This window comes from Triticum urartu, chromosome 2 (genome assembly GCF_003073215.2).
Source record: "Triticum urartu cultivar G1812 chromosome 2, Tu2.1, whole genome shotgun sequence".
NCBI lineage: Eukaryota > Viridiplantae > Streptophyta > Magnoliopsida > Poales > Poaceae > Triticum > Triticum urartu.
Genome location: NC_053023.1, coordinates 312,806,550 through 312,878,638, shown reverse-complemented (window position 1 = coordinate 312,878,638; position 72,089 = coordinate 312,806,550).

Genomic DNA, 72,089 nt, shown 5'->3' with positions numbered 1-72,089 from the left:
TCCTGCAGGGCAGCGGAACGCCTGGCCTCTCGTGCCTCCGTGATGCCCCTCATGAGGCGGGTACGCGTCAGTCGCGGCTCGGCAGGCCGGTAAGGCATGCGAACGTAGCTGTGGGGGTGGGCCTCCCGCAGCGCCCACTCGCGAGGGCCAGGAGGCGCTCCAGAGAGGCGACTCGGTTAAGCCTGGTATGTCGATGCAGACGCGCAGCCCACCATCCTCGCCTGATGGGAGCCACTTGCTGGTAGGCGGCGGCCGCCCCTTTTCATGACTCTTGACTCCTGTAGCTCCTAAAACCTTGCTGATGAACTCCTGAGGGTCTGGATCTCCTTGCCTTGCTCCTTCTTGAGGAAACGTGCTTCGAAAACACGCCTCATGTGGTGCCCAGCGCCCTCCCTCGTGACCCTAGCTAGGTCGGTGCCCTCCAGGGGAGAGCCCCCGAAGCCCTGCCTGAGGAGGGTCGCTGGGCGCGCTTTCCCTATGCGATGGAAGGAAGGCTCCCTGGGCAGCGCGGGCCAGAGGGCCTGCCTCCTGAGTGGTCGGGCCGGACCGATGTCTTCTCTTCTTAGGGCCGGTCTCGGAGGCCTCCTGCTTCCACGATCCGGTCTTCTAGTGACGCGGCCTGAAAGGCTCGTTCCAGGAACACACCGCGTCCTTCTCTCACAGGGTACCGTGATGACTCGCCACTTTCCTGGCATCTTGAGGACGTTGTAGCCGTGGTGAGTTACGGCCATGAACTTGGCCAGTCGCTGTACCAAGGATGGCATTGTACGGTAGGCGAATGTGAGCGACGTCGAAGTCGATGAGCTCGGTGCAGTAGTTGTCGCGTGCCCCGAAGGTGACAGGGAGGCGGACCTGCCCAATCGGGACCGTGGAGCCGTCGGTGATACCGGAGAAAGGCTTGGTTGGCTGAAGCTAGCTGTAGGGCACTTGGAGGTTGTTGAATGTTTCCACGGACAGTACATTGAGCCCTCCCCCGCCATCGATGAGGGTCTTGGTGACCACCACGTTGCTGATGATTGGGGAACAAAGCATCGGGAGGACTCCGGCTGTAGCCGCACACTTGAGCTGATCTGCGAGCTGAACGTGATGGCGCACGCCGACCACCTAAGAGGGCACGTGGCTTCGAGCCTGGAGGACTGCGTTCACTTCGCGGGCGAACTGCTTGAAGATGCGCTGAGAGGCTGGGGCTTGTTCCCGCCCAAGATGCAGCGATCGCGCGCGGCTCCTGGAAGCCCCCAGCCCCCTCGTCCTGGTGGCGGTCTTCGTTTCTTCTTGGCTGTGGCGGCAACGGTGGGAGGCCTGTGTTGCCTTGCGAGCGATCCTTGCGAGGCTGATCCCTCTAGTCCCCCTCGCGAGGCTGATCCCTCCAGCCTCCCTCGCGAGGCGGGTCTTGCCAACGATCCTCGCGAGGTTGGTCGTGCCACCCTTGGCGTGGGCCACGGTCTTCCCAGCGTCCTGCGTTCCTTCCTCCTCCTCGGCTGTAGCCCCGGTCACTGCGGTCAGGGCGATGGCCGATCCTTCCTTCTCGCACGTCTCGGAGCTCTCGACATTCATTGGTGTTGTGGGTGTGGAGGTCGTGGTACACACAGTACCGGCCGCCCTTGGAAGGTTTGGACTGATCTCTGCCTCGCTTGGTGTCTGGTTCTGCCGCGAGCACGGTAGCCCCCTCGCTTCACATCCTTGGTCTTGGGCTTCTTCTCTTCTGGGTCTGCGGCAGGCAGCTCGAGGAGGGAGAGACGCCCTTCCTCGGCCCTGGCGCACTTGTTTGCCAGGTTGAATCAGCTCCAAGGAGGTGCACAGGTCTTCATGCATCGCCAGCTCCTCCTTCATCTTGATGTCGCGCACGCCGTCAGAGAAGGCCGAGATGATGGCCTCCTCGGTCACCTTGGGAATCTTGAGGCGTGCGTTGTTGAAGCGCTTGATGTACTTCTGCAGGGTCTCCCGGGCTGTTGCTTGATGCGGCGCATGTCGCTTACGGTGGGTCGGTCGCGAGTGCCTTGGAAGTTGGCGATGAAGCGGGTGCGCACTCGTCCCAGGAGGAGATTGTGCCTGGAGCCAGGTTCAGGAGCCAGGTGCGGGCCCCGTCCTTGAGTGCCATGGGGAACCAGTTCGCCATGACCTTCTCGTCTCCGTTGGCAGCTTTGATGCCCAGCTCGTAGAGCTGGAGGAACTCCGCAGGGTCAGCCGTCGTCGTAGCGAGGAGGCAAGTCTGGCTTGAACTTGCCGGGCCGCGACGCTGCGTAGCTCGGCGGTGAAGGCGCGGCAGCCTGCTGTGGCCATAGGAGGCCTTGGATGACGGGGAGCTTGGTCTTGCATGTCCCCACGCGCTGCAGCTGGGTGCAGCACGGGGTCTTGACGCGCGGGAGCAGGAGCATGGCCGCGACGTGCTAGAGCAGGGAGCGCCCGGGCAGCTTCTTGCGGGCGAGGGACTTCTTGACAGCTCTGCTCTTGCTGCGCTGGCGCCTGACGGAGCGGGTTCCGCCCAGGGGCCACGCGCCTTGGAGCCATGGCGCCTTCCTGAGGAGGAGGCGGCCGGGGCGCCGCCGGAGCTTCATTGCCCCGCGCGGGGCGGGGTGCGGTGCAGCGGAACGGACGGCGCAGGAGAGCCCCCTGCGGCGCGGACGAGCTCGGCGACGCGGTCGAGCCATTCTTCGTAGACGTCGTCGACGGGACGGTAGCGCAGGAGCTCGTTCGCCGCGATGAGTGCAGCTCGAGCCTCCATGGGCGCGCGGAGCGCGCGGGACGAAGAACCAGCTGGGGTGAGCGAGGGAGTTGCGGTGCGGCCGTCTTGCCGCACGGACGGATGCTGGGACGATGCTTGCCGCTCGTCCCCCGCCGGGCCGGTGGCGGCATTGACGGCAGGTGACGGGGAACGGCGAGGACGCCCGCCGACAGGGCCGTCTGGGCGACGCGGGAAGCGAGCGCGCCCGGCGCTCGGCGCGGGCCCGACGAGCGTCAGACATGGGCGTGATGGTCGGAGGAGAACGGGGTGGTGGAAGACGAATCCCGGCGCACCCCTACCTGGCGCGCCAAATGTCGGATTTCGGGTTCCGGCAGACCCTTGAGGTTCGAACACTGGGGTGCGCGCGGAGATTTCGTCTCCTACCTACCTGCACCCCTCCGCCTTGCTAGGATCTAAACTAAGGAAAGAACAACACAAGAGACACAGGGTTTATACTGGTTCGGGCCACCGTTGTGGTGTAATACCCTACTCCAGTGTGTGGTGTGGTGGATTGCCTCTTGGGCTGATGATGATGAACAATACAAGGAAGAACAGCCTCGCGAGGGTCTGTTCTTGGCTGGGGCGATGAACTGCTGGGAGGAGCTCAGTCGCCTTCTCTCTCTCTCTCTCTCTTTCTTTTTTCCTCGGTCCTCTCTCCCCTGTCTAGCGGGTGGCCGGTCCTATTTATAGGGGCCCTGGTCCTCTTCCCAAATATCGAGCAGGAAGGGAGCCAACAATGGCGGGCTAATTTGAAGGGGGACAGCTAGTACTAGCTATCCTGACAAAAGTAGTCTTCGCCTGCGCAAAGCTCTGGTGATGACGCCGTCTTGGGCTCCACGGTGACCTCCGTCTCGTAGTCCTCCTGGTCTTGGTCTCGTTGCACCGAAATGGCAACCTTTGCCTGATGCCTCGGTACTCCGCGGCTGCGCTTGCCCCCTTTGCACCAAAGAGGAAAGGAGGACACTGCGCGGGCTGGCACCCGCCTGGCACCCTCGGTCGTGATGGCTTGCGTCACGGGCACCTCGTGAGGTACCCCGCCTTGATCTCTCCGCCTCCTCATGAGCCAGCCTGACCAGGCCGTGCCTGAGGAAGCTCCGCGTCGTCCGCCCCACGAGGCTTGGCCCCTCGTGAGGGTCTTGGGTTTGTGTTGGTGAAGATGGGCCGCGCTAGGCCCCCTTTTGAGCCACGCCGCAGGCCGCAGGCAGGAAAGTCGGGGGACCCCCGTTCCCAGAACGCTGACAGGCGCCTTGGATTATTTGGCACAGCCGACTACCGCTCGCGTCCATCGCCTCCATAGGTGCTTGTGGCTTCTGGTCACTTGGTCTTAGATTGGAGTGAGCAGTGTTGCGCAGAGACTTGGGAGTCGATGGATTGGAGTGGTGGGGCGCCTTTATTATATCAGAGTCCAAACTCTGTTGCATCACATTGTGCTGGCTCTATTCTGCTTCTCCAATTAATTCCCTCTACATATAATTGAGGATGCATCATTGACCGTTCAACGTCTCGGGAACTGCTACCCTCTCCCTCCTTGGCATTGAAGCACCTATGGACCCGTCGACGACGAGGTGCCTATGGTGACTTCATAAATTTCAAGATGATAGTGTCGTGCGTGTGTGTGTTCATAGGGGTGAGTGTATGCGCGTGTATATGAGCGCTTGCGTTTGTACTGTGTAAAAAACGTAAATGTCTGTCAAAAAGAGACTAGTCAGTATACTCAATATTGTGCACCTCGGAGAGGAAAACGATAGAACTAGTACGTACTCCCTCTATCCATAATATAAGAACATTTTTGACACTAGTGTAGTGTCAAAAATGCTCTTATATTATGGGACGGAGGGAGTATTTATTTACGGTGCAGATTCACTCATTTTGCTCCATATGTACTCCGTCTCGGTGTAGTCTAGTCACTTGTTGAAATATCTAGAAGGGCAAATACTCCTTTCTGGTTTACAGGGCTATACTAGCAAGTAGTTGTACGTACTAGTACAATAGTGGGCTCACATAGCAATTTTGTCTCATGCAAGAGCCTGGCTATATGCGTGCTCCAATGTTCGCAACTACAATGTTCGGTTTGCGCTTGGCTCTTCACCTCTTCGAGAAGATGAACAATGATGTTACTACTACTACTACTTCTACAGTGTCGAATCCACTGCTGCATGTCCGTCCACCGCGAGCGGGACGGATAGCTTGTTGTAGAAGTACTACTAAGTAAAAGCATGTCCTCGTTTGCGAGCAACCGCGCGCATGGGTGAGGGAGAAGGCGTGTAGTAAAATCAAGCTTCTCCTCGTTGTACGAGTTGACGCGACACATCATAGCACTGGCCCCACATTCTTGCCTCTAAACTTGGCTGAAAGACCCGTAGTGTACAATATATTTGCTGCAACCTCTAACATTTACCCACCACAAATTAAAATATATGTGGCCGTATGCATCATTCTGATGCAGAGGCCGAGGAGTCCCCCCTTTTCGAAGAAAAAACAAATTAAAATATATATTCCTATCTTGACTAGATGAGCGTGCAAACTACAATCACCAGGGTGTCAGGTAGGGCCAGAAGACTATTTTAATTTTTTTTAAAACTTCGAGACGGCCACATAGCATGGAGCCGACCCCAACGATTTTAAGCCTACAGGCACGGTACACGCTATCCTAGACTACTCTACACATGAAACTTCCACACGAGCGTCTGGGCTGCGCTTGGCTCTTCGCCTCTTCGGGAAGTCGAACAATGATGGAGTACTACTGCAATGGAGGAGTACTACAGTATGCTTCTGGCCATCTGACACCGATTGAACTGCTGCATGTCCACCGCGTGCGGGAGGGAGAGCGTGTAGGGAAAGCTTCTCCTAGTCTTGCCAGCCACCACGCTCATGGGCGAGGGAGGGATGCTCCTGCCTTTGCGTGCATGACAGGTGGGCCCGACAGGTGTGTGGCCAACCTGTCATACAGCCAAAGGCAGGTGCAGTTAAGTCGGCGAGGGAGAGGATAATCAAACTTCTCGTTGATGTACGAGTTGACGCGACACATCAAAGCACTGCACTCGATATATTTCAATAATTTGTGTTTACCGATGCATTAATTACAACGCATGCATGCATGTCGTGACTCTCCTTTTGATACTTGCATGTGTTGATTTAATGCACCTTGAAGTAGTATAAAATATGTGACGGTAAAGCTTTGTAATACCCCGGCCCAAGTCGAGAGATGGTTGTGCACGAGGAGGGCGAGATCATGCAGACCGAAGAGCACCCGACGATGGAGCTCTCTAAGGTCTCGATGGACCTCACCGTGCTCCACTGCCCCTTGTGCCTCCGCCCCTTGACGCCTCCAGTGTATGAGGTTCGAATACACCTCGTCCGTTCGGCTGATTGAGCAAGGTGCAGGTTTCTTGATTGATGTGGTGTTCGATTGATTTCTGCAGTGCAAGGGAGGGCACCTGGCCTGCGCGGACTGCCGCGTCGAGCGCCCGGGGAACCAGCGGCAGTGCCAGAAGTGCGAGCGCGGCGGTAGCTTCGATGTGCGGAACACGGCAGTGGACTCCGTCCTTTCGTTGGTGAGGGTGGAGTGCCCGCACGAAGGCTGTGGGCTCTACGTCACTTACCACAAGCTCGCCGATCACCAGAGCGTGTGTCCGCTCGCGCCCTGCAAATGCCCCGTGCCTGTCTGCGGCTATGAAGGCCCGCCGCCGGCGCTCTACCACCACATCAGCACCGCGCATCCCATGCCCGTGCACAGGATCCAGTACGGCAAGGTGCTCTAGCTGCAAGTGCCACTGTCGGAGCCACGGCTCTTGCTGTTCGCGGAGGAGGACCGTCGCGTGTTTTTCTTGGTCGGCAGCGTGCTCGACATCGGCGCGCCTATCATCGTGTCGGTCATCTGCATCAGAGCGGGGGTGTCCCCACTGCCGCACTATGTGGCCAAGCTGTGGGCGAATGGCCAGCTGGGGGAGCCCAAAGGCACAACCGACGCCGTCAAGGTGGAAATGGAGGTGACAAGCAGCAAGGATCTCGGCGTCATCGACGTGCAGGAGCTGACCTTCTTGACAGTTCCGCCCAAGCTGCTGGCCGGGGCTAAGCTTGTGTCCCTCCACATTCAGATTGACAAGCTCACGTCCTAAATGTTTCTACAGTGCCTTCTGTTTATCTTAGTAATATGCTAATATAGGGATTACCTTGGTCTACTTTAGCTTAAGAAATGGTGGGTTTTGGTGGCGATAAAAAATTATGTTTATCAATGCATTAATTGCAATGCATGCATGCATAAAGTACATGCATTGGTCAATTTTCTCTTAATACTTGCATGCAATGATTTAATGCACCTTGGAATCTGAACATGTGTTGGGGAACAACCAAATTGAGCCTTATAAAATGGAAAAACTAAAATTTTGAGATAAGCCCTATCAAACCGGAAAGGAGAGAGTAGAAAAAGAAGTACTCCATCCGGGAATAGTGCCGCACTTCGAAACTTGAACCGTCAATAAATTTTGAGCTTGCGTCTCGTCACATTCCAAATTACTCCACGCTATATTGAATTGCAAACCTGTTCACACCGATCACAACCTAAACGGTTTCCCACTTAGGAGTGTATTAGTACTCGGTTATAAATACTAGTATGCCAAGATGACTGCGCATTCCTCCTCAACTCCTCATCCACAAAAACAAGCAAGCCATTCAGCATCCTTCCCTTGCGTCTGCCATGGCCAGCGTGAGTTCTGGGTCGAGAGATTGCCACCAGGGAGAGGCGAGCATGGAAGCGGAAGCACGAGAGATGTCCCGCCTCGCTGCGAGAGCAGCCGACATGTCCCGCCACGCGGAAGTAGCAGTACAGAGGTCCCGCCGTGCCGCTGAAGCGGCACGGAGGTCCCGCCGCGCCGTCGATGCAGCAGACTGGTCCAGCCGCGCCGCGGAAGCAGCAGAGATGTCCCGCCGCGCCGCGACAGCCTAGGAAAATTTCTCGCGTGCAGGCGACGACTGTTACAGGCGCATGCATGCGATCGTCCATGGCCAGATGGATCAGATCTCCCGTTTTGCGAGGTTGCAGGACGACATGAAAGCCTCGTTTGAACAGGCTATCGGCGCACTAAGGGAGGGTAATGAGAGGCTCTGGGCAGAGCGCGACCTGCTGAGGGAGAAGATCGTCCTAAGTGCAGACCAGCAGGAGGAGACCAGTGCCTTGTTGAAGAGGACCGGCGTCATCGTCAAGAAACTGATGGACGAGAATGACATTCTCCACAACGAGCGCCAAAGGCTAGTGGAGGAATCCATGGATGTTCTCAAGCAACATCTTGAGGACACGAAAGAGCTCATCGCCGCTCGCCGCGGAGACTAGTTCCCGCGGCCTGCAGCAACGCATCAAGAAAGTAGAGATCAGCGAGCCAGATCCTTGTCTTCTTTCTTCTTTTTTCCTTGTGTATTTCGGGCGTAGCCGCATGTGGCTTTTTTAATTATCTTTCTAATTATGTAAGACAATTAATCGTCCTTATCTTTCTGTGGAAGATCAATGTTGCGAGGCTGGGATGAAGAAAACTCTTGCTGTGGCGACCCTGGCGTTGTTGTTCTTCTAGTTGCTGCTGGGATTCCTTCAGTGTTCTGGTTTCTTTTGATGTAATGATCGGTTTAGGATGTGGATTGTGTCGTCGGTTGTAATGTTGGGTTCTAGCGCGGATATTTGGCCTTTGTTGGCCTCTTGGGATGTTGCGATTTCAATCTGGTAGCTTTTAGTCCTTCGTGTTAGGCTGGAGTTGTGCTGAACTTCTTGTGAATTGTGGTGGTTTTCAGTAATGAAAATCGGAAGGGACAAGCCCTTCTTTGATAAAAAAATTAATTATCCTTATATATTCATCAGTCTTGCTATAAGTCGCAGTAGATCCGTGCTTTCAGATTTTCTTTTTTCTCTCTTAAATCTCAGTCGAGTGAGACATAGCCACGCCATTAAACAGAGGCTCGGGCGCCATTAATGGAGACCTTGGGAGAGAGGTGGACAGCAGATGGAGGTCAAAGGGCTCTCCTCCCGATAACCACACGCAGGGGTCTGATCGCACGCCTCTCGTACTACTCAAATAGCTACCCTGCATGGTGCCTCCTAGCCAATAAAAAATGGGGATGCGTGGCGGCACGTAAATGGTACTAGTAAGTAGAACGCCCATGGTTTCAACAATACTTGTGTTTCCAATTGTAACGTGATAGCACTTGTTCCAAAATGACTTTGTTGATTGTTAATGTGTGCGACTTCACAAATCGGACTGCAAATTTACCACAGCATGTTGGTGCCATGTCATGGCACCAAGCCAAGTTTCATTATTTTCATGTGTGTTTTGGATTTACAGGAATTAAAAAACTAAGTTTCCCAATGTTTCCAACCTAGCCACGACGCCCAGAATTTTGAATTTTGAATGTAACCTAGAAATTTACTCGAGGACACACATGTGATTTTTCAACCAACTTTGGTGCACTGGAACATGTGCTTGTATTTCAAATTTGAATTATGCACACAAAGGTGACACGTTCCCTCCCAGAACCACGAGCCTTCTTGAGAGAAGCTCCGATTTGCAAGAAGCTTATACCAAAATTTGTTCCTATTCGGCTAATATTTTTTACCATGGCATGGTACTACCATCACATGACACCATGCCAAGTTTCATGATTTTAAAACCAAGTTTTTCAATGTTCTCGACCGAGCCACGATGCCTAGATGTTTGAATTTGATTCTCATTTTTTGCATGGGACCTAGAAATTCACCCGAGGACACAAATGTGATTTTTCAACCAACTTTGGTGCACGGGAGCATGTGCTTGTAGTTCAAATTTGAATTATGCACATTAAATGACCAAATACTCAATTAATGTGTAAATAAGGCCAAACGAAGCCGGAATAATTCCAAAATTTAACAAGGCACTCATGTAGTTCTATGTTGCCTTTGTAAATAAACTTAAGGGGGACAATGTATATCGTTTCGCACTCAAAGGTGGCACGTTCCCTCTCAGAACCACGAGCCTTCTTGAGAGAAGCTTGTGTTTGCAAGAAGCTTATACCAAAATCTATTCCTATTCGGCCAATTTTTTTACCACAACATGGTAGTACCATGACATGACATCCACGCCAAGTTTCATGATTTTCAGACGTGTTTTGGATTTACAAGAATTTTAAAACCAAGTTTCTCAATGTTCTCGGCCGAGCCACGATGCCCAGATGTTTGAATTTGATTCTCATTTCTTGCATGGGACCTAGAAATTCACCCGAGGACACAAATGTGATTTTTCAACCAACTTTGGTGCACGAGAGCATGTGCTTGTAGTTCAAATTTGACTTATGCACATTAAATGACCAGAAACTCAATTAATGTATAAAAAACGACAAACGAACCCAGAATAATTCCAAAATTTAATAGGGTACTAATGTAGTTCTATGTTGCCTTTGTTAAACTCAAAGGGGGGCAGCGTATATCGTTTCACACTCAAAGGTGGCACGTTCCCTCTTAGAACCACGAGCTTCCAAATCGGCGCAATTTTTTACCACAACATGTTGGTGCCATGACATGACACCATGCCAAGTTTCATGATTTCCAGGCGAGTTTTGGATTTACATGAATTTAAAATCAAAGTTTCTCGATGTTCTCGACCGAGTCATGGCGCCCAGATGTTTGAATTTCATTCTCATTTCTTCCATGGGACCTAGAAATTCAACCAAGGACACACATGTGATTTTTCAACCCACTTTGGTGCACCGGAGCATGTGCATGCAATTCATATTTAGATTATGCACATTAAAAGTTCAGAAACTCAATTAAAGTATAAAAAGGCCAAATGAACCCGAAATAATTCCATAATTTAACAGGGCACTGATATAGTTCTATGTTGCCTCTGTAAATAAAATCAGGGGGGAGGCAGCGTATATCGTTTCGCACACAAAGGTGACACATTCCCTCTCGGAACCACGAGGCTTGTTGAGAGAATCTTCGGTTTTGCAAGAGGCTTATACGAAAACTTGTCCCAATTCAGCCAAAAATTATATGTATGAAAACAGGGTTTAGATTATCCCAAACATCTCGCTACCTAGACCAATAATGTACTATGATTTGAATTCAACATAAAATGGATACAAATATTTGAATTGGAGAGCGTATGGTACACGTAGTTCATAGTGAAATATGATTACTGCTATATGTATGTTTTTTCTTATCAAGATAATATTTAAATTATTGTATAACTTCACAACAATCGTATTCAAATAAGGAAAATTGATTCAAATTTAGTCCATATGGTAGACGACAATATATATGTTCACATGGTGGAGTAAAATGTTCATATATGATGGAAGATCAAAATGTACGACTACATCAATTATAAACCGCAAGGTCACCTAACGATATATTCGAATTCAACATAACGTGGATTCAAAAATTGAAATTCGAGATTATGGCATTTGTAATCATATAAAAAGGGACATTACTCTTTCTTTGGTGGGAATTGATTTGTTTTTTGTTCTTGTTGAGGGAAGTGCGAATCGATTTGGTACTGTGCAGGGTAATCTTGTTCTCCTGATTTTTTTTACATTTTTCTTGTAGTTTTTCCAATGACATCTATAGCAATATAGTAAAATGGGACATGACTCTCTTGTGTCTTGTATGAATTGTTTTTTTACACGTTAAGTTTGTTCTGTCGAACAAGGAATCCGCACCTTATTTTCAAGCTCGAGTATCTTTTGTCTCACCTGCTTTGAAACTCCCGCTTCTTCAACCCGCGCCGCGCCTTGTTATCCTGAAATTTGGACGCACGCAAGAACTCCCTCCTCATCCGAAATCGCTCCCGCAGCCCAGACACGCGAAATCCCCCTTCTACCCCTCAGCCAGAAATGAAGCTCCATGTCGCGGTGTCAAAACTGGTGGGGGTACGCTGGTAACTTACCCTACATTTCGGACACGCGCGTCCCTAAGCTTGGCTCCCCCCTCCCCCTTCGCCCCCCCATTCGTACACCGAGGCCGCCAAAACCCGTGAAACCCCACGCTCCTCCATCGGCCTCCTGACCGCCGCCCAGCCGGAGACTCTTCCCCGACTACTCGTCCACCGCAACAGCTCGCCGTCCCTCATCCACTGCACCGGACGAGGATCCGTTGTCGATCTCGTCGTCCCGCCGGATCAGCTGCCCCATCCTCCACCTCCAAGGAGCTGCCCCGACGTTTGCCTCGTCTATCGCGCCACCTCAATCCCCACAGCGCCGTCTTGACCTGCCCCACCGGAACCGCAGCACCCTCACCAATTCCTCCGATGAAGCCGAGGCCAACTCGGCGCAACCAAGGAGTTTCTGCACTCACTGCTGCATTTTATCTTTTATTCGATCTCACGGGGCTGCTGGTGCTTGATACCGAGCAGACATGGCGTGTCTCCATCGATGGCGCCGTCGCTGGCCACATCATCCACGGCGTCTCTCCCCCATGTCGTTGCTTCCTCGGCGGCAACTTCCACAACGGGACTAGCTGCAGCTGCTCCGGCTCTCGCTCGCGCTGCGGCTCTGTTCTTGCTGCCGGTCACGCTGCTGCACTGCTCCTGCTTTCGTTCGTGCCGCTGCTCTTCTCTTGCTCTCGCTTGCGCTACTACTGCTGCTGCACGACCTCCGGCAGCTACAGGAGTTGCTGCTTTAGCACTCGCTCGCGGTGCTACTGCACGACTTGCTCTCTGCTAGTGTGTTCCCTGCTCGAGCGTCTGCTGATTTAGATCACTGCTTCTCTGCTACTAGTGCTCGAACGCCCTAAACATCTATTGCAATGCTCTGTTACTAGTTCAATCAGTTTCGACAGTAAAATTCAGTTTCGACTGTGAAGTTCATTTTCTTCAGTTAAGTTCAGAGTGAACAGTACTTAAAGCATCTGTCGGAGCGGCCGTGGCGCGGCTGATGAGTTTTACATCTAGCACTTTTTGGTCTTGTATTTTACATCATCTATTGCAGATGATATTAGGGTCCCACTTCAGATTAACGTTGTCTGTCTTGTCATGCTTCAGCCTCGTCGCCGTACACCTTAGCAAAGCTGCTCCAACGACGGAACCGTCCATCACAGCGGAGCAGTACCCTCGGCGCCGTTTCCAGAGGCCTCGGATCTTCTTCCCCGCCTCCGACAGTCACACCGGCATCATCACCATCCTCCACGTCCAACCCAATGATGCTGAGGTCCACAAGGCTATGCCAAAGAGGTTGTACACTCGTCGCATCACTTTCTTTCTCCATTCCTCTGTTCTTCCAATTCGTGTGAGCCAAACACACAGGTTGACTGAAATCCTATGTTTCCAAATGCTCTATTTTGCACGTGCATTCCTATCCTATTCCTGTGTTTTTCATGTCCCTGCGTTTATAGAATCCTCCAATTCTAAGGAGCCCTTACAGATTTACTTCATTTTCAGATAGGCGTCAAAGAAAACTCTGTGTGTTATGTCCTGCTCCTGCCGTGCCGTCATGCACCCCACCTGAGGTGCACCATCGACAGAAGCGTTCAATGCAGCAGAGATCCCCCCTACAGACTTCCTTTCGCCGCCTCAGATCATCTTCCCCGTTGCCGGCAGCCACGCCAACCGCATTACCATCACCGACTGAGCAGATGAACCTGAGGACTACACAGTTCCAGAAGAGAGGTCGCAGTCTTTCGTGTTTGCTTACGTTATACATCGGTTATTATTACCTGCTACTTTATCGTTCAATCTTTAGTTTTGAATTGCCCATGGGTCTCGTATCGAGCCAGCAACGAATAGTATCTGTCTACTATCTGGTTCATCTGGGGTCTTCTATGTGGTTCATGTTGGGTGGGCAACAAACAATAGATGATCCATTGTCTATCTTTTTAAACTGAAGCTATAATCTACCTGGTATCATTAGTTTTGGATCCATCCACTCGTTTGCTACCATCAGTATTGATTTTTGCATGCACCCCTTAGGCCTTACAAAATCTAACTATTTTTTTTATTATGCATGTCAGATATTGTACACAATCGTACTGAACATGTAGAGAAAAAGAGAAGACCGTTGCGTGCGAATATAATGTCATGCAGACGCCGCTCCATGGTGGGCGAAGTGCCCCCCCTCCTGCATTGCCAGATTGTATTCTAGAGGAAGATAACTGTTCAGATGGAGATTCAGAAGGAGCTGACCACACCTGTTTACCACCTGAGGTGTTTGCTCTAACCTGGCATGCTGATGTTGGTCATATCATGCATATGGCGCCTTGCATTTCTTACATTATACATCTTATATGTCATCAGCTTAGTTTAGATTTGCTTTGTGTGAATGCCACCTGTTTGGTTTCTATATCATACTCCCACCATTCCTAAATATTTGTCTTTTTAGAGATTTCAACAAGTGACTACATACGGAACAAAATGAGTGAATCTACACTCTAAAATATGTATTTATACATTCGTAAGTGGTAGTCCATTTGAAATCTCTAAAAAGACAATTATTTAGGAATGGAGGGAGTATATGGGAATTATGCAATGCCATCTTCTTTAGCCAGGCATCATATACGTGAATCATGCAATGCCATCCTGTTTAGCCAGTCATCCTATATGTGAATTTGTATCGTGCCATATTTTTTCCATAATGTATTCCATTTGTCAACAATGTTTATACATTCATCTACTCTTCCTATGCATCAGCCATTTGAGTCGGTCATTGGAAAATCTGGAGTTAAAACAAGGTCTTCTGACTAGTCAGTGCTACCTGTCGATGCAGATTTCTTGCTGGTTACAGATAGCTTCTCAGAGGAGGATTCAGAGAGAGATGACCAGTCGTATTCCCCTCCCCCCGAGGTGCATGCTCTAACTTGGCTGGGTTATATTGCTCATATCTTGCATATCTTGCATTGCCATGCCATCTTCTTAGATTAGACATTCTTTCTGTGAATGCCTCCTGTTTGCTTTCTATATCAGATATGTGAATTATGTAATGCCATGTTTTTCAGCCAGTTATCATATATGTGAATTATGCACCGCCATGGAGCCAGGCATCATATATGTGAATTATCTCATGCCATCTTTTTTTCATTACGTATTCCATTTGTCGACAATCTGTGTATATTGAACTACTCTTCATGTGTATCAGCCATTTGAGCCGGTTATGGAAAAATCTGGAGTGAAAACAAGGTCTTCAGAGCAGGCAATGGTACCTGTTGAAGCATATATCTCGATGGTTACAGGGAGCTCCTCAGAGGAGGATTCAGAGACAGATGACCAGTCCTATATCCCACCTGAGGTGTATGCTCTAAGTTGCAATATTTATATTTCTCATATGATGCATATGGTGTCTTGCATTGCGTAGTTTAGACATCATATGCACACTATTGAATTCTATCTGCTTAGTTTAGAGATCATACATGCGAGTGCTAGTTGCTTAGTATATGAGTCAATTATGTCAATTATACCATGCCATCCTGTATACTTAGACAACATGTATGTGAATTATTTCATCCCAAGCTATATTACAAAGACATCATATAGTTTTGTCATGTCATCCTGTTTAGGTACTCATCATATGTTGAATTATGCCATTATATCCTGTTAAGTTATCCATCATATATCTGAAACTGTGTCATGCTATCCCGTTTAGTTAGGCATCATATATGTGAAATTGTGTCATGCTGTCCTGTTTGGCTAGACAACATACATGTGAATTACTACATCTATCTATCATACAATGTCTGTATCAATTTCTTTTCTTGTTTATCAGCAATTTGAATTGGAGGGGGTGATGGCAGTATCTAAGGGAGCGAAAACCCGTTCTTCACAAAAGACAGTGCTACCCGTTGATGCGGATAGAACCATGGTTGTACTGGCCCACAAACTAGCCCCACCACACATAATCGAGACTCTTCCAGATTGCACACTTACACCGTTGGGCAAAGAACCAGCTACAACCCATCTAACCGCAACCCCAGCGGATAGTAACCCACTTATAGTTGACAAAGCACCATGTCCACCACAGAGTACCCCACACGAGCAGTTTGTAAAGCTACTGCAGTGCCCAAACCACGAAGACCACCATAGCTAACCGAAACTCCACGTTTAAAGCAGAAGAGCAACTGTTCTCGGGTCAGATTCCGTAGCTATGGTCCATACTCCTTTGCTGTTGCATCACTGTATTTACTCATACCAACTACTTTCGAATTTGAAGGATCCAATTGAAACTCCAATGGTGCAACAGGTATGTTTTAAACCTATTTCTTTAACTGGATTTTTGTTCTAACTTCTTGCTCTATGTTGATTTCAGTTTAAGTTGCATAAATAGTTATGTTCTCATGTGATGCACATTACAAGTGCTGCCAATGCTGTGTAGTTTCTCACACTTATATTCTATCTATGCTGTTGTGTCTTAAAAATATATGAGTTGAACTGTGTCTCTATCTTGATTAGGGAACATAAACTAGAATGATATGGACAATACAGTGACCATAGTACATAGATATATGTTTGTTTCATGCTGTTATCCTGTCCACCTTACTACTAAACCGGTTTACCAAAATGAGTTTCGTATACTACAAGCTAAACCTGTTATGTGTCTGCTTGTTTCTCTTGTAGTATGCAAACAAAATATTGGAGAAGAGCACCCCACTATGCAATGGTAGAGAAAGTAATGCAGATAAGGTTCAAGATAGTGAGACAACCCTGTTAGTCTCCAAGAAAGGTGATAAAAACGATCTTGTAGACAGTGAGAAAACCCCACAGTCCTGCATTGATGTAGTGTTCGAGTTACTGGCCAGTACCGCTGGCACAAGCTCTTCCAACTCGCTGCCTGAATCACTTCGGCTTCTTCAGTCTCAGCTACAAGCTGAAAGGCATCGGTCAGCTATGCTGCGGCAAGAAGCCGAAGGACCGAGGAAGTCCCTACAAAATTCAGATGCGTACTTTCTTGTGCAATAGCAAGCGCTGGAGGATTTAAGCGCCAAACAAGAGAAAGTTAATAAGCTTGCTAAGCATCTTGCCAGCATTATGGGTACCCAGGATATTGTTTCTTGAGCTCTTCTGAAGTTGTTTCAGTTCTGTACTTGTTCTGCTGCGGCGTTTATATGCTGGTGTGTTCCCTATATTTGCACTGGTGGCGAACTTTGATGCCCAATGGATGTAATATGTGTAATAGCCGTGATAGCCTAGCATAAGTTGCTCGCTTATTTATTTCCTTGTTTTGTTTATTTGTTTGCTTGTAGTCAGTGCAGTTCTTTTTCCGCGGTTTGCTAGTGGCTGCAATAACCTATTTTTTAAAACTAGGCCACAATAACCATGGGCTAATATTTACTGTAGTGACACTGGGCCTCCTACGGGCCGTAGAAACCGTGGGCCTTCTATGGGCTGTAGAAATAGTAGGCCTTCTATGGGCCGTAGAAATAATGGGCCTTCTACGGGCCGTAGAAACAATGGGCCTTCTACGGGCCGTATCATCAATGGGCCTTATACGGGCCGTATGATCGATTGGCCAAACATGGGCCAATAACAGGCCTCATTATGGCCATAAACAGGCTAGAGTTGGAATCGTCCGTTCATGAGCCGACCTTCCCCTGGCCATCATTAATAGGCTGTATTTGATGACGCTATGAAAACGGCCCAATGAATTAACGGACCACAAACGGGCCGACTGTAACCACGGGCTGAATTTGGCCCACAAGCAGAAAATGACAGTAATGGGTCGTAAGTAAATGAATGCTGGAAATGAGCCCAAGAATAAATGGGCTCTGAGAAGGCCGAAAGATAACATGGGCTGGAAATGGCCCAACGGAATAACGGGCCGTCAATGGGTATAAGTGATACACTGTTCATCACGGGCCAGTTTCACCACGGGCCGTTAATGGGTGTAAAGTGATACACTGTTCATTACGGGCCAGTTTCACCACGGGCCGTTAGTAGGCCAAGAGTTACATAGGGCCTCGTATGGGCCGAAAGACGTACTGGGCCATACATGGGCCAGGAGTGAAAACGGGCTGGAATCATATTGGATGGCCTAGATGACGCTAGTGGGCCTAATTCAGATAGGGCGTAACGGGCCTTGGGTTAGCTGGCTGTAAATGGGCTATATTCGAACAGGCCGTTAACAGGCTTTCCATGGGCCAGCCCGCCAGCTTTTGACCAAGTCAAATGGGCCGGCCTTTACACATGAATGGGCCTCTATTGGGCCGTTCCATGTGTCGACATATCATAGGCGCTTATCTGACCCACTGACGAGCTGACACGTGTTTCGTCCGGCCATTAAGAATTTTACACGTGGAAATTTCCCATTGGTCGGGGCTGTTAACGGGTTATTGGATCCAAAACCTGACCCGATAGCTTAACGACATTCCGTTACGGTGGATACCGCATGTCGGTCACCCTTGACGAAAGCACTTCTATGACGCGCAATTTATCGTCATGGAAGTGGACACTTCCGTGATGATAATTTTGGTAATTGTCGTGGTTCTAACTCTGACAGTGATGTAGGGGGGTATGTATGGAGAGTCTAGATCTTAGCTATGGAGGAGTTGTAAGCACACGAGGATTACGAGTTCAGGCCCTTCTCGGAGGAAGTAACAGCCCTACGTCTCGGTGCCCGGAGGCGGTGGACTGAATTTTGTGTGTATGAATAACAGGGGTGCCAACCCTTGATACTGAGGAGGGGGTGGCTTATATAGAGTTCGCCAGGCCCCTCCAGCCCTCAGTAATGCAAGGTTTGAAGTACATTAAAACTGGGGGTTACTGGTAACGCCCCTAATAAAGTGCTATGATGACCATCAAAGCTACTTAATGACCGACCGTTTGCGTGCAGGGTGACTTTAGATCTCCTGGCAGTCGAGTGGTTGGATCTTGGTCGAGTGATTGCTTCGTGGTCGAGTGTCTTGAATTCGTCGAGTGGGATACCTCCAAGTCGATTGAAAGGTGACTTCTTCTAGGGATGTCCTTGGGTAGGGTGCTTAGGACAGGTCCATGCCCCTACCCTAGGTACATAGCTTCATCATTAGCCCCCGAATGAATCGAGGTTCGAGTGGGGAAGGAGTTGGAGATCTTTCCGACTGGTTCTTCATGTTATATGAACGTCTTGTTTTGGATCAATTGTCACGGATGACGTCGTCAACTTCTTTCAGTCGCCTTGATCCATTCTAGGCCTCTTGTCGAGTGAATTTATTTACTTGTGAAGTTCCGAGTGACGGTGTGAAAGGGATCTTCTGTTTGACGAGTTGTTCTGCGGCCCGCGGATTTTGCGGGATTTGAATTTTGGGAAGTGCGCGGGACGGGGGCGGCCGCAGTAATCGGATGGGATAGGACGGAAGCTCCTCGATCCCCGCACCACCTTTTTCGCCACGTACCACGCGCGCCCATTGCGGGATTTGACGGGATTGCCTGGACCTACCAGTCAGCCACTCGGAAGCGACCTCTTATAAGCTGCCGGCTCGGGACCCCCGAACAGTGCGCCTTCACTTTTCCCCCTTCCTTCACAAGATCCTCTGCCACCTCCGCTCCCACCTTGGTGCCGTAGGTCTGTTCGAGCTTCGCCGGTGACGATGGTGAAGGAGAAGACGTCGGCTCTGGAGCGCGCGAAGAAGGCGGCGGTGCAGGGGAAGGGGAAGAAGTCCGCTCAGGGCGGATCTTCCTCGAGGACTGCTCTGCCCAAGGATTGGATCCAGGGCGACTGGATGCCGTCGGTGATTCGGCAGGATGATCTCGATGATCTGGTCGAGGGGGGATTATTCCCCACGAATCTGCGCGCCTCCCGGGGAAAGAAGTCGAACCCCAGCCTCTTGATGGTGAGTGCGTCCTCCTCGCCACCCATATCAATCGTGGATTCTCTCTGCCTCCTCATCCTTTTTTCCGGAGCTTCTTGAACTTCTTCGGAGCGCAGCTCCATCACTTTACTCCCAATTCTATTGTGTATCTTGCTGCTTTCGTTTCCTTGTGTGAAAACTTCTTGGGTTGCCGCCCCCATTGGGGACTCTTCAAGCACATCTTCACTTGCCGCTCTCAGTCGGTCAAGAAGGCCAAGTCGAGTGACGAACGGACGCAGGTGATCCAGCTGTGCGGGGGTCTGGCAATCCAGATGAGGGGAAAAAGTTCCTTTCCGTCTATCACTTTTCCCGAGTCAGTCCGTGGGTGGCAGTCGACTTGGTTTTACTGTAAAGACCAGGTGACCCCAGGACAGTCGACTGGGCTTCCCCCTTTTTCTCTGAATCGAGCACAAAAACCTGCCTCTCTGAAAGTGACGCCGGAGGAAAAGGCGCAAGTCAAGGTGCTGGTCGGTCGAGTGGTTCAGCTTGTCCACGAGGGTGTGACTGGCATGGACTTGTTGGAAGTCTTCCTTCGGAGGCGCATCCAACCGCTTCAGGCTCGTGACCACCCGATGTGGCTGTACTCGGGTCTCGAAGACACCACTCGGATTCACCCAGAGGAGGTCACTGACAAGATGCTGGAAGGGTGGCTGTCGAGTATCACAGGGAACAAGGACAACCCCCGAGGAGCCAGGAGGATTCCTCCACTCGACCAAACATACGAAGTGGACAAGGTCTGACCTTGCGTTTCCGACTGTGATCTTTGCTTTCTTTATTTGTTCTTTTTGGATCAGTCGATTGACTTTTGTCTCGTTTGTTGTCCTCTAGGCCACTACTGAGATGTACTCGACGCCCAATGGAGCACAGGAGCAGGCCGAGGCAGGAGAGGCGAGTGGAGGCGAAAGTGGAGACGGGGGAGAAGAGTGGGAATCTGACGGCGAAGGACAGGGGGATGACGACGACGACTCCAGTGAAGAGGAGGAGGAAGAAGTCGAACCTCCCCGCTCGGAACAGCGATCCAAGCTTACACACGACCTTGCGCGGGAACGTGGTAAGGCGACTGTCCCTGTTGGGCAGTCGTCGAGGCGCCCTCGGACCTCATCTCCAGCGCCGACAGAAAAATCTCCCAAGAACCCACGCGTGACGCCATCCAAGCCGCCCAAGGCTCTGCCCAAGATGAGGATGACTGTCCCCACCATTTCCGGGTAATAGTAGAATTTGTTTTCCTTTGTCGAACGTGACGGACTCTTGGTCGACTCATTGAATAAGCTGACTGACTTTCGAAATTTGCAGTGCTACCACCTCGGAGATCTCCGCCAAGGACGATGATCAAGAGATGGAAGACGCTATTACCTCCAACCCCGGTACGATTACTGATGCTCTGCTTTTAGTCGACTGACGATTTCTTATAATTCCGGTCGATTGGATTTTTCTTGTAGCTCCTCCACATGTCATTGACCTCCCTGATGATGACGACGAAGCGCCGCTGATGGCGCGAAGGAACAGGAGGGCACCGGCTGGCAAGACCCCACAAACTACTCTGACGCCTGAGGCCGCAGTCCGGGAGGGTGGTGATACCACTCGGGTTTCTGTGACCTTCGCTGAACCTTTGACGAGTGTCCGGCCTTCGACGTCGACTGCAAATCCGCCTTTGCTTTTTGCCACACACCACGTCCCTGAGGACCAAGTGGGAGCTGCTAAAGAGGCTATACGCCAGGCGGGGATCATGATGGAGCAAGTGAAGGTGGTTCGGGAAGCCAGGCAAGCAGCTTATGACGCGAGCTCAGCTCTTCAGAGCAACGTCCAGGTCAGTCGATTCACCGCTTGTTCAGTTAGGATATGCTATCTGAAGAATCTCTTTTCCGAAGATCTTTATATCTGTACACCCACTGGGTGTGTCTATTAATCTTTTTGACGAGTGGGGGCATGCTAAGTGCACCCACTGGGTGTAGTCCCCGAGACTCCGGTGGACTGCCGGCAGTCGACTGTAGTCTTTATATTGTGTTGCTTTAGTTGAACTTCTTCACTCGGTCTGGTCAGGCCACGTCGAATGGAACTGTACACGGTCGACTGCGGGCAGTCGATTTTTTTTTGGTCGAACCAGTGGGGGCACGCTGAGTGCACCCACTGGGTGTAGTCCCCGAGACTACTGTCGAATGTTTTTGATTCAGCTGTAGTCTTAGAAACGCCATCATTGTCTCTTGGTTACTCGGAAGCAACTTATCTTGGATGTATGTCGACTGATTTTCTGCAGAAATCCTGCGAACTTGTGGCTCACTACACTGAGTTGGAGAACAAACAGATCCAGCTGAACCTTGACTTGAAGCTTGCTTAGGAGAACTTGCAGAAGGCGATGGACGAAGCAAAAGGTATGGCTGGTGAGCTTTTGTCGACTGTCTTTTCTTTCTGGCCGTCCTCGATGTTGATCTCACTTGCTATTTCACAGACAAAATGGAGGAGGCTCTGAAGAAGAAGGATCAAGACCTTGCCGAAGCGCAGAAGGAGGCCCTGAACAGAACGAAGCTTGCTGAAGAAAAATTGGCTTCAGTCGGTACTCTTGAAAAGGAAAACTCCAGGCTGAAAACTGCTCTCGACGTGGCTAATCAAGAGGTCAGCCGTCTGAAGAATGGCAATATAGCTCTGAATGACAAGGCAAGTGAACTGGCGGGGAAGAGGAACAGTCTGGAGGCTTATCTCGGTGGACTCGCCAAGAAGCTGTTCGTCATGCTCGAGGGTAATTACTCCGGCCCGACTGAGTTGCAGTTACCAAACCTGCGTAGAGCCACTGACTTATCCTTGAATTGTGTTTACAGAATTCTGCCAGAACTTCGAAGAGGAGACCAGCCGAGTGGAGACAGACTTGGATCCCATCAATTCTCCAGTGAAGGACGAGGCTGCTATGAACATGCTCCAACTGGAATCTCGTGTTGCCAGCGTTGTTGACTATCTTGCTTGGTTGAAGGTTGCGATGTCGCAGATCGACACGTCGCTCTGGCCTAGGACGATGCTTCAGAATGACCTCGAGTCCTTGATGACTCGCCTGAATGAAGTCCCAGATCGAGTGGCGGAATGGAAGAAATCTTCTGCTAGATGTGGCGCTGACGTCGCTCTGTCTCTGGTCCGCGTCCACTGCAAGGAGGCGCGAGAAGAAAAGTTGGCCACCATCCAAGTTGCCAATACCAGGAAGCACAACTTTCAAGACTTCATGGAGACTTTCATTGCTGCTGCCACTCGCATTGCAGACGGGATCGACTTGGACGAGTTCGTCGCCCCTTCCAGCCCTCCGCCTGAGGAATAAAAACTTTTATGCTTCACTTTAAATTTGCCTCGGAATGCCGAGTGGATTTTGTAACCGTTAAACTCTGTCGATCTGGAGGATCGAGTACTTTGATCTGCGGTCTAGGACCTTTGGATCTTATCTAAACTTGATTTATCGTTGAATATCTTCATGAATTATCTGTCGAGTGGAACTTGTTCTTCACTCGAAATAACTTTGTATTTGTGGTGCAGCTCTGAAGGAGAAGGTAGCAGTCGATTTGCACCTCGTCGTCCTTGCGGATTGGGATGTGTTCCGTACTTAGGCGAGCACTGGGCTGCAGCTAAGCCCCCGAGTGGAAGGTCTGCTCTCCACTCGGTAGGATTTTAAAAACTTAGGCGAGTACTGAACTGCAGCTAAGCCCCCGAGTGGGAGGTCTGCTCTCCACTCGGTAGGATTTTTTCAAACTTAGGCGAGTACTGGACTGCAGCTAAGCCCCCGAGTGGGAGGTCTGCTCTCCACTCGGTAGGATTTTTTCAAACTTAGGCGAGTACTAGACTGCAGCTAAGCCCCCGAGTGGGAGGTCTGCTCTCCACTCGGAAGGATTTTTTCAAACTTAGGCAAGTACTGGACTACAGCTAAGCCTCCGAGTGGGAGGTTTGCTCTCCACTCGGTAGGATTTTCAAACACTTAGGCGAGCACTAGGCTGCAGCTAAGCCTCCGAGTGGGAGTCTGGCTCACCACTCGGTAGGATTTTTAAATACTTAGGCAAGTACTGGGCTGCAGCTAAGCCTCCGAGTGGGAGGTTTGCTCTCCACTCGGTAGGATTTTTAAACAGTTAGGCGAGCACTGGGCTGCAGCTAAGCCTCCGAGTGGGAGTCTGGCACACCACTCGGTAGGATTTTTGAATACTTAGGTGAGCACTGGGCTGCAGCTAAGCCTCCGAGTGGGAGTTTGGCTCGCCACTCGGTAGGATTTTTAAACACTTAGGCGAGCACTGGGCTGCAGCTAAGCCTCCGAGTGGGAGTCTGGCTCACCACTCGGTAGGATTTTTAAACACTTAGGCGAGCACTGGGCTATAGCTAAGCCCCCGAGTGGGAGGTCTGCTCTCCACTCGGTAGGATTTTTTCAAACTTAGGCGAGTACTGGACTGCAGCTAAGCCCCCGAGTGGGAGGTCTGCTCTCCACTCGGTAGGATTTTTTCAAACTTAGGCGAGTACTGGACTGCAGCTAAGCCCCCGAGTGGGAGGTTTGCTCTCCACTTGGTAGGATTTTTAAACACTTAGGCGAGCACTGGGCTGGAGCTAAGCCTCCGAGTGGGAGTCTGGCTCACCACTCGGTAGGATTTTTAAACACTTAGGCGAGCACTGGGCTGCAGCTAAGCCTCCAAGTGGGAGGTTTGCTCTCCACTCGGTAGGATTTTTAAACACTTAGGCGAGCACTGGGCTGCAGCTAAGCCTCCGAGTGGGAGTCTGGCTCACCACTCGGTAGGATTTTTAAACACTTAGGCGAGCACTGGGCTGCAGCTAAGCCTCCGAGTGGGAGGTTTGCTCTCCACTCGGTAGGATTTTTAAACACTTAGGCGAGCACTAGGCTGCAGCTAAGGCTCCGAGTGGGAGTCTGGCTCACCACTTGGTAGGATTTTTAAACACTTAGGCGAGCACTAGGCTGCAGCTAAGCCTCCGAGTGGGAGTCTGGCTCGCCACTCGGTAGGATTTTTAAACACTTAGGCGAGCACTGAGCTGCAGCTAAGCCTCCGAGTGGGAGTCTGGCTCGCCACTCGGTAGGATTTTTTTTACAAACTTAGGCGAAACTGATTCGCAGCTAAGCCACCCACTGGGGGATTTCACACGCAAACAAAAGCAAAAACAATTATAGGAAAATTTGTAACGCTCTTGTCTTTGATAAATAGACTATAGAAGTTTTTCTTATTACATCTCATCTGAGTGAGAATTCAAGTGTGAAAGGGGCGGAGCAGTTCTGCATTCCAAGCTCGTGGCTCATCGATCTGGCGATCGACATTGTAAAGGTGATACACTCCATTTTGGAGGACTCTGGTGATGATGAAGGGACCTTCCCAAGTAGGAGCGAGCTTGTGTGGTTTCTGTTGATCCACTCGGAGGACCAAATCTCCTTCTTGGAAGGCTCGACTCTTCACATTTCTGGCATGGAATCGACGCAAGTCTTGCTGATAAATGGTCGATCGGATCATAGCCATTTCTCTTTATTCTTCCAGGAGGTCGACTGCGTCTTGCCGGGCTTGTTCTGCTTCATCTTCGGTATAAAGCTCGACTCGGGGTGCATTGTGAAGTAGATCACTCGGCAGGACTGCTTCCGCTCCGTAAACCAGAAAGAACGGAGTTCTTCCAGTCGACCGATTCGGGGTAGTCCTCAATCCCCATAGAACCGATGGAAGCTCATCGACCCAAGCGCCTGCTGCGTGCTTGAGATCACGCATCAGCCGAGGCTTTAGTCCTTTAAGAATCAGACCATTTGCCCTTTCTGCTTGTCCATTCGACTGGGGGTGGGCGACCGATGCGTAGTCGACTCGTGTGCCTTGAGAGGCACAAAAAGCTCTGAACTTGTCTGAATCAAAGTTTGACCCATTGTCGGTGATGATGCTATGCGGGACTCCATATCTGAATGTTAACTCTCTGACGAAACTGATAGCAGTGCAAGCATCAAGATTCTTGATAGGCTTAGCTTCAATCCATTTAGTAAACTTGTCGACTGCCACAAGCACATGTGTGAAACCGCTCTTGGCTATTCTCAATGGGCCAACCATGTCCAGTCCCCAAACAGCAAAGTGCCAGACGAGTGGAATGGTCTTCAGGGCTGATGCAGGCTTGTGCGACATGTTGGAGTAGAACTGGCACCCTTCACACTTGTCGACTATCTCTTTTGCCATTTCATTCGCTCTTGGCCAGTAAAATCCCGCTCGGTATGCTTTAGCCACAATGGTCCGAGAGGACGCATGATGACCACAGGTCCCCGAGTGGATATCATCAAGGATTATCTGACCTTCTTCTGGTGTTATACACTTATGACCGACTCCAGTCGTGCTTTATCTATACAACTGTCCCTTTATGACTGTAAAGGCCTTGGATCGACGGACGATCTGTCGAGCCTCTTCTTCGTCCTCCGGGAGTTTCTTTCTCAGGATATACGCGATGTACGGTATCGTACAGTCAGGGGTGATTGCCAAAACTTCCATGATTAGGTCGACCACTGCCGGAATTTCAACTTCAGTCGGATCTGTGGCACTCTTTGGCTGCGGGGCTTCATCTGTAAAAGGATCTTCTTGGAGTGATGGCGAGTGGATGTGTTCCAAAAACACATTGCTGGGGATGGCTTCTCTCTTGGAGCCTATATTTGCCAAATCATCAGCCGCTTGATTTATCAGTCAGGGGATGTGATGAAGCTCTGCCCCCTCGAATTTCTTCTCTAACTTTCTCACTGCATTGCAATAACCAGTCATAGCTGGACTTCTGACGTCCCATTCTTTCATCACCTGATTAACCACCAAATCTGAGTCGCCATAGACCATGAGGCGACGGACGCCGAGTGAAATGGCCATGCGCAACCCATATAGAAGTGCTTCATATTCTGCTTCGTTATTGGAGGAATCGAAGTGAATCTGGAGAACATATCTGAGCTTATCTCCTCGGGGGGAAACCAATACTACCCCAGCACCGGAACCATTCAACATCTTAGATCCATCGAAGAACATGGTCCAGTGCTCCGAGTGAACTTGAGTTGGAAGTTGCTGTTCGATCCACTCGGCGACGAAATCTGTAATTGCTTGGCACTTGATAGCTTTCTTTGCCTCAAACTTGATATCTAGGGGAAGAAGTTCAATCGCCCATTTGGCCACTCGACTAGTTGCATCTCTGTTGTGCAAAATCTCTGATGGTGGAGCGTCGCTGACGACTGTAATGGAATGATCAGAGAAGTAATGTGCAACCTTCTTCGTGGTCATATAAATCCCATATACAAGCTTCTGGTAATGAGGATATCTTTGCTTTGAAGGAGTCAAAACTTCAGAAACATAATATACTGGGCGCTGAACTTTGAAGGCCTTTCCTTCTTCTTCCCACTCAACCGTAAGTACTGTACTGACAACTTGTCCTGTGGCTGCAATGTAAATCAGCAAAGGCTCCTTGCTGATTGGGGCAGCAAGCACCGGCTGGGTGGAGAGCAGAGCTTTGAGCTCTGTAAACGCTGCATCAGCTTCTGGAGTCCACTCGAACTTGTCGGACTTCTTCATTAGTCAGTAAAGAGGCAATGCCTTTTCACCGACGCGAGAGATGAATCGACTTAAAGCGGCCAAGCATCCTGTAAGCTTCTGGACGTCATGCACACGCACAGGACGTTTCATCCGGAGTATAGTACCAATTTTTTCAGGATTGGCGTCGATTCCCCGTTCGGAAACGAGAAAACCGAGTAACTTCCCACCTGGAACTCCGAACGTGCACTTTGACGGATTGAGCTTGATATCATACCTCCTGAGGTTGGCAAAGGTTTCAGCAAGGTCAGTCAGCAGGTCGGAACCCTTCCGTGACTTGACCACAATATCATCCATGTATGCCTCCACATTCCGACTGATTTGAGTGAGCAAACACTTCTGAATCATCCTCATGAACGTGGCTCCGGCATTCTTGAGGCCGAACGGCATGGTGACATAACAGAAGCACCCGAATGGAGTGATGAAAGCTGTTTTGATCTCGTCGGGCCCGTACAGATGGATCTGATGGTACCCGGAATAGGCGTCTAGGAAAGACAAACGCTCACATCCGGCAGTTGAGTCGACTATCTGGTCGATGCGGGGGAGAGGAAAATGATCTTTCGGGCAGGCCCGATTGACATGCTTGAAATCAGTGCACATGCGAAGTGACTTGTCTTTCTTGGGGACCATGACAACATTGGCGAGCCATTCGGAGTGGTAAATTTCTCAGATGAACTCTGCTGCTAAGAGCCGAGCCACCTCCTCGCCAATGGCCTTCCTCTTCTGGACGGCGGACCGTCGAAGATGTTCTTTCACAGGTTTAAATTTTGGGTCGACTCATAGACGGTGCTCAGCCAGCCCCCTAGGAACTCCAGGCATGTCAGCAGGCTTCCATGCGAAGATGTCCCAGTTCTCACGGAGGAACTGGATGAGCGCTTCTTCCTATTTGGAGTCGACCGTTGTTGAGATGTGAGTCGGAGCAGCGTTTGGATCGGTCGGGTGAATGTGAACTGCCTTCGTTTCACCGGATGACTGAAAAGCTGATTCTGAAGTAGGCTTCTTAGCTCGTAGCAACTCACTCGGATCTGCAGTCTTCTGATACTCTTGCAGCTCGACCACCGCCATCTGAGCGTCAGCAATCTTTGAGCCTTTCTGAAAACACTCTTCTGCTTTCTTCCGATTGCCTGTAACAGCGATCACACCTTTGGGACCAGGCATCTTCAATTTGAGATACACATAACATGGTCGAGCCATGAAGCGTGCATAAGCTGGCCTGCCCAAAATAGAGTGATAAGCACTTTGGAAATCCACAACTTCAAATGTCAACTTTTCCTTGCGGTAATTCTTGGAATCACCGAAAACCACATCAAGAGCAATTTGGCCGAGTGACTCAGCTTTCTTCCTAGGAATGACTCCATGGAAACTCATGTTACTGGTGCTGAGCCTGGACATCGGAATGCCCATCCCTTTCAATGTTTCTGCATACAGTATGTTCAAACCGCTGCCTCCATCCATCAGGACTTTGGTCAGTCGAGTGCCTTCAACAACTGGGTCGACCACCAGAGCTTGCCTCCCAGGGGTGGCAATGTGCGTAGGGTGATCAGATTGGTCGAATGTGATGGCAGTCTGGGACCACTTCAGATAATTGGGTGTTGCCGGAGCAACCATATTTACCTCACGGTTAATAACCTTCAGTCGACTTTTGCTCTCAACATCAGCAAAAATCATCAGGGTGGAATTGACCTGGGGGTACCCATTGTCACTATCTTCCTTGTCCTCAACTTTGTCCGACTCCTTTTCCTTATCTTTGGACTGCTTGCCCTGAAACTGCTGGATCAGAAGCCGACATTGTCGAGTGGTATGCTTTGGGTAAATGAGTTTACCCTCTTCATCTTTCTTGGTGTGGATGTGACACGGTAGATCCAAAACATCATTTCCATCTTGGTCTTTAACTTTCTTGGGGTTCCAAGGTCCTTTGGGTTTTCCCTTAAATTTTCCCTGGGTTACGGCCAGGGCCTCCCCAGGAGCGGCTGGCTCGGCTTTCCGCTTCTGTTTCCGACTGGAATTTCCTCCGGTTTCCTGGGCGACTGCTTTATGCTTGCCACTCCGGAGTCGATCCTCATCTTCACCATTAGCATATTTGGTGGCAATCTCCATCATCCAATTCAGAGACATCTCTCCGGTTCGACTGAACTTCAGATTCAATTATCTGTACTTAACGCCTTCTTTAAAAGCACAAACTGCTTGATGATTTGGTACATTTTCAACTGTGTGATGCAATGTGATCCACCTCTGGATGTAATCCCTCAGAGTTTCATTCGGTTTCTGCACGCAAGACCGCAGTTCCATAAGGCCTGCAAGTCGCTTGCATGTTCCTTCAAATGTGGTGACAAACACTCGGGAGAGATCCTCCCAAGTGTAAATGCTGCTGGGTGCTAACTGATTCAGCCACGCGCTGGCCGAGCCTTCTAACATGAGAGGCAGGTGCTTCATGGCTACCTCATCGTTCCCACCGCCAATCTGGACAGCCACTCGGTAATCTTCGAGCCAAGTATCGGGCTTGGACTCATCGGTGAACTTACTAACTCCAGTCGCCAACCTGAAGTTGGGAGGAATTACATCGGCTCTGATGGCTTGACTGAAACACTCTGGCCCTGAAACATGTACTCTGCTACTGGTAGGCGCATCTCTGTCGTGGCCTTCTCGGTGAGCTCTATTCCTGTCGACCAAACCTTGAACGAGAATGGATCTCGCATCAAAGCCTGGTTCCCTGGGGTCGACTGGAATTCTCCGCCCAACACTATGAGGGCGTCTGTCCACCTGCTGTCGAGGCACATATGATCCACTCCTCGGGGGAGGGGTTGGCACTCGACGTCGATCATCACGATCGAATCGGTGATCATACTGCTCATTCCTTCTGTACTGATCACGCCGGTCTCCACGTCCCTCACGCCTCGGAGGCGATCTTGGGCTGTGAGCCGACTGGACTGTATCCGCTGCAACGGATCGACTGTGGATCCTGTTCCGCGACTGAGAAACAGCGGAATTCTGGTCTCCCGCTGCCCGGAGCAACGCTCTGATTTGCAACAAGCCTCTGCCAGCCTCTGACTGGGAGGGCTGAATCGACTCTGCTATACGGGCCGCACACGCCAAATTCTGAATCGGAGTACGATATACCTGCGGGGGCGGAAAGAGTTGACGTCGACTGGATTCTGGAGCCCGTTGACGCGCTCGCTCATCGAGTATTCGCTGGAGATTCTCCAGTCGAGTGCGCTCGGCCAAGTTAGCCAAGCGCGCGTCCTCCAAGGCTCGGGCCTCGGGGGTTTCTCCAACGATAGGAGTGTGGAGTGCATCCATGTTCCGGCGGCGAAGCTCCTCCCGCTGCAACGACGTGAGAGGCTCGGGGAGATACTCCTCGTGAGGACGCGACGGGTCGCCCCCATCCGCGCCTCCGTCAGCGCGGGGGAAACCGGGAGGACTGTGTGGCCCATCGATCACCAGAACCTCTGCAGCTGGGTCACGGCGGTCGAATTCGGATGCGGTCTCTGCGGAGCCAGTCGACAGGTCGAACAGGCCGTAGAGGGATTCGTCAGGCTCGATTGCCGCGACTTGTGGGGTGGCCGACTGGCAGGCCACCGCCTGCCTCACCCACCTCTGAAGCATCGACCGACCGGAGTGCTTGCGCCGGCGAGAAACAGGGCGGGGAGATGCCACGGGAGCCGACCGATACTGGGTCGACGGCTGCCGCAGGAGGACACCACGGACGCATGCGCAAAAGTGCGTCGCCCCACGGACGGGGAGCGCGTCGACGTCGAGTGGAGCCTCCTGAAGCCAAGCGGAGTCGTCGGCGATGAACATGAGCGCGTCGAGACGGATCTCGCGGCCCTCCACCAAAGCTCCGCCCGAAACCATGATCAAGGAGATCGGAAAAAATTGCAACTTCTCAAACTAGGCGCTAAGACTCCTAGCCCCAAGGTGGACGCCAACTATCGTGGTTCTAACTCTGACAGTGATGTAGGGGGGTATGTATGGAGAGGCTAGATCTTAACTATGGAGGAGTTGTAAGCACACGAGGATTACGAGTTCAGGCCCTTCTCGGAGGAAGTAACAGCCCTACGTCTCGGTGCCCGGAGGCAGTCGACTGAATTATGTTTGTATGAATAACAGGGGTGCCAACCCTTGATACTGAGGGGGGGGGCTTATATAGAGTTCGCCAGGCCCCTCCAACCCTCAGTAATGCAAGGTTTAAAGTACATTAAAACTGGGGGTTACTGGTAACGCCACTAATAAAGTGCTATGATGACCATAAAAGCTACTTAATGACCGACCGTTTGCGTGCAGGGTGACTTTAGATCTCCTGGCAGTCGAGTGGTTGGATCTTGGTCGAGTGATTGCTTCGTGGTCGAGTGTCTTGAATCCGTCAAGTGGGATACCTCCAAGTCGATTGAAAGGTGACTTCTTCTAGGGATGTCCTTGGGTAGGGTACTTAGGACAGGTCCATGCCCCTACCCTAGGTACATAGCTTCATCAGTAATGTCATGGAACACTTCTACGACAGCACAGGTATGACTATCTTGATTCTGTCATAAATTTGTCATGGATGTACATGCATGACAAAAAAAGCGACCTACTATGACAAACACGTATCATCATGGAAGTGTATTTTTTGTAGTGTTGACACTTAACTTAATTAAAATGAATCAACCACGTGTGTAACCGTGATGGTCTCTTCTCGATGGAGTCCGGGAAGCGAAAACGGTTCTTGTGTTATGCTTGAACGTAAGTAGTTTCAGGATCACTTCTAGCTTCTCGACCATTGCGTTGCTTCTCTTCTCGCTCTTATTTGCGTATGTTAGCCACCATATATGCTTAGTGCTTGCGGCAGCTCCACCTCACTACCCTATCCTACCCATAAGCTTACATAGTCTTGATCTCACGGGTGTGAGATTGCTGAGTCCTCGTGACTCACAGATACTTCCAAACAGTTGCAGGTGCCGGTGATACCAGTGAAGGTGACGCAGCCGAGCTCAAGTGGGAGCTTGATGAAGATATTGATCGTTGTTTTGTTTCGTTTCCTGTTGATCAGTAGTGGATCCCAGTTGGGACGATTGGGGATCTAGCATTTGGGGTTGTCTTCTTTTATTTTGGTTCCGTAGACGGACATTGATTGTATTCTAGATGATGTATGTTTAACTTGTATTTGTGTGAAGTGGCGATTGTAAGCCAACTCTTTATCCCTTTCTTATTCAGTACATGGGATGTGTGAAGATTGCCCCTCTTGCGACAAATCTACCATGTGGGCATGCCTCTAAGTCGTGCCCCGACACGTGGGAGATATAGCTGCATTGTGGGTGTTAAAAGTTGGTAATCAGAGCCTTCCCCGACTTAGGAGCCCCCTGCTTGATCGAATCGCTGACTTGTTGAGTCTAGAACAAAATGTTTTGAGTCTTAGGATTATATATATATATATATATCAGAGAGTGGGATTCTTTTTACTCCTCAGTCCCTTCGTCGATCTGGTGAGGCCTCCTGACGTAGAGTTTTGACTCTTCGCTCCTCAAATTTCACGAAAAAAAATTTAGGATCATGTGGGTATCTTGGAATAGTTCCGATGGTTTTGTGACGAGAACGTTGTTCTTGGTGCCTCCTGACATTTAGGGCTTGTGGCAGTGTCCCGGGGAGTTGAGCTCCGAGGTGTTGTCGTCACAATTTTATCGTTGCAGTTCTGGAATACCTGGGTTCGCCGACATCGAAAATCTCTTTTATGCAGTTGTTGGTGAGATAACCTCGACGCCACCCAGTATTTGGGCGGGAGTTCGGGAGTATTGCCATAACTCGTATAACCGATGCTTTTTCAAGGTTGAGGTAAACGATTTCCGAAGGTTTCTTGGTTATGTGTTGAAGGATGGATACAGCTGGATGTAGGAATTATTAGTTTGGGTGAGATATTATGCTTCCCCCGTATCCCCAACACCTGATTGCATAACCAGAAAGTTTCGGGAGTTTATAAGTGGGAATTCAAGTAGCTCCTAGAATATCTTTCCGATAGACGCATGATATGGGATTGGGTAAATCTCTATCATAGTGTTTGTTCCGGCTTATTTTCTAAGCCAATCCTTTGTTTTGTTCTGAGTTGTGGTATTCGAGTTGCTTCAATGTCAAGTGTTGATTCCATACCTTTCCTAAGCGGTGTTCTCATATTTCTATGTGGATGCTAATCCGTGATGATCATCGAGATTGTCATGTCAATCCTTTTCAACCGGCGTGTTTCTCTTCAAGTGGATCTAATCATTTCGACATCCGCAAGATCAACTCTAGGTTTTCTCAACGGTATCCATTCCATCTGCCCAAGTTGCCTTTGTTTTCCCGCCCACCCAACCCTTGTTTCTTCAAGGACTCGGATTTCTTAGTCAAGTATCCGTCTTATTGATGTGAAGGCTCTTCTTTCTTTCCTTTCAATGTTCTTATCTGGTAATTCTAAGACGGAGCTTCAAGTTTATTATTCTCCGTTCTTTTCTTCTCTGGTGGATTTAATTCAATCCTTGTTGATCATATCCTATCCTTGGTTCAAATGCTTTCTCATGCCGGTGCACCTCTTAATCTTTCACTTATCGTTATTCAATTGTTCCGGAGTGCTGAAGATATCTCAGAAGATTCACGGTTACATTCTCCGTTCAAGTTATTTCGAGGTTGTTATCTCATTCAAGACAGTTAATTCAACCGGTGCAATCTCTCTTTTAAATCATTCAATGGTGTATCTTTGAGTGGGCCCTAACCTACAGGTCTTTTCCCAGGATCATACCTGACTCTTCTAAGTCTTTCCAGAGTTACTATTAAATTCTTTTGCAAGTGGGCCCTAAATCATTCAATGAATTATCATCAGTAATACGTCTTTCTCCAAGATCTTTCAAATTATTTTCAGCGTTGGTTCAACCTTTCTAATTTTCATTCCAGAGTACCTCAACAATTCATGGTGGTGTTTCTCGTCATCATTCTTGGATTTTGAAGACCGAAGAAGAGTTTCTCCTTCAAATTTTATCGGTTCTCTCAAAGATTCATAGTTCAAGCCTAATGCCATCCTCTCATAATTATTTCGATTGTGAGAATTCTTTTCACCCATCCGAAGCAATTCAGGAGTCTTTTCAGTTTGATTTTTCGGAGCCCATCATCTCAGAATCATTCATTCCAGCTTTCAGCTATTATTCCCCAAATCTTGCCGGTGCATCATTGAAATTTCTCTAATCAGCTCAGGATCTCTTCGTTCACTTGTATCTAAATTCTCTCAAGAATCTTCGTTCATTTGATAATTCTTCCCGGTGTTTCACTATCTTTCCTTTGATCGTTTTCAATTCTTTCGGTGGTTCGTTCAAGAGTTCTCTTCCTTGGTTATCATACAATTTATTCGTTGTTTCAATCCTTTCGGTGGTTCGTCGTAGACCTTCTCAAGTTTGCGCTATATCTATCTTAATCCTTTCTACGAGAATAAGTAGTATGCCAAATCCATTGTGGGTCATCAATTTAATTGTTGAAGGATAAGCATAATGTAATTCTTATTCCTGTTTCGTTGAGTGAATTCAATTCCTTATTCCGGAGGCTCATCAAATTCTTGATTTCACTTGTTCATCTTTCTTTTCCGGAGTTCCAGGTCTTCCGCATTATCTCATCGCGAAGCTCAATCTAAATCATAAGAAGGCCTCACCTTGTGTTTTCAACTTCTCTTTCTTTTCTTTATCCTTTTTATTATTGGAGTTCTTCAGGGAGGGTCTACATGACGGCTCATCAAGGATTTAATTCCTTATCGAAGTGTTCATTGAGATTCTTTTCAAAGGAGCTCAAGTATTCTTCATCTTGCATTCCGAAGTGCAATTCTTTCTATCTTATCTTTTTAGGTGGTGTTATGTCTTTCTTGACAATTTCCCTTCGTGTTTCATGATTCACAAGTTGTCCGGAATGACATATTTTAAACCCATCATTTTCAATTCGTTCATGAGATCCTTTGCTATCCATCAATCTCTTCTTTGGAGTTATCTTGGGTTATATTTCACCTAAAGCCTTCCCTAAGGAATGTTGCTCTTGTGGTGCTTATAAATGACCCAAGTTCTTCATTTGTCCTCCCAGTGAAATAAGTTTCTCGTCTCCTTGTTCATATCAAGCCAAATCTATTGTTTTCGTTAGTGGCAGAATTTCACCTCGGTTTTGAGATGTTTTCCATAAGCCCACTACAAGTTTTTTTGTTTCATTGTTGGTTTTCCAACAACTCCATTTTAACCTTCTTGGATGGGTGCTCTCCAAGCTCTTTTGTGGCAGAAGTGGGCACTTTCTTCTCCATTCTTTCATTCCAATGATCCATCTTCTATTCTTTATTTTGGAGGCATTGTCATGTTGCTCTTCTCTCTCATCATCTTGAGTTGTGAGGATCGTGTTCTTTTCGTGCTTATCCTTTTAACCAGAATGTTGTGTCCTCTGCTCAAGTTCTTTTCGTCTTATCAAGTCTTGCATCTCTTGTTAACCGGAGTGTTGTTTGAATTTGTTCTTCCTTGTTCCTTTTTTCTAACAGAGTGTCTCCAACTTTGTTCATCTCCGTTGTATTCTTTTCTCAAAATGGTTTAACCTCTCAAGGTTCTTTGGTTTCACTCGTTTGTCAAAGAAGCAACTTATTTCACCTCTCCTATTCCTCTTCTATTTCCCTCCGGTGCCATCCTAGATCTCGGGACGAGATCCTCTCGTAGTGGTGGAGTGTTGTAACACCCCGGATACAACTTTCCATATTCGTAACTCCGACCCTTGCCTTTTCCGGAGATGCGATATGAGATTCCCTTCATGGTTCGGTTTTTATTTTTGCTTTGCATTTTGTTCATGTCATGCATTTCATATCATGTCATCATGTGCATCGCATTTGCATACATGTTCATCTCATGCATCTGAGCAATTTCCCCGTTGTCCGTTTCGCAATCCGACACTCCCACATGCACCCGGTGCACCCCTCATGTCTCTTTTCGTGAGCGGTTGTTGAACATTCTCGGAATGGACCGAGATTTTCCAGGTGGCCTTGGTACACCACCGGTAGACCACCTGTAAAATTTCATTCCATTTGGAGTCCGCTTGATGCTCCAACGGTTAATCGGGTTACCGTGAAGGCCTCTTGTGTGTTGCAGCCCAACACCCCTCCAAAATGGCCCAATAACCCATCTAAACCACTTCCATATTCTCCGTCGTTGGATCACGACATGTGGGTGAAAACTACACCTCATTTGGACACTCCAAACTCCTTCGACCTATATATATGTGATCCCCTCCGAAATTCGCGGTCTAACCCTAGCCTTCTTCCTCCTCGCGTCGCCGGACACGTCCACCCTCACGCCCGGACATGTCTGCCACCGCCTTCGCCCAACCGGAGGATGCCAGGTCACCCCCGCCGGCCCTCTCTCTCCTCTGCGCCGCTGGGCCCGCGGGGGCCATCGCCGGCCCGCCCCCGGGCCGAACCGGGCCGCACCCCGTGGCGCCGCCCGAGATCCTCCGCCGCCTTCGCCGGAGATCCTCGCCGCCGGCCGCCGGCGCGCGCCTTGCCCCGCCGCTTGCACGCTCGCCACCGCGCGCCGCCCAGCCTTCTACAAGCGCCCGAGGCCGCGCCGGCGCCTCCCTGCGCCCGGGCTTCACCGGACTTCGCACCGCCGCCTAGCGCCGCCGACCCCGCCGCCCGGCCTCGCGCCACCTGAGTCGGCCACCGTTTCCTCGCGCGCGCCGCCTGTGCCGAAGCTCGCCACCGGCCGCGTGCTCCTCCCTCACCTCGCGACCCATTGGTCGTCGCCTCCTGCTCGTCGCTAGCCATCGTCGGAGCCGCCACGCTTGCCGGAGCCGGATCCACCGCGGGTTGGATCAGATCCACCCGCCCATCCAACCAAACGCCTCCCCGCGTCCCGATCGACTCCGTCCCGGAACCACCTCATCCCGTTGACTTTTTCGTAGGGTGAGATTTCACCAAGTCCCGAATCTATGACATTTTCATGCCTACTTCATCATGCCACATCTTGTTGATCGGTGCTCCGAATCATGCATACGATCTATCAGAATGTTCATTGTGAGATGCTCTTCATTTCATTCCAGTGTGGCATGTTTGTTTGAGATCATCTTGATGCCCAAATCATTGATGCAAGAGTGCTATAAAATGTTTACTGTTGTTACTTATCAGTTTATGGTGATTTGTCATTTTTGTCACATTTGATGTGTGCTTCATATGAGCATGAGCTCTACGTGTGTTGTGATCTACAACATGCCATCTTTTCAAAGGTGCTTGTCTTGCATTTTAGTGATCAATGGGGTGACTATAACAAGCATGCAAAGTAGCCTTCGTGATATTGCTATTTTCAGGGACTTAGGATTTTGCTAAGTCGTTTTCCTGCTATTGTTTTGATGCCATGTAAACATGATGCTACAGTGAGATCCATGCTTGTTTTGAGTATCTTCAGTAAGGAGGTTTTGAACATATGGTTATGCTCTATCCATCCATGCTCCTGTTTGCAATTATGGAGTGCCCTAGCATGTCTTGTTCTTGCTCTACTTTTGCTATAAAATGTTCCTGGCAGATAGTTTACATGTTAATCAATTTTGCCATGGTTGTTACTAGTGATCCATGCATGCTATGAACTTGCTCTCGCCATGGTTAGCTTCATGAACATGTCTTCTTGATGTTAGTATGCTTATATTGTCATACAATGCCTTATGGTGAGTGATTTGAGGTTGCAAAGTTGCCTTCACAATTCTGTTTATGCCATGCTCTGTTTTTCTGCCAAGTCTGAAACTCTTAATAAAACTTGCTATGTTTACATCGGTGCCATCATATCTTCTGTGCCTTTTTGGCTCATGTTCAGTAAGGGACTTTTGATCTATGCATTCAGTAGTTTCATGACATCCCTTGTATTGCTATGATATGTTCCAGTAGCATGTTGTTTTCTTGCTCTAAACATGGCTCTCGGGTGTTATTTCTGGCATGTTAGTATTTTCACTAAGTCTGTGATGCTGATATCTTTTGCAATCTTGCCATGCTTGTTTGAACCTGCTCTTGTGTGATTTAGCCATAGATCAGTGTTCATTTTTTGTCAAGCTCTTGACTACATCACTTCCATATGCCTTGTTGATATGTTGGAGTGCAGTTGCTTAGTTTCTTGTTGCATTCTAGATGGCATCGGCTGTTAATCGCAGAATTGTGTCATTCTTGTTTTGCTTGGCTTTTGCAAACCGTGCATCCGTTACCGGTGATCTTTATATCGATTTCAACCGAAATCATCTCATCTTTCCAACGGCACACTTGGTTTGCCAAGTTGATTCCTTGATCAATATTTTCCTTCCGGAGCACGCATATGCATTGCATATCACATCTCGCTTATCATGCCATGTTTTGCATCATGTTGATTGTGCATTGCACCATGATTGATTGTTGGTCCTTTGCTTGTGTTCTTGCCATGGGTACATCCAGGAGACGAGTACGTGATCGAGGAACCGGTTGAGTATGCTAACGAGGATCAAGCTTTCGTCAACTCTGAGAACTTTGCAGGCAAGATGACCATACCCTCGAAATCACTTCTATCTTTGCTTGCTAGTTGTTCGTTCTATCGCTATGTCGCGCTACCTACCACTTGTTATATCATGCCTCCCATATTGCCATGTCAAGCCTCTAACCCACCTTTCCTAGAAAACCATTGTTTGACTATGTTACCGCTTTTGCTCAGCCCCTCTTATAGCGTTGCTAGTTGCAGGTGAAGCTGAAGTTTGTTCCATGTTAGAACATGGATATGCTGGGATATCACAATATCTCTTATTTTAATTAATGCATCTATATACTTGGTAAAGGGTGGAAGGCTCGGCCTTATGCCTGGTGTTTTGTTCCACTCTTGCCGCCCTAGTTTCCGTCATACCGGTGTTATGTTCCTTGATTTTGCATTCCTTATGTGGTTGGGTGTTATGGGAACCCCATGACAGTTCGCTTTGAATAAAACTCCTCCAGCAAGGCCCAACCTTGGTTTTACCATTTGCCTCACCACCACCTATACTTTTCCCTTCGGAGTCGCGCTCTTGAGGGTCATCTTTATTTTAACCACCCAGGCAAGTGCTTCTCTAAGTGTTGGTCCGAACCAGATCCACTTGCGACGCCACCTCAGGGAAACTTGAGGGCTGGTTTTAGTTGTACATAGTGTTCACCCGGTGTTGCCCTGAGAACGGGATATGTGCAGCTCCTATCGGGATGTCGGCACATTTGGCGGTCTTGCTGGTCTTGTTTTACCAATGTCGAAATGTCTTGTAAGCGGGATTCCGAGACTGATCGGGTCTTCCTGGGAGAAGGAATATCCTTCGTTGACCATGAGAGCTTGTGAGGGGCTAAGTTGGGACACCCCTGCAGGGTTTAAACTTTTAAAAGCCGTGCCCGCGGTTATGTGGCAGATGGGAATTTGTTAATATCCGGTTGTAGAGAACTTGACACTTAACTTAATTAAAATGAATCAACCGCGTGTGTAGTCGTGATGGTCTCTTCTCAGCGGAGTCCGGGAAGAGAACATGGTTCTTGTGTTATGCTTGAATGTAAGTAGTTTCAGGATCACTTCTTGATCACTTCTAGCTTCTAGACCATTGGGTTGCTTCTCTTCTCACTCTTATTTGCGTATGTTAGGCACCATATATGCTTAGTGCTTGTTGCAGCTCCACCTCACTACCCTATCCTACCCATAAGCTTAAATAGTCTTGATCTCGCGGGTGTGAGATTGCTGAGTCCTCATGACTCACGGATACTTCCAAAAAGTTGCAGGTGCCGATGATACCAGTGCAGGTGACGCAACCGAGATCAAGTGGGAGCTTGATGAAGAACTTGATTGTTGTTTTGTTTCGTTTCCTGTTGATCAGTAGTGGAGCCCAGTTGGGACGATCGGGGATCTAGCATTTGGGGTTGTCTTCTTTTATTTTGGTTCCGTAGTCGGACCTTGATTGTATTCTGGATGATGTATGTTTAACTTGTATTTGTGTGAAGTGGCGATTGTAAGCCAACTCTTTATCCCTTTCTTATTCAGTACATGGGATGTGTGAAGACTGCCCCTCTTGCGACAAATCTACCATGAGGCTATGCCTCTAAGTCGTGCCCCGACACGTGGGAGATATAGCCACATTGTGGGTGTTACACCTATCCTCTGGAGCTCGCTGTCGGCCTAGAAGCACTCGAGGGTCGGAAGAGGCCATCGAGACGTCGTCAGGGTCTTGATTCTGTTGCGCTCGTGCTGGCTGTCGTGGTGGGGACTGCAGCATCGGGGTGGCCCCTTCCGTACGGCCAGTAACATGAACCGTCATCGTTTGGGGAGGCCGTGGCGGACGAGCACACTGCGAGCCCCCAGCCTCAGCAAAACCGAGCAGACTTTGGATGGTGGCATGCCATTCGTCCATCTGCTCGGCCGCTGGCGGAAAGCTCCGCAACAGCTGAGCCCGCGCCATGGCCTCCGTGGCTGCACTTGGCATGGGTGATGATGAAGTAGATCGCACTGTCGCTCGGCTCCTAACAGTGTCAGCGGCGGCAGCACCGCTCCCCCGCTATTGCGGAGCGGCCAGCTGGATGGCATGGGGGTGCGGCGAAGGTGCTCAAGGGCCAGGGGCTCCGTCAGGTGCAGCAACTTGGTCGACCTGTCCCAGGGGAGGCTTGCACACTGCATCCATTCCCGTTGTGGGAGCGGCCGGAGGGCGGCGGTTAACCACGGACTGGGCACCATTGCTACGGCTATGCCTATCGGCTATTGGAGGGGGCGCGGATGGAGTAACCCCCTCACACGTACCATGTGGAGCATGGTTGTCAGGGAAATGCTGACGATGTTCTCCTTCGATGCCTCCCGCTCCTGTGTCGGCCGTGGGGGGAAGTGCTGACGGTGCCGCCTGCTCTGACCACGCCCCCAGCAGCGTCCACGTCCTCGTGTGCCTCCACATCCCCCACAGCGTTACAGGCCATTGGCAGCGGAGCCCTCGAGGCGGATGGATGAGCCGAAGCACCGGATTTCTTCTTGGGCGCCATGGTCGATGGCGTCGTCCAAGGTGAAGACGGTGATGAAGATGACGCGCTACACATTCCTTCAGCTTCGCACAGGCGATCCCCCTACTTGGCGCGCCAAAGATGTTGTGGGAAACCACGGCCACCTATGGGACCAGAGGGCCCCTTGTTGTTCGGCAGGGGGACGTCGCGTTGCACAAAGAGCAGATGAGCGTGGGGCAACACGGCAGAGATCACGCAGGCAATTTTACCCAGGTTCGGCCCGCCGTGAGGCGTAAAACCCTACTCCTACTTTGGTGGATTGATGGTGGAAGAGTGGTGGTGGATAGTAGTACACTTGCCTGTCAAGGGCGGTAGTGGCTACGTGCATACGGTTGTGTGAGTTGTCCAACCTTCTAACCCTTCTTATGGTTGCCATGGGCCTCCTTTTATAGATTAAGGGGTCACCACAATGGCAAAGTAGTCATTATGCACTGATAAGATAGCAAGCAATGCTATCATACCTAACTCTGCGGGTTGACAGGGTGCATTAAATGCATCACTCAATGTCACGTCATTGGCTGCCTGGCAAGCCTTGCCGGGCTGTTTTGCCAAATCCACGCCTGCTCTCTTGACACATCGCAGGACGGGTGTCATCTATAGGCATTTCCTGTAGAAAGTGGCTGCCATGTGGTGAATGGCTTCCACTTAGTCACCTTGCGGCTTGACACAACACTGATTGACAACGTGGGTCGTGCGGAGTGGTTGGGTGAGATGGTTTTGCCTTCGTGAGTCCCGGCAAGCCCTGCTGGGACGTCTTGGCAAGGGAGGCTTTCCTCCTGATGGTATCTTGTCTCTCTGGTTTGATCTTGGTCCTCTTGATATGCATGTTGATCCTTCGAAGCTCTTGGTCTCTCTTGTCTTCTGACTTGGGTTGGTGTCTCAATCCTGCTCCCATGCCTGTGCACAGTCTGGGCAATAGACCAGGGCTTGTTGCACCGATAGAAAGCAAAGATCCCTATCAAATACAAGATGTTATGTTGGCTACTTCCCGTTGATCGTCTTAACACCAGAAATATGTTGCGCCGATGACACTTCAACTTATCTGGTAATAGCCATGCTTGCTTACTGTGTGATGCTCCCCCAGAGGAGACGGTTGAGCACCTCTTCTTCTCTTTGCTCATTTAGTGCACATTGCTGGAACCTGTTGGGAGTTATCTAGCCGACTGATGGAGACAGATTAACATTGATACATGGGGGCAGAGCATCTTGGTGCAAACCCATGTTCATGGACGTCTTCATCAAGGAAGCTTAGAGCATATGGAAGGAGAGGATTAACAAAAAATTTAGGGGTGTACCATCATCCATTGATTCCTGGAAGACCAGGTTCAAAGATTGTTTTCATCTACTGCGGTACAAAGCTAAGAAAGGGCTAGTCCCCTTCATTACCTCTTTAATAGTCTCTCTCTAAATCACATAGTTTATTTTAGTTTTTGTGTAATTTACTTGTTTAGTTCCCCACCCTCTGTGGTTGGGTGTTCGCTCAACAACCAACCACCCTGGTACCATGTAACTATGTAACTGCCACTCATTTTCTTTAATTCATAAGGCAGTGAGAGCTTTCTATCACTGTCATTCAAGGTTAAAAAACACATCCATCACCTTCCTCCCTCTATAATCAGGGGTCCACTCTCCCGCAACGCACTGTAATCCCTTACTTGAACTTGGTGCTTTATGATATACTATTATTCAATGGTGTGTTGAACCTCTATTATGTTTCAGTGGTTTCTTTTTTTCCTATGGGTTAATTGTGCCATGGTATGGTTGATATGAGTTGTATGTTATTATGGTGATTTCCTATGGTGCTTGCCGTCGTCCGCAAATGTGTGGGGTTCCCGATGTAGGGTGTTGCAATATGTGATTGATTTGCTTATAGTGGGTTGCAGGAGTGACAGAAATCTAAACCCGAGTTCATGAGTTGTTGCATATGGAATCAAGGGGGTCTTTTAACTAAATGTTATGGTTGTTACCTGAATCTTTAGTACTTGTGGATGCTTGCTAGAGTTCCAATCATAAGGACGTATGATCCAAGTACGCAAAGTATGTTAACTTAGGTATCTCCTTCATAAGTATAAGTATCACACGTTTCATATTCAATTGCCCAGGGACAATTCCGCACATCCTACCATCACATTTCCACACTCACTTTATTTACTTTAGTGTTCTTTATTTAAATCAACACATTTATTATCTTGCAAGCTATCACATCACACCTTCAAAGTAGTTTTATTCCTGTTCTATGTAAAGCGAATGATTAGTGTCCGTAGAGTTGTATCGATGGTCGATAGAACTTGAGAGAATACTAATTCTACCTTTAGCTTCTCGTTGGGTTCGACACTCCTAATTATAGAAAGGGCTACAGGTGATACTCTACACTTGTGGGTTATCACGCGGCATTAAACTTTTGATTCGTACCTCCGTCGCACCTTGCTGAGGGGCCCAAGCCACTGACCTCACCACGAATAGGCCCCCCATGATAGATCTAGGTCTCTAGGTAATGATTAGGGCTTGGCCACCACCGACTACAACAACCATGCCAGGACTACCCGGTTTTTTCCCTCAACTTTCACACGGACTAGGGAAGTAGCCAACAATGCTACCACGAAGCTCTCCAGAGAGCCTACTAATGACCCACAAGTATATGGGATCAATTGTATCCTTTTCGATAAGTAAGAGTGTCGAACCCAACGAGGAGCAGAAGGAAATGACAAGTGGTTTTCAGCAAGGTAATGTCTGCAAGTCCTAAAATTGTAAGTAACAGAGTAGTTTCATAGCAAGATAATTTGTAACGAGCAAGTAATGATAGTAGTAGCAAAAGTGCAGCAAGGTAGCCCAATCCTTTTGAGGCAAAGTACGGGCTAAAATGGTCTCTTATAATAAGCAAAGCCTTCTTGAGGGTACACGGGAATTTCATTTAGTCACTTTCATCATGTAGATTCGATTCGTGTTCACTACTTTGATAATTTGATATGTGGGTGGACCGGTGCTTAGATGTTGTTCTTACTTGAAAAAACCTCTTACTTATGATTAACCCCCTCGTAAGCATCCACAACTATGAGAAAAGTATTAAGAATAAATTCTAACCATTGCATTAAAATTTTGGGTCCAATCGGTCCCTTACGGAATAGCGCATAAACAAGGGTTTAAGCTTCAGTCACTCTCGCAACCCATCATCTAATAACTACTCCACAATGCATTCTCTTAGGCCAAATATGGTGAAGTGTCATCTAGTTGACGTTCACATGACACCACTAAGGGAATCACAACATACATACTATCAAAATATCGAACACATATCAAGTTCACATGATTACTTGCAACATGATTTCTCCCATGACCTCAAGAACAAAAGTAACTACTCACAAGTGATAAACATGCTCAAGATCATAGGGGTATTAAATAGCATATTTGATCTGAACATATAATCTTCCACCAAATAAACCATATAGTAATCAACTACAAGATGTAATCAACACTACTAGTCACCCACAAGCACCAATCTATAGTTCCAGTACAAAGATTGAACACAAGAGATGAACTAGGGTTTGAGAGAAGATGGTGTTGTTTAAGATATTGATGGAGATTGCCCTCCCCAAGATGGAAGAGTTGTTGTTGTTGATGATGATGATGAGGATGATTTTCCCCTCCGGGAGGGAAGTTCCCCGGGCGAAATCGCTTCGCCAGAGGGCAAAAGTGCTCCTGTCCAAGTTCCACCTCTAGACGGCGGCGCTCCGTCCCGAAAGTCCTCTGCTTATTTTTTTTCTAGGTCAAAATGACTTATATACCAGAAGATGGGCACCAAAGATGGGCCATGGAGGGCACAACCCACCAGCCACCAGGGCGCGCCCAGGTGGGTTATGCCCACCTGGTGGGCCCCCTCTGGTACTTATTGACTCCAATATTATATTCCATAAAAATTCCCCATAAAGTTTCAGCTCATTTGGAGTTGTGTAGAATAGGTATCCTGACGTAGCTTTTTCAGGTCGAGATTTCCAGCTGCCGGAATTCTCCCTCTTTGTGTGTACCTTCAAAATTATGAGAGATAAGGCATTCGAATTACTCCAAAAAGCATAATTATGCATAAAAACATTATAAATAACAGTAGGTAAACATGATGAAAAATGGACGTATCAACTCCCCAAGCTTAGACCTCGCTTGTCCTCAAGCGAAAACCGAAATCGAAAAACATGTCCACATGCTTAGAGAGAGAGGTGTCGATAAAAACGAAATACGGACATGGAAGCATCATGTGAATTGTTATAACAACAACAAACTTTAACATAAAACTTTTATCATAGAACTTTTATCATAGACTTCTCATGAATAAGTAAAAATTCATCACACTACTGAAGTATAAAGCATAAACTCTATTGGAAACCAACAAACTATGTTCTCAGTCAACTTTGCAACTACAATTCATCATCTTTTCAGGAAGGGTCACACATCGGAGCCTTTAGGCAAGTCCACATACTCAACCATCATATAGTCTTCTATGATTGCTAACACTCACCGCATACACATGAACAAAACGTTTCAATCAGACACATAGAAAGATAGGGGCTTATAGTTTCGCCTCCCACCGTATTCACCTCAAGGGTGATATCAACAATAATAACTCATGCTACCAATATTCAACTGGACACATGTGCCTAGATCTTTCCTCACCACATGATGCTTGCCAAAGGATAAAAATAAAAAGGAATAGAGAGAAAAACTTTGACTCTTGCATAAAAGTAAAAGATAGGCCCTTCGCAGAGGGAAGCAGAGGTTGCTGTCAGATTCGGGGTTCCGCAAACCCTTGAGAGGTTCAAACTCTGGGGTGCGTGTGAAGATCTCATCCTCCCCAATCTGCCCGCTCACCCGATCCACGGCCTAGCTAGACGAACCCAACGAACAAGGGACACAGCAGTTTATCCTGGTTCAGGCCACCTTGTGGTGTGATACCCTACTCCAGCTTTTTGGTGGATTGCCTCTAGGGGCTGAGGATGAACTAGTATAGTGGTAGAACAGCCTCGGGAGGTGAGGTGTTCTTGTGCTCGATGAGCTGGTGGATGAGAGGATGATCTGAATGATCCCCCTCTATGGTGGTGGCTAAGTCCTATTTATAGGGGCCTTGGTCCTCTTCCCAAATATGGGTGGGAAGGGATCCCACAACGGCCAAATTCGAAGGGAGACAACTAGTACAAGTTATCCTGACAAAACTGGTCTTCGCCTGCAAAAGCCTCTGGTGGTCACGCTGCAGTGGGCTCCGCAGTGACCTCCGTCCTGGCAGTCTTGGTCTTCTTGCACCGATATGGAAACCTTTGCTTGATTCCTCGGGACCCCGCGCATGCGCTTTGCCTCCTTTGCACCAAAGAGGAAACTGGTACACTGCACCCGCTGGCGCCCGCCTGGCCTTGGTCGTCACGGCTCACGTCATACGAACCTCGCGAGGTGCACCTTGCAAAGATATCTCCACTCCTCGGGAGCCAGCCTGGTGAGACCACCCCTAGGGAGGTCTTGGTGCCGTCCGCCTCGCGAGGCTTGGCCCTCGCGAGGGTCTTGGGTTGCTATTGCTGAAGCTGGGTTGTACTGGGACGTCGATAGAGCCACACCATGGGCCGCAGGAAGGCAAGTCTGGGCACCCTCGGTTCTAGGACACCGACAGTAGCCCCCGGGCCCAAGGCACTCGAACTTGGCTTCGAGGCGAAACCAAAGGGCAAGTGCGGAGCGCCTCAGGCCCCAACCGCCTGCGGCCTTGATTGACGCATGGCGATTAATGGGACGTGGGTGTCTCCGCTTCCCCACGTTGCCTCAGCAACTGCTCCTGGCTGACAAAAAGGATGGCATCTGCCGCGAAGCCTTCATTGCCCTTCCTTCGTCTTGCTCTAGATCCCCTTTCCCTTTTACTCAGAAAACCTCCAGATCCGCCAACCTCAACCCGAATCAGCGACCGATGGCCACTAATAAGGTTGGATCCTCCGTCGCGTCCGGGCATCGAGCCTCCTCATTCGAGCCAGCCTTGAGCGAGTCCACCATCACCGAGGAGACGCACCTACACACCGTGCTCCAGGTGACGGCCGATAGCAGCAATGAAGGGGGAGAGACGGTGCTCCAGGTCAGCTCCACTAAGCTAGAAACCCTGGGCGGCACCTTCTACCCCTTCTATCAGCACAGTGTCTTCACGGGGCTGGTTCCTCCTTTCTCTGACTTCTTCTTCGCCGTTCTTTGCCACTAAAAGCTCCATGCCCTCCATCTTCACCCCAACTCCATCATCCTCCTGTCGATCTTTGCATTTTATTGCAAGGCATTCCTGGGGGTGATGCCTTCTGTGGCGCTGCTCCGCCACCTCTTCTACCTTCGGGTCAAGGACGGCCAGTGTTCGGGGTGCGCCAACTTCGTCGCGGCCAACGGTAGCAACGTGATTTCACGTGCCAATAAGAAGGTGGAGGACTTCTGGAACAAGTGGATCCTCATGGACGCCAAGTGATCCTACCCTCGGCTGGAGCTGCCGACCGGGCTGCCGACGCCTCATGAGGGATGGTCTCACGAGAAGCTCACCGATTCCCGGGTGGGGCCGTTGATGGAGAAGATGGTAGCCGATCTGGAGCCGGACGACCCGAAGGCGGAGAAGCTGACGGGGGCCATGATCGCCAAGGAGTTCCAGATGTAGCGCCTGGCGCCGCTCCAGGCGCACTCGCGCCCCTTGTGGAAGTTTAAGGGCGCAGAAGACGACCTCCGGCTACGCGCGGACGACTTGTCCAAGGAGGAGCTGGACAAGATCGTGCGCGCCCTGCTCGAGAAGGACCAGGGCTGCCCCCCCGGACTCTCATCTTCCGTTGTATCGCCGCCCAGACGGAGAGAAGATCACCGCCGCCATGCCTGTCTTCGACGAGCGCGGGCTCGTTCCTTTGGAGCCTTCCCGGCTCCCGGGCCCGGTGGTGCCGGTATCTTCCGACGAGTCTGACCAGGAGGAGAGGGCGGACTCGGAGGCGGCCTGTGAGGGGGTGGGGGAGAACTGTCCCCGCGCCAAGCTGATCTCCTCTGCACCCTCTCCAATGATGACGACACAGGCAAGCACCCTGTCAGGGAGACGCCACGCTCTGCCGGGGTCTCCAGGAGGTCCAAGGGCACCCCTTTGAAGGAGTTGAAGAAAGGGGTGCCGAAGAAGAGCGGGTTGCCGCTGATCCCGTGAGGCGGTGCATCCGCCTCGTCACCAGCTGAGACTGCCGCGGACTCGGGCGTCGCGCCCTCATCCATCGCTAGGGCTCGCGCACCAGTGGCCCGGTCCACGAGGCATGCGAGCATGGTGCTTCAGAAGCGGGTGAGGGATTACACCGCCGTGGACTAGTAAGTGCACCGTATTGGTCTTTGTTCCTTATTCTTGCCATAGTGTCTTGATGCCTCCCTCTTGTACAGCTAGGCCAATGCCGGTGGCGAAGAATAAGAAGGAGACGGTCGGGACCACCGTGGCCCGGCAACTTATCGTGGTTGCACCACCTCTGCCATGGAAGGACGGGGCCGGCCTGCACGCTACTCTAACTAGGTCACCCTCCCAAGGCTCGGAGGCCCGACCTCATGAGGAGGTGATCTCCGTGGTCGAGCCAACTTCGGAGGCGCTCTCCTTCAGCTCGCCTGCTGAAGTCCTGAAGGCTCCAGAGCCTTCGACCCCTTCTGCTGCGCCTGATGCTCTGGGGGAGACTCTTTCTGCGCTGAACCAGCTTCATGGCGATCTTCAAGGCGCTGATCGGCGCCTGGCATTGGGGCGCCTGGAGCTGATCTCGGCATGGCTTCAAGCTGACGCGTCCATCAAGGCGGCATGGAGCCAGGCCGTGGCGGCCTCAAAGGAGGGCAAACAGGCTGCTGGCTTGGCCACAGCCGCCTGCGATGTGGCGGTGAAGGATGCCGAGGCTGCTGAGAAGCGCTGCTAAGTGGCGGAGGCGGAGCTGAAGACCCTTCGTGACCAACGGGCCGCCGAGGCCCGTCAGCGTGAGGTGCAAGAGGAGGAGCTGAAGGCTCGTGAGGCCGTGGTTGCTAACCACGATGCCGAGCTGGAGGAAGCGGGCCAGGAGCAGGCTATGGAGCACGGCCGCCTGGAGAAGATGAAGGAGGAGGTGGAGGCGGAGAAGGCCCGGCTGGAGGCTAAGGTGAAAGTTCTTGGCAAAGATCATGCCGCCTTCAATTCTCTTGAGCAGAGGTCCCACAAGGCACTGTGGGATCTCTAAGAGGGGGTTGAAGGAGTCGTTGGTTACTCATGAGGAAGGCCCCGCCAAGCTGCTCCCCCAGCTGGTTACGACGCGAGGGCATTGTCATTGGGGTCAGCCCCATGGTGGAAGGAGAAGCCCGCACACTCTCCGCCTCAGCCGTGACGTGTGTCTTCAGCCACCTCCATCTTTGCGACCCCGGCTTCGACTTTGAAGCCTTGCTCGAGCCTGTGGACATGGAGCATTGCACCACTGCTGCCGAAGCCGTGAAGGACCAGGTGGAGGCCCTGCTGGGGAAGTTCCTCGTTGTCGACCCTACACCCACGGCTGATGGCGCCGCCAACCCTATGGCCGCGGTTGACGGCACAGGTGACGGCAATGTTGTTGATGACGGGGCACTCCTTACGAGCAACAGCAGCGCCCAAGGCTAAAGGAGAAGCTCGCTGGTGGCGCTCCCCTCCATTTTTTTCCTGCAACATGTATCGTGCCTCACCGAGGCGTAAGAACTTGAGTGCTCTGAACCTTTAAGAAATAGTATGTCTTGTAATAATTTGCTTGGATTTTGCAATTTCCTTCCCATTTGCTTAAATGTTCTACATCGGCAGGGCCCGGCCCCACGCATACCTCAGCCACAGCTGGGTCGTCCAGATCGCCAGGACGATACTAAGGGGTGAGGGGCTACGTGACCAGTTAGGCTCCTGAGTCGCGATGCTCAGGAGTCCCCCTTGACGTACAAACAGCCCCCGAGAACAAGATGCGAGAGTAGGCCTTAGCATTCTGCGTCGGGAGGGCCCGGCCCCACGCATACCTCAGTCGCCGTTGGGTCGTCTGGTTCACCAGGACGAGAACAAGGGGTGAGGGGCTACGTGACCATTCAGGCTCCTGAGTCGCGATGCTCAGGAGTCCCCCTTGACGTATGAACAAGCGTCCATACCTTTCCTCGTCGAGGTCTCGCTCGGGAGGGGCGTGCGAAGACCAGGTCCAAGGGACCTGGCTGGGTGGCGTACGCTAGGCATGACCTGAGCATATCCCCCCATGCCCAGCCCCCTCGCGTGACTCTCCCGAAGGGAAAATGTTGTGATGAAGCTGAACACCGAGCATGGGGGCTCCTTGAGGTTAATGCGGCCGTGAGGCTACCCCTAGTTGTTTATCACCTGCGCGGAGCATGGCGCTTCCGCATTTGCACGGGCATAGCCGCTCCTCGACCGTGTCGACTGCCAGCATGGAGCATGGTGCTTCCATTGGTGTGTGGGTGGGGGCTCCCTCTGAGTGGAGCCTCCAGGGCATGTACAGCCCCGCCCTGACACGTGGCTTGCACGGCAGGGCTAGAGGAGGTGTGTCTGGGCACTTGTGAGCCAGCACGGGACTCATGAGGCCCTACCTCAAGGAAGGTTGCGCCTGAATTTGATTCAAAACACTTGTGATGACCTTGCGAGATGGTTAGACAACCTGCGCCGAATGAATCTCCTGAGACTATCACATGAGAAGGCCAAACACCAATGACCCCAAGAGGTGACGTGAACGGGGCCGGCCCGCCAGACAGAGCTCAGCCGTTGGGTTTATCGATGCTGCAAGCACAGACACCGTGCCTAGTCTTCTCATGCAAAAAACCTGAAGAAAGACAACTAGCGCGCGGCTCCCATGGTGACGAGGCACCGTGCCGCGCGCCCTAGATCGTCCGCCCGTGATTAGCTCATGCGAGAACAAAGCACCAAGGGCCATGGGAGGTGAGGTGCACGGGAACTAGCCCGCGAGCCAGAGCTCAGCCTCTTGGGTTTAGCAACGCTGCAGGGATGGACCGATCATAGACGTCGTGCTAGTCCTTAATCATGAGGTGGTCGCAGGTGGGTTTGCAAGGGCGCACGACGTTCATGGCCACGAAGTGCTGGGCAGGCAGATGATAATCATGAAGCAACTCGTAGAAGAAGGTAAAGCTAGTTCTAATAGATGCAAAATGACACATGCCACAGGGACGGACCCACGCGGCTTGGCGATGATGCAGCCCAAGGGGCGCTCGCAACTGAATAAACCGAAAAATGTCACCTAGCATCGTTGCTTAAGAGATGTTGGAGTAGCTGAAGATGCATGATGAAGGATTTGCTCCTCACGAGCCGCCTGGGTCCTGAACCTCGGGAGGCTCTGGGTGCTTAGGGGGCTCGCGAAGAACTGTCGCCATCTCCGCTAGGACCGCCTGGTCTCTGGCCTCCTGAGCTGTAAGAACGCTCCGCAGGCGACGCTGGAAGGTAACAGCCATGTTTGGCAGGCCAAAAGGCATGCGAATGTAGCTGTGAGGGGGCCCTCACACCAACCTACGTGCGATGACTAGAAGCGCTCCTGGGATGCGGCCCTGTTGAGCCCTGGAATGCTGACGCAGGCACGCAGCTCGTTGTCCTCGCCAAGACAAGGAGCCACGCCAGGTGGTGGGTGGCGGTCGCCGCACATGGCTCTTGCCTCTTGAAGCTCCTCGGTCGCCTTGGTGATGAACTCCTGAGCACCTGGCACCCCGTGCCTTGTGCCCTCGTGAGGGAAGCGTGCGATGAAGCACGCCTCCATGTGGTGCCCAAGTGCCTTCCTCGTGACGTTGGCTAAGTCAGTGGCCCTCCAGAAGAGAGCCCCCGAGCCTAGCCTGAGAGGGGCACCGGGCGTGCCTTCCTATGCGAGAGAGGGAGGCGCCCCATCCGTGGGCGCGGGTCCTGAGGTGGTGCCACTAGAGACGCCGCTCTCCTGAGGCTCTTGGCGGAGCAACTGCTTCTTCTTCTTGGGGACAGCCTCAGGAGGGTAGATGGTGCCTTCGTTGTCTGGGTCCTCGACCGCTGCAGCCTGGTAGGCGCGCTCGAGAGAGCACACCGCATCCTTCTCCTCGTAGGCGATCGTGATGATGTCGCAATTCCCTGGCATCTTGAGGACATTCTAACCATGATGAGTCGCCACCATGAACTTGGCCAGGGCTGGATACCCAAGGATGGCATTGTATGGAAGGTGAATGTGGGCAACGTCAAAGTCAATGAGCTTTGTGCGGTAGTTGTCATGTTGGCCGAAGGTGACAGGGAGGCCGATCTGCCCTATCGGGGTGGTGGAGTCGTCGGTCACTCCTGAGAAAGGCTTGGTGGGCTGCAGCAGATCATAGGGCACTTGGAGGCGGTCGAATTTCTTGATGGAAAGAACATTGAACCCCGCACCACCGTCGATGCGGGTCTTGGTGACGAGGACATTACTGATGATAGGCGAGCAAAGCATCGGGAGGGCGCTGGCAGTTGCCGCGCACTTGAGCTAGTCGGACGAGCTAAAGGTGATGGTGCACTTGGACTACCTGAGCGGACGCATGGCCTCGAGCCTAGGGAGGGCCGCGTTCACCTCACGGGTGAACTGCTTGAAGATGCGTTGAGAGGCTGGGGCCTGAGCGCCGCCCAGGATGCAGGTGATGGTGTGAGGCTCCTCGAAGCCCCCAGCCCCCTCGTCCTAGTGGTGGTCGTCGTTCCTTCCTGGTGGTGGTGGCAGCGGAGGGAGGCCGACGTTGCCCTGAGGACGGTCCTCATGAGGCTGATCTCTCTAGGCGCCCTTGCATGGCTAGCCCCGCCAGCGGCCCTCACGAGGCTGGTCGCGCCACTCCTGGCGGGGTCGTGGTCATCCCAGCGTCCTCCACTTCGACCTCCTCCACGGCCTTAACCTCGATCGTTGCGCCTGGGGCGACGACCAAGGTGCCTGTCGCAGATGGCCCTGAACTCTTGACGGTCATTGGTGTTGTGGCTATGTACGTTGTGGAAGACGCAGAACGGACGGTTGCCCTTGGATGACTCTGGGTGGTCCCAGCCGCGCTTCATCTCTAGTTCAGCCATGAGCACGGCCGCTCCCTTTCTCTTCACGTCCTCGGCCTTGGCCTTCTTGTCTTCTGGGTCGGCCGTTGGGAGCTTGAGGAAGGAGAGGCGTCCTTCCTCAGCTCTCGCGCACTTGGTCTCCATGTTGAACATCTCTAGAGCCGTGCACAGGTCCTCGTGTATGGCGAGCTTCTCCTTCATCATGTCATCACGGACGCCATCAGAGAATGCTAATATGATGGCCTCATCTGATACCTTGGGGATCTTGAAGTGAACATTGTTGAAGTGATGGATGTACTTCTGTAGGGTTTGCCCTGGTTGCTGCTTGATGCGCCGCAGGTCACCCGTGGCAGGCGGGTGGGCGCGAGTGCCTTGGAAGTTGGCGATGAGACGCTCGTGCATCTCGCCCCGGGAGTAGATCGATCCCGCGGGCAGGTTCAGGAGCCACGAGCGCGCGCCATCCTTGAGAGCCATGCGAAACCAGTTCGCCATGATCTTCTCGTCGCCATTGGCCGCCTCGATGCTCAGCTCGTAGAGCTGTAGGAACTCCGCAGGGTCGGGGGTGACGTCGTAGCGCGGAGGCAGGTCGGGCTTGAACTTCCCCAGCCAGACAACGTTGCGTAGCTCGGGAGTGAAGGCTCGGTAGCCCGCGGTGGTCACGGGAGCCCGGCGTGGAGGTGGAGCCTGATCTTGGCGCTCACGCACCACCACCGCAAGCAGCATGCGGTCTTGATGCGGTGGTGCAGGGAGCGCTGGAGCACCTTCTTGTGGCCGCTGGACCTCCTGGCAGCTTTCTTCTTCACGCGCGAGCGCCCAGCGCGGCGATCACACCATGGGGCCACGCACCTTGGTCTGAGGGCGACGTCTTGACGGAGAGGTGGCGGAGGTGCTCCATGGGCTACGTCGCCCGTGGCAGGCGACGAGCGAGGTAGTGAGAGGGACGGCACGGGAGAGCCCCCAGCGGCGCTGACAAGCTCGGCGATGTGGTCCAGCCAGTCTTCGTAGAAGTCGCTGATGGGGCAGTAGCGCAGGAGCTCGCGCGCCATGAGCAGCGCAGCCTGCGTGTCCGCCGCCCCGTGACAAGCGTGAGATGATGAAGCAGCCGGAGTCAGCGAAGGAGTGGTTGTGCGCCCATCACGCCGCACGGAGGGGTGCAGCGACGAAGCTTGCTGCTCATGCCTTGTTGGGCCGGTGGCGGCGTTGGCGGCAGGTGATGGGGAATGACGGGGAGGCCCGCTGGCAGGCGCCATCTGGGTGACGCGAGCGGCAAGTCGGCGTCCTGGGAACGGGGGTCCCTAGACTTGCCTGTCTGGGGCCCAGGGCGTGGCTCCTCCAGCGGACTGCTACGGCCCATCTTCATCAACAAACACTCAAGACCCTCGTGATGGGCCAAGCCTCATGAGGCAGACGACACCAAGACCTCCTCAGGGGCATCCTCACTAGGCTGGCTCGCGAGGAGCGGAGAGATCAAGGAGAGGGGAACCTCGTGAGGTTTCCGTCACGTGAGCCATGACGACCAAGGCCAGGCTGACGCCAGCGCGCGCAGAGTACCGGTTGCCTCTTTGGTGCTGAAGGGGCAGGCGCAGGCGAGGAGTCTCGAGGCATCAGGCAAAGGTTTCCATATCGGTGCAACAAGACCGAGACCAGCAGGATGGCAGGATGAAGGTCATCACGGAGCCCGCGACGGCGTCACCACCAGAGCCTTTGGCAGGCGAAGACCACCTTTTGTCAGGATAGCTTGTACTAGTTGTCCCCCTTCAAATTAGCCATTGTGGGATCCCTTCCCGCCTAATATTTGGGAAGAGGACCTGAGCCTCTATAAATAGGACTAGCCACCGCCGTAGGAGGCATCTGATCGGATCTGGAGAGGAACCAGACCATCCACACACACACACAAGCTCATCGATCTCAAGAACACCTCTCCTCAGGAGGCGGTTCTTCCCTTGTACTTGTTCATCCCCAGCCTACAAGGCAATCCACCACACCACACTGGAGTAGGGTATTACACCACATCGGTGGCCCGAACTAGTATAAACTCTTGTGTCTCTTGTTCCTCGGGTTCGGCGAGCTAGGCTTTGAGATCGTGGCGAGAATGTGAGCTTGGGGGAGAGGGATCTTCAGGCTCACCCCAGAATTCGAACCTCAAGGGTTTTGCCAAAAACCTGTAATCCAACATTTGGCGCACCACGTAGGGGTGCGTTGAAGCTTTTCTTCCATCCATCCGCGTTCCACCGCTCCATCGCATCCATGTCGAACGGTCGCCGAGCCCATGCTGAGCGTCGTGCCGCCCTCGCCGCCCACGTCGCCTCAGACGGTGCCCATTGGCAGACCTCCCCGCCATTCTCCATCACCCGCTGCCAATGCTGCCACTGGCCTGGCAGCGAACGAGTAGCAAACGTCATGGCTACACCCCTCTATGCGGCGGGACGGACGCACCGCCACCCCATCGCTGACTCCAGCCGGCTCATCGTCCCACGCTCGTCGTCCGCCCATGGACGCGCAGGCCACGCTGCTCATGGCACGCGAGCTCCTGCGTAACCACCCGGTCGACGACCTCTATGACGGCTGGCTGGACCACATCACCGAGCTAATCAGCGCCGCTGGGGGCTCTCCCGCACCATCTCTCTCGCTGCGTCGCCCACCTCCAGCCGCGGGCGATGTAGCTCACGGAGTGCCTCCACTGCCTCCGCATCAAGACGGCGCCCTCGCACCAAGACATGCAGCTCACGGAGCACCCCCGCCTCCTCCGCATCAAGACGGTGTCCTCGCCCCAAGATGCGTGGTCCCACGGCGTGATCCGCCATGTCGTGTGCCCGCGCACGAAGAAGGAAGCTGCCAGGAGGTCCCTTGACCCAAGAAAACGCTCCTGCACACCCTGCACCACCACGTCAAGACCGCGCGCCGCCTGCAGTGGTGGTGCATGTGTACCAAGACCAGGCTCCACCACCACGACGGGCTCCGGTGACCACAGCAGGCTGCCGAGCCTTTACTCCCGAGCTGCGCACCGTCGTCTGGCTAGGCAAGTTCAAGCCGGACCTGCCTCTGTGCTACGACGGCACCCCCGACCCTGCGGAGTTCTTGCAGCTCTATGAGCTCAACATCGAGGTAGCCAACGGTGACGAGAAGGTCATGGCGAACTGGTTTCCCATGGCCATCAATGATGGCGCGCGCTCGTGGCTCCTAAACCTGCCCGCGGGATCGAGCTCCTCCTGGGCCGAGATGCGCTAGCGTTTCATCACCAACTTCCAGGGCACTCGCGACTGCCCACCAGCCACAGGCGACCTGCAGCAGATCAAGCAGCAATCAGGGGAAACCTTGCAAAAGTACATTGCTACCTATTGAGCATGTGTTTGTTTTCCCTTAAAGAGGAAAGGGTGGTGCAGCAAAGTAGCATAAGTATTTCCCTCAGTTTTTGAGAACCAAGGTATCAATCTAGTAGGAGACTACACGCAAATCACCTAGTACCTGCAGAAACGATCAAGAACCTTGCAACCAACGCGATAAAGGGCTTGTCAATCCCTTCATGACCACTTGCAAAAGTGAGATCTGATAGAGATAATAAGATAAATATTTTTGGCATTTTTGTTGTATAGATTGGAAAGTAAATATTGCAAAATAAACATCGGCAAGTTGATGGGAAACTAATATGATGTAAAATAGACTCGGGGGGCATAGGTTTCACTAGTGGCTTCTCTCATGATAGCATATATTGCGGTGGGTGAACAAATTACTGCCGAGCAATTGATAGAAAAGCGCATAGTTATGAGAATATCTAGGCATGATCATAAACATAGGCATCACGTCTGTGTCAAGTAGACCGCAATGATTTTGCATCTACTATTATTACTCCACACATCGACCGCTATCCAGCATGCATCTAGAGTATTAAGTTCATAAGAACATAGTAACACTTTAGGAAAGATGACATGATGTAGAGGGATAAACTCAAGAAATATGATATAAACCCCATCTTTTTATCCTCGATGGCAACAATACAATACGTGCCTTGCTACCCCTGCAGTCACTGGGAAAGGACACCGCAAGGTTGAACCCAAAGCTAAGCACTTCTCCCATTGCAAGAAAGATCAATCTAGTAGGCCAAACTAAACCGATATTCGAAGAGACTTGAAAAGATATTAAATCATGCATATAAGAATTCAGAGAATAACCAAATATTGTTCACAGATAATCTTGATCATAAACCCACAATTCATCGGATCTCGGCAAACACACCGCAAAAAGTATTACATCGAATAGATCTCCAAGAACATCGAGGAGAACTTTGTATTGAGAACCAAAGAGAGAGAAGAAGCCATCTAGCTAATAACTATGGACCCGAAGGTCTGTGGTAAACTACTCACACATCATCGGAGAGGCTATGGTGTTGATGTAGAAGCCCTCCGTGATCGAATCCCCCTCCGGCAGATCGCCGGAAAAGGTCCCAATATGGGATCTCACGGGTACATAAGGTTGCGGGGGTGGAAAAGTGGTTTCATGCCTCCCCTGGATGTTTTCAGGGTATAAGAGTATATATAGGCGAAAGAAGTAGGTCGGTGGAGCTACGAGGGGCCCACAAGGGTGGGGGCGCGCCTACCCCCCTGGGCGTGCCCTCCTGCCTCGTGGACGCCTCATTGCGTCTCTGACTTCCACTCCAAGTCTCCTGGATGACGTTTGTTCCAAGAAAGATCCTCGCAAAGGTTTTGTTCCGTTTGGATTCCGTTTGATATTGCTTTTCTGTGAAACACTGAAATAGGCAAAAAAAACAGCAATTTGCACTAGGCCTTCGGTTAATAGGTTAGTCCCAAAAATAATATAAAAGTGCATATTAAAGCCCATTAAACATCCAAAATAGATAATATAATAGCATGGAACAATCAAAAATTATAGATACATTGGAGACGTATCAGCATCCCCAAGCTTAATTCCTGCTCGTCCTCGAGTAGGTAAATGATAAAAAACAGAATTTTTCATGTGGAATGCTACCTGACATAATTTTCAATGTAGTTTTCTTTATTGTGGCATGAATGTTCAGATCCAAAAGATTCAAGAAAAAAATTTAATATTGACATAAAAATAATAATACTTCAAGCATACTAACCAAGCAATTATGTTTTCTCAAAATAACATAGCCAAAGAGATCTCATCCCTACAAAATCATATAGTTTGGCCATGCTTCATTTTAGTCACACAAAATGCTCTCATCATGCACAACCCTGATGACAAGCCAAGCAATTGTTTCATACTTTAGTATTCTCAAACTTTTTCAACTTTCACGCAATATATGAGCACGAGTCATGGACATAGCACTATGTGTGGAATAGAACATGACGATGGAGGTTGTGTGGAGAAGTCAAAAAAGGAGAAAGTCTCACATTGATGCAGCTAATCAACAGGCTATGGAGATGCCCATCAATTGATTTCAATGCAAGGAGTAGGGATTTCCATGCAACGGATGCACTAGAGCTATAAATGTATGAAAGCTCAACAAAAGAAACTAAGTGGGCGTGCATCCAACTCACTTGCTCACGAAAACCTAGGGCATTTTGAGGAAGCCCATAATTGGAATATACAAGCCAAGTTCTATAATGAAAAATTCCCACTAGTATATTAAAGTGACAAAATAGGAGACTCTCTATTATGAAGATCATGGTGCTACTTTGAAGCACAAGTGGGGAAAAAGGATAGTAACATTGTCCCTTCTCTCTTTTTCTCTCATTTTTTTGGTGGGCTTCTCTGGCCTATTTTATTTTTTTCGTTCGGAGTCTCATCCCAACATATGGGGGAATCATAGTCTCCATCATCCTTTCCTTGCATGGGACAATGCTCTAATAATGAAGATCATCACACTTTTATTTACTTACAACTCAAAGATTACAACTCGATACTTAGAACAAAATATGACTCTATGTGAATGCCTCCGGCGGTGTACCGGGATATGCAATGAATCAAGAGTGACATGTATGAAAAATGAATGGTGGCCTTGCCACAAATATGATGTCAACTACATGATCATGCAAGGTAATATGACAATGATGGAGCATGTCATAACAAACGGAACGGTTGAAAGTTGCATGGCAATATATCTCGGAGTGGCTATGGAAATGCCATAATAGGTAGGTACGGTGTCTGTTTTGCGGAAGATATAAGGAGGCTTATGTGTGATAGAGTGTCTCATATCACGGGGTTTGGATGCACCGGTGAAGTTTGCACCAACTCTCGAGGTGAGAAAGGGCAATGCACGGTACCGAAGATGCTAGCAATGATGGAAGGGTGAGAGTGTGTATAATCCATGGACTCAACATTAGTCATAAAGAACTCACATACTTATTGCAAAAATATGCAAGTCATCAAACCCAAAGCACTACGCGCATGCTCCTAGGGCGATAGATTGGTAGGAAAAGACCATCGCTCGTCCCCGACCGCCACTCATAAGGAAAGCAATCAAAGAACACCTCATGCTTCAAATTTGTCACACAACGGTTACCATACGTGCATGCTACGGGACTTGCAAATCTCAACACAATTATTTCTCAAGTTCACAAATACTCAACTAGTACGACTCAAATATTACCATCTTTATATCTCAAAACAATTATCAGGTATCCAACTTCTCATAGTATTTAATGCACTCTATATGAAAGTTTTTATTATACCCATCTTGGATGCCTATCATATTAGGGCTAATTTTATAGACAAAGAAAATTACCATGCTGTTCTAAAAGACTCTCGAAATAATATAAGTGAAGATGAGAGATCAATAATTTCTATAAAATAAAACCACCACCGTGCTCTAAAAGATATAAGTGAAGCACTAGAGCAAAATTATCTAGCTCAAAAGATATAAGTGAAGCACATAGAGTATTCTAATAAATTCCGATTCATGTGTGTCTCCCCAAAAGGTGTGTACAGAAAGGATGATTGTGGTAAACTAAAAAGCAAAGACTCAAATCATACAAGATGCTCCAAGCAAAACACATATCATGTGGTGAATAAAAATATAGCCTCAAGTAAAGTTACCGATAGACGAAGACAAAAGAGGGGATGCCTTCCGGGGCATCACCAAGCATAGGCTTTTGGTTGTCCTTGAATTTTACCTTGGGGTGCCTTGGGCATCCCCAAACTTAGGCCCTTTCCACTCCTTGTTCCAAAATCCATCAAATCTTTACCCAAAAACGTGAAAACTTCACAACACAAAACTCAACAGAAAATCTCATGAGCTCCGTTAGTATAAGAAAACAAACCACCACTTTAATGTACTGTAATTAACTCATTCTTTATTTATATTGGTGTTAAACCTACTTATTCCAACTTCTCTATGGTTCATACCCCCCGATACTAGTCATAGATTCATCGAAATAAGCAAACAACACACGAAAAACAGAATCTGTCAAAACAGAACAGTTTGTAGCAATCTGGAGGTTTTGAATACTTCTCTAACTCCAAAAATTCTGAAAAATTAGGAAGACCTAAATAATTTGTATATTGATCTACTGCAGTTGCAATTGGTATTTTATCACTATCTGGTAAAAAAATGAAAATTATTCTCATGAGCACATACTTTCTGTTTTTTTCAGCAAGATCAAACAACAATCACCCAAGAAGATCCTAAAGGCTTTACTTGGAACAAACACTAATTAAAACATAAAAACACAATCATAACAGAGGCTAGATAAATTATTTATTACTAAACAGGAACAAAAAGTAAAGAACAAAAATAAAATTGGGTTGCCTCCCCACAAGCGCTATCGTTTAACGCCCCTAGCTAGGCATAAAAACAAGAATAGATCTAGATATTGTCATGATAATGATAAGGTAAATCTCGAAAACTCATCTCATACTCCCTATGTTCAGCAGAAAGTTTTCTTTGTGGCAAGCAAAAACTAGCATATTCAAGGAAACGGAAAGAAACAATAGCAATCTCAACATAACGAGAGGTAATTTAGTAACATGAAAATTTCTACAACCATATTTTCCAATATCATAATAATTACATGTAGGATCATAAGAAAATTCAACAATATAGCTATCACAAAACATATTCTTAACACAATCCACTTGTATGCAAATTTGACACTCTTCCAAAATAGTGGGATTAACATTAACTAAAGTCATGACCTCTCCAAACCCACTTTTATCAAAAACTTTATAAGATTGAACATTCTCCAAATATGTGGGATCTAAAGTTGACACTCTTCCAAACCCACTTTCAATATTATTGCAAACATTATTATAAATTTCATATTCATCATGGGGCTTAAATAAATTTTCAAGATCATAAGAAGAATCACCCCAATCATGATCATTGCAACAAATAGTAGTCATGGCAAAATAGCATCCCCAAGCTTGAGTGTCGGGTGGTAGGTGCGACATATGCCAACGGGTGGCTTATCAGTGTGGGAGCCAGTAAGACGTCGTCGGTGCCTGGAAACGGGATGAGGCGAAGACATGCACGCCGGCGAATCTTACCCAGCTTCGGGGCTCTCCGTGGAGATAACACCCCTACTGCTACTCTGCGGGGTCTCCGCATGATCACTAGACGAATAAGTAGCTACACGATGCTCCTTGAGCCGTTCGGTGAGAGGAGGAAGAAGGGCACGGCTTGCTCTCTTCTCCTCCCTATGCGGTATCTCAGACTAGCAGGGATCAACTTTGCATGGGTTCCCCGGGGGGTTTATATAGGCCTACCCCCCGGGGGTACAATGGTAATCCGGCTGGGCGTGGGGCCCAGCCGTCTGTGTCTACACTCGCCGGCTTCTGCGCCGACTGCTGGGGCCCGCCGGCTGGTGGGTCCCGCCGGCTGCCGGCTCCTTGGTCGACAGGCAGGCCCCACTGTCCAGGGCCTTGTCGGGGGCTGGTTACTGTTGCTCAATCTTGGTGACGAGGGCTTCGCCGAGGTGGGCGTGGCTACAGTGCCGCCGCCCGGCGGGCGATCGTTGTAGCCTCACCGCGTCTTGTCTTCTTAATGGGGTGTCTCCTTCGCGGGAGGTGGCAAGCCGGCTGTGGGGAGCCGGCTCTATCTTGGGCCGACTGGGGGAGGACTGGCCGCCTTCGGGTGTCTCTCTGCCCGAAGGGGCCCACCGCCCGTGGGCCGTACTGGTAGCTCGTCGTGGATGACATCAGGGTCAACGTGGCAACAGTGCTGCGCCGGACGGGTCTTGGCCACCCGTACGGCGCACTGTGCCAGGCGTGCTCCGGGATTCGGGGGTGGCAGGCTTCACTATAGCCACGCCCCGTCACATCGCCGTTATGTGGATGCAGACTTCGAGGGTACGATCTTGACCGCTTTCTGGGAGCCGGCTTCTTGGAGTCGGCGTTCTTGCGGCAGGCTTCTCGGAGCCGGCCCTCCCGCGGCTTTTCTTCATGAGGGCTGAAGTCGGGCCGCCTTCCGATAGCCGGCCTGGGAGACAGCCGGCAAGGGGAAGCGGCCCCGTGTCTTGGATTCTTGAGGGTCGAATCGACTCGTAATTTTTTCAGAAGGGCCAGGGGGAGCCGGCTAGGCTACCCATGGTTATTTACTCTGACAGTAGTCCCCGAAGCTGATCGAGCTTCGAGGCTGACAAAGGGATGAGAAGCTAGGTCAGCTTCCTATCCCGAGGGGCCGGCTTTCCTTGTGCGCGTCGTCTTCGGAAAGCTCCGTTTCTTGTAGGCTGGAGCGCGGGTCGCCCTGCGAGCTGACTGCGTGCCTTCCCACGGGCCACGTGGCAAGGAAGTCCTGCCAACGCACGCGCGCGACGGGACGCCGCCGCAGGCCCGGGCCCGCCAGTCATAGGCCTCGGCCCGAGCGCGGATCTTCTGCGGCCCGCTTGGACCGCTCGCCTTCCCGCGGCGGTTTTGTTATGCTATCAGGGCATAATAATCGTGGGACGTGGGGGAGTGGGCACAGTTGATCCCCACGTTCCCCCACGCCGTGCCTCCTCGGCTCTGCCGCGCGGGTTTATAAGTAGGAGGGGGAGGGGGAGGGGGAGAGGCTTGCGCGCTCTCCCTCACTCCGCCCCTTCTTGCCCTCCTTCTTCTTCTCTTCGCCCCAACAACCCTTTGCCGTGCCGTTCCATCGTCGCTTCGTCTTGCTCTCCGCCGCATCGCTCCCATGGCGCTGTCGAGCTCGTGGGATGGCTCCAACATCCACGAGGACCACGTCGAGTTCCTCCGCCGGACGCGGCGCATGCCGGGCGAGAAATTAGTGCGGGTTCGTCAAGCGCCGGCGAGGGAGATTTCGCCGGCACCGGAGGAGGGCGAGCGGGTGATCTTCCGCTCGCACTGCCTGCGCGGCTTCGGCCTCCCGGCGAGCGGATTCCTTCGAGCCTTCCTCGAATTCTACCACCTCCAGCCGCATCACCTCACGCCCAACGCGGTGATGCTGCTGTCGGCCTTCGTCACCCTGTGCGAGGGTTTTCTTGGAGTTCTCCCCATGCTCGAGCTCCGGGGGGGATTTTTCCAAAGCAAGCTCGGCACCGTCGTCGCGGGCGTGCCCGCCCCCTGCGGGGCCTTCATCGCCATGAGGCGGGCGAGCGAGAACAATCCGTTCCCATCCATTTCGCTGATCCAGTCAGTGAAGCTTTGGCAGAAGTCTTATTTTTATGTGAAGAACGTCGCCCAGCAAGGCGACTACGTCAACCTGCCGACTTACGTAGCCGGCCCGCCGGCTGGGAGGCAACCTTCGTGGAGCTACCAGGCCAGGTCGCTGTCTCAGGTCAGGAACGCAGCCATCTCCCGGCTTCGGGTGATGATCCAGTCGGAGGGTCTGACCGGAGCCGACTTGGTGGCCACCTTCGTGGAGCGCCGGGTTCTTTCGCTCCAAGGCCGGCCTCACATGATCTGTCAGATGAGCGGCCGCTTTGACCCATGCCGGCTGAGCACCAGGGAGATGCCTCATGCAGAGGTGTCTTACATGGTGAATTACACCTCCAACTGCAAGCTCGCCGAGGATTGGCGATACGGCAAGGAGCCGTATTCCCGCGCCAACCCTCCGCCTGCCGTAAGTTCTTCTTCTTTTCTTCCTTTTTGTAGCCAGCCTCATGATAGCCGACTCTTGATCAATTGGTTTGCCTTTAGCAGAATCCTCTTCTTCCGCCGACAGCCGGGGCCGCGGGGGTAGAGCGCCAACTCCTCCCTAACCGCACGGTGGAAGACGCCGACGATCCGGACCTGGGAGCGGCCGCCATGGAAGACGCCATCATGGGGGAAGGCGACGAGGCCGGAGGCGCGGGACTCGGGGCCAGCTTCGAAGACTGGCCGCACGACGATGAGGTCGAAACCACCCCGCACCGCCAGCCGGCGCCTGATCATCAAGGCGCGGGCTCGTCTGCCGTGTCGGCTGCCCACAGCGACGCGCAGAAGCGCCGGGCCGCGTCGACCTTCTTTGGCAGCCGGCCGAAGAAATCCAAGGCTTCCACGGCGGCGACCAAGCGGGATGAGGCGGCCGCGAAGGCGGCCCGCTTCCGCAAGGCGGTGAAGCAGCCGCAGGCGATCTCGGCGTAAGTCGTTGAATGTCTTGCATATATTTTTTGTTGTCTTTTTCGACCGAAGCTCTTCTAAACCTTTCTTTGCTTGCCGGACAGGGCGCCGCTTTCTCTTGAGCGAGGTCCTGGCAGCTCCGTAGTCGGGCCGACTGGAGGGTCCTCAAGTTCCCGTCGCGTGGATCCCCACGCCGACCTTAGGGAAGCCACGGAGCGGAACGCACGGGAGGCGCGAGAGGAGCGGGAGGCGGCGGAACGAAGGACCGCCCAGGCGACGAAGGAGCAGGCCGATGCGGCGGCCAGGGCCCGGGCGAAGGCGGCAGCCACGGAGACGGAGGCGGAGGCCCCGCACAACCGGCCTCCGCTGCTCGTCGTTCCCCTCCGCGCCGTGGCCCCCGACATTCCCGTGCCCCCGTCGGAGGAGGTCGACCAAGGCCTGCCGGTGATGGAGAGGCGGGAGGACCACGTGATCTTCGTGGAGGGGGTGTCACAGACGGCACCGACTGGAGCGGGCCAAAGCGGCCAATCAGCTGCGGCGCCAAAGCAGCCATCCAGGGGCGAGCCGGAGGCAGGGGCCGGCCTCGAGGTGCAGCCGGCATCGCGTCGGCGTGCTGGGGGTGGCGCCTCCGCGCCGGAACCGCACCGAGCAGCGGGCGCCAGCCAGACGGCGGAGGCCCTGGAGGCGGCCAGCGCCAGCACGTCCGAGTGGACTCCTAGCGGGGGGACGGGCGAGCTGAACGCGGCGGCCCAGGAGGTCCGGAACCGGCTTCAAGCTCAGGCCACCTCACTGCAACAATACACTCAAGAGTTTCTCTCGACGCGGGCTGTCATCCGGGTGAGTCTTCTGGCCTTGGTTATTTTGCTCTTTTGATTTCTTCCGTGGGGGCGCGTCAGCACACCCACTGGGTGTAGTCCCCGAGTTCCGAGCCGGCTGCTGCGAAGGCGGCTTGGAACTTACTAGGTTCTGACAACTTAACTTATCCTTGCCTCCTGTATAATCTTCTAGGAGTATCATAACCTCCGTGCAGCCGCCTTCAACTCCCAGGCTCAGGAGCTGGGCCGGAGAACCGAGGACCTGACCAGCAGCCGGAGTGCGTGTTTGTCTCGTTCATCTCTTGTGGGGGCGCGTCAGCGCACCCACTAGGTGTAGTCCCCGAGATTCAGGCCGACTGCTGAGCAGCCGGGTCGGATCTTCCTTGACGACTTCACCTTATTAATTTCCTTTGTCTTCATGCTTGCAGGAGCCAATGCCGACTTGAGGAGCAGCTCAGTGGGGCCCAGGCCGTCCTTCGCGCCAAGGAAGCCGAGTACAGCGCCTTGGTCCTGGAGCGTGACCGCCTAGCCAAGAAGTTGGCCGACCAGGAGGAGAGCCACAAGGCGGCTCTGAAGAAGGCGCAGGACAACGAGGATGCCCTGAAGGCCGAGTTTGGGACCGAAGCGGCGGGCTGGGCTGAAGCGAAGCAGGCGCTGAGCGAGGGCTTCAGTCGTATCGAGGATTTGATCGATGGTAAGCCGCCTTCTTCACTCCCTGCTTGCCCCTTGATCCCTGATTTGTGCTCTGACTTGTGCTGCTTTTTGTTCTCTATGCAGACTACTTTCCCGGCTACTCCGTCTTCGCCACCCAATCCATCGAGGCCCATCGCGAGGCACGCCGGCAGGCGGGGGCTGAAATCGCGCCGGACGCGAGCCAGACGCTTGAGGAGCAGCTCTTGGCGGTCCAAGCCCGGCTACAGCCGGCTCACCATATGCTCCGCCGCCTCCAGCGCGCCGGGGCGCAGGTGTTGGCCGCCCTCTGGCCAAGCGAGACGATTCCCCGCACCCTGAGTTGGACTGCCGACTGGTTGGAGGTGGCGGTTGGCCACTTCGAGGCCTGGAAGGCGTCGGCAGCCCGGCTTGGAGATGGGCGGGCGCTGGAGTTCGTCCGAGCCTGGTATCCGGGGCTGAACCTGGACCAGCTGTGCACCTGGTGGCTGGAGGCCAACGAAGAGTTGGAGGAGGTGCGGCCAGCTATCGCTCAGCGCGCTTCGATGATCGCCGAGTGTACTGACATCAGCGTCTTCGCTCCTGAGATTAATGACGACGGCGTTGCCCAGCCGGAGGAGTGGTTCGGGATGGACCCGACAGCGGGTGAAGACTCGGCAGAGGAGATCGCCTCCAGCGATGAAGGCGAAGACGATGAAGGAGAGGAAGGCGAAGACGTTGAGCTGACTGGTGAAGCGGGCAGCCAGCCTCAGCCTGATCGTGCCTCTGGCAACAAGGCGCGTGCTAGCGCACCCTCTACGGGAGGCGGTGATCATGCCGAGGTTCGCCAGCCGGCCACTCCTCCAGCCGGCACTGCCGTCTCCACCGACCTGCCCGACTCGCCAGTCGCTCCCTTGGCCTAGTCTGCCATCCTTGTTTTTTCCTGCTTGTTGCCTTTTGAACAACTTTATTAAACTTGCGCAGTTCCACCCACTGGGGTGTATTCGAACTATGTTGAATGCTAGCCTTTTGAAGGTCTTTTATGTAAATATTATTGTGTGCGTCTTTGGTTTCCATTCATGTATGCTTTCTATCCTTAGGCTGTTTCCTTTGCCGCCTTCCCCTTTTGGGAAGGCAAGTACTCGAGCTTTCTTAGATTGAAGCGAGGTGAATGGAAGCCGGCCGGCCGGCTACTCTGGTAGTCGGTCGGCGGTGGGAGAAAAACCGGCTTTTGTTATATTAGTCCGTTAGTCCCTAGCCGTTTTTCGTGTGGGCGCCCTTTCCTGCCTTTAACTCTTGCCAGCCGGACAGCCGGTTCTTTGAACTGCGACTTTTGGCAAGAGAAGGCTTGGGAGCCGTCACACTACTTGTCTGACTGCGGGTAGGACTTCTAATATAACTCCAGGCGGCCAGTACCTGGGCCGACTAGTCGAACCCGGTGCCGGACGGAAAAAGTGAATGTAATGACAAGGTCATAAGCATGATACTTTTCATTCATAGATAAAAGATGGCAGTCCCCGAGCTCTCCTCGGGGGGCCTATTGTCTCGTACTTAGTACAAAAGTTAGCGTGATACATACTGCATTTCAACTGTAAAACCTTCGGAGGAGGTTGGCGTTCCATGGTCGTTCCGACTCCTTGCCGGAGTCGTCTCTCTTTCGTGCCTTCGGCTTCTGCGCGTCGATCAGGTAGTAGGAGTCATTGCCTAAGGCTCTGCTGATGATGAAGGGTCCCTCCCAAGGGGCCGAGAGCTTGTGCTGGCCAGCTGTTTGCTGGATCAGCCGGAGCACAAGATCGCCCTCTTGGAAGGATCTTGGCTTGACCTTCTGGCTGCGGTAGCAGCGCAGGCCCTGCTGATAGATGGCGGACCGGCTGAGGGCTAACAGCCGGCCTTCTTCCAACAGGTTACCCGAGGCGAGTCGAACTCGATGTTAGTTGGGATGACTGCCTCGGCACCATACACGAGGAAGAAAGGAGTGAAGCCGGTTGACTTGTTTGGTGTAGTGCGCAGACTCCAGAGGACGGCCGGCAGCTCATCGAGCCAACAGCCGGCCGAACGCTCTAGTGGTACAACCAGTCGGGGCTTGATGCCGGAAAGGATGAGGCCGTTGGCTCGCTCGACCTGGCCGTTTGACTGCGGGTGGGCAACGGATGCTAGGTCCAACCGGATGCCTTGCGTCGCGCAGAAACGTGCCAAGGCTCCCTTGGCGAAATTCGTGCCATTGTCGGTGATGATGTTGTGTGGCATGCCGTACCGAGTTGTTATATCTGCGATAAATGTGACTGCAGTCGGCCCATTCAGCTTCTTGATCGGCTTTGCCTCAATCCATTTGGTGAATTTGTCCACGGCGACAAGCAGATGTGTCATGCCGCCGCGCGCCATCTTGAATGGCCCACCATGTCCAGTCCCCAAACGGCGAAGGGCCAAGTGAGGGGAATGGTCTTGAGTGCTGAAGCCGGCATGTGTTTCTTGGAGCTGAAGAGTTGGCACCCTTTGCAATGTTTAACTAACTCCTTGGCGTCATCCAAAGCAGTCGGCCAAAAGAAACCATGGCGGAAAGCTTTGGCGACGAGTGATCTTGAGGCCGCATGGTGGTCGCATTCTCCTTGGTGGATGTCTCTGAGGATTGCAATGTCCTTCTCTTGCTCGACACATCGCTGGAGGGCTCCAGTGACACTACGCTTGACGAGTTCTCTGTTGACGATTGTGTATGCTCCGGCTCGGCGTTGGACTTGTCTTGCCTCTACTTCGTCAGCCGGCAGATCTTGGTTTATTAGGAAGTTGAGGACGGATTGATCCCATGATGGAGCCGTGACCTCTTCTATTGCCAACACGGCTACTGTGACCAGGCCGGGCGGGCTGGGTGGTGAAATGTTGGAGTCGGCCGCCGCCTGTTGTGTTGGTGTAGTCTCCGGGCCGACTACCGCAGTCCCCGAGCCGGGTGTGGCAGTCCTCGGGTCGGGCGTAACGACGGAAGTCCCCGAGCCGCCTGCTGATGCCCCCTGGCCGACTATCGAAGTCCCCGGGTCACCTGCTTGGTTCTTCGAGCCGGACCCGGCCGCGTCGGGGTCAGGCGGCACGAAGATGGAATCGGACTCTGGAGACGGCTTGATAGACGGCTTGAGGAGGCATTGTAGAGAGACACCGGTTGGTATTGCTTGCCAAGTGGAGCCTATTCGAGCCAGGGCATCAGCTGGCTCGTTGTCGGCTCGTGGTATGTGGAGGAACTCGCATCCTTCGAAATACCCACTGATTTGCTGAACGAGGAAGCGGTAGCTTGCCATATTTGCGTCCTTGGCATCCCAGTCGCCGGATGATTGCTGGACCACCAAGTCCGAGTCACCATAACATAGGATCCGGCGAATGCCGAGTTCTTTGGCAAGCCGGAGCCCGTGTATGAGCGCCTCGTACTCGGCCACGTTGTTGGAGGCGGCAAAGTGAATTTTTAGCGTGTATTTGAGCTTGTCGCCTTTGGGAGAGGTGAGGATGACGCCGGCCCCCAAGCCGGTGCGCATCTTGGAACCATCGAAGTGCATGCGCTAATGAGTGGAGTCGGGAGCTGGCGGTAGGTACTGGGTCTCGGCCCAGTCGACGAGGAAGTCGGCCAATGCTTGGGACTTGATGGCGGTGCGAGGCTAGTACAAGATCGTGCAGGGGACAGCTCGATGGCCCATTTCGCCACCCGGCCGGATGCATCCCGGCTGCCTATGATCTCGGCCAGCGGGGCGGTGCATACGACCGTGATGGGATGCTCTTGGAAGTAGGGCTTCAGCTTCTTGGCGGCGAAGTACACGCCGTAGCACATCTTCTGGTAGTGCGGGTAGTTCTGCTTCGAGGTAGACAGCACCTCGCTCAAATAGTACACCGGCCTCTGGACCGGCTGGGCTCGGCCTTCTTCTGGGCGTTGGACTACGATGACGGTGCTGACTACCCGGCTGGTTGCGGCGATGTAGAGGAGCATGGGCTCTTTCTCAGTCGGCGCCGCCAGGACAGGCGGCGTGGCCAGCATCTTCTTCAGCTCGTGAAAAGCTTGGTCGGCTTGGTCATTCCACTCGAAGTGGTTGGTCTTCTTCATGAGGCGGTAGAGGGGAAGAGCTTTCTCTCTGAGCCGGCTGATGAAGCGGTTCAGGGAGGCCAAGCATCCGGTAAACTTCTGGACATCTCGAAGTTTGGTGGGAATCGCCATTCTCTCAATGGCCTTGATCTTTACTGGGTTGCATTCGATGCCGCGTTCGGAGACCAGGAAGCCTAGGAGCTGGCCGGCTGGCACTCCGAACACGCATTTCTCGGGGTTGAGCTTGATTTGGAACCGGCGTAGGTTCTCAAATGTTTCCTTGAGGTCTTCCAGCAAGGTGTCGCGCTTCTCCGTCTTCACCACAATGTCATCTACGTAGACATGGGCATTTCTGCCGAGCTGCTTGAGGAGGCACTTCTGCATGCAACGCTGAAAAGTGGCACCGGCATTTCTCAAGCCGAATGTCATAGTTAGGTAGCAGAAGGCTCCGAATGGCGTGATGAAGGCGGTCTTCAGGTGGTCTGCCGGATCTAACTTTATCTGGTGGTACCCTGAGTAAGCATCCAAGAAACTCAACAGCTCGCATCCGGCCGTGGAGTCTATCACTTGATCAATCCTTGGCAGAGCAAAGGGATCTTTGGGGCAGGCCTTGTTGAGGCTCGTGTAGTCTATGCACATGCGCCACTTGTTGTTCTTCTTCAGCACGAGGACCGGGTTGGCGAGCCACTCTGGAAAGAAAACTTCCATAATGAAGCCGGCTGCCAGAAGCCGGGCTATCTCCTCTCCCACAATCCTTCTCTTCTCCTCCGACAGTCGACGGAGGGGTTGTTTGACTGTCTTTGCGTCTTCTCGGACGTGTAGTTTGTGCTTGGCGAATTCCTTCGGAACACCCGGCATGTCCTTGGGGGACCGTGCAAACATGTCCTGATTCTCATGGAGGAAATTGGCGAGCTCGCCTTCCTATTTGCTGTTCACGCTTGCCCCAATGATGGCGAACCTCTTTGGGTGCTCGGGGTCAAGAGGTATCTTCTTCGTCTCCTTGGCCGGCTGGAAAGATCCTTGAGCATCATGCTCCCTGGGATCGGGGGACAAGGCCGACTGTTTGCCGGCCATGGCCACGACTCGGTCCAACATCTTCTTTTCTTCGGCAATCACAAGGGACTCGGCCAGCCGACTGCTGGCTGCTGCGCACTCGGAGGACCTCTTGTAATCGCCGGCTATGGTGATGATGCCCTTGGTGCTTGGCATCTTCATCTTGAGGTATGCGTAGTGGGGAACTGCCATGAACCTGGCCAAGGCAGGTCGGCCAAGCAGTGCATGGTAGGGGCTCTCCAGGTCCACCACTTCAAACTAGATCGCCTCCCGGCGGAAATGCTCCTTGTCCCCAAAAAGTACATCAATCTTGATCTTGCCAATGGGGGCGCAGAACAGGCCGGGTACGATGCCATGGAACACAGTCCGAGTAGGAATGAGTTGCTTCATCTTGACATTCAGCTTCTCCAGGGTGTCACGGTACAGGATTTTGATGCTGCTCCCGCCGTCTATCAGCACGCGGGAGAAATGGGCAGCGCGTCTATCCGTTGCAAGGGTGGCATCCAAAACCAACGCATAGGAGCCGGGAGACGGCATCACCTCTGGGTGGTCGGCCCGGCTCCAGTTGATAGGTTTTTCTGACCAGTGCATGTGCTCGGCGAGGTTGGCAGCGACAACGCTGACTTCTTGGTGCTCTCGGCGTCTGCTGCGCCGGTCTTCGAGCTGGCTTGTAAAGATGACATAGGCGGCATGCTCGTCGGGGAACTCATCGTGCACGGCTCCGACTGTGGGCCGAGCGGCCGGCGGCTGCGGAGCCGGAGGCGGCGGACCGGCAGGCGGAGGTGGCGCGAGCCCTTCGCCTTTGGAAATTCGGGTGAGCCAGTGGCACTTCCGGGTCGTGTGGTTGGACGGCTTCGCGCCGCTGTGGAACTTGCACGGGGCGTCGAGAGTCTGCTCGTAGGAGAAGGCCGGCTGCCAAGCCGGTTTGCCGCCCCTCTGCTTCTTGGGTGCGGGCCGTGCTTCGAGCTGCTCGTCTTCGACTATGGCCACCTGCCGACTGGTGGAGGGCGGCACGGGGCCCTTGCGCTTGTGGTCGTTCTGGTGTGGGTGTC